Source organism: Mixophyes fleayi, chromosome 11 (assembly GCF_038048845.1).
Source record: "Mixophyes fleayi isolate aMixFle1 chromosome 11, aMixFle1.hap1, whole genome shotgun sequence".
In the NCBI taxonomy this organism is placed as follows: domain Eukaryota; kingdom Metazoa; phylum Chordata; class Amphibia; order Anura; family Limnodynastidae; genus Mixophyes; species Mixophyes fleayi.
Window position 1 is genome coordinate 13,416,451 of NC_134412.1, and position 72,089 is coordinate 13,488,539.

Below are 72,089 nucleotides of genomic sequence, written 5' to 3' on the forward strand. Positions count from 1 at the left end.
GTGCTCTTAGGCAAAATTGTGAGTGAGCCAACTCCCTTGGCTGAGAAGCATCTCCACACATGAATGGTCTCAGGATGCTTTACTGTTGGCATGACACAGTACTGATGGTAGCACTCACCTTTCCTTCTTTGGACAAGCGTTTTTCCAGATGCCCCAAACAATCTGAAAGGAGATTCATCAGAGAAAATGACTTTACCTCAGTCTTTAGCTGTCTAATCCCTGTACCTTTTGCAGAATATCAGTCTGTCCCTAGTGTGTTTCCTGGAGAAAAGTGGCTTCTTTGCTGGCCTTTTTGACACCAGGATATCCTCCAAAAGTCTTCGCCTCACTGTGCGTGCAGATGCACTCACACCTGCCGGCTGCCATTCCTGAGCAAGCTCTGCACTGGTGGTGCCCTGATCCCGCAGCTGAATCAATTTTAGCAGACATTCTTCACAGCTATTGAACCTCTCTCCTTGAAGTTATTGATGATCCGGTAAATGGTTGATTTAGGTGCTTACTAGCAACAATATCCTTGCCTGTGAAGCCCTTTTTGTGCAAAGCAGTGATGACTGTACTAGTTTTCTTGCAGGTAACCATGGAAGAACAATGATTTCAAGCACCACCCTCCTAAAAAGCTTCCAGTCTCAATCAGCATGACAGAGTGATCTCCAGCCTTGTCCTCGTCAACACTCTCACCTGTGTTAACAAGAGAATCACTGACCTGATGTCAGCTGGTCCTTTTGTGGCAGGGCTGAAATGCAGTGGAAATGTTTTTGGGATAAAGTTCATTATCATGGCAAAGAGGGACTTAGAAATTAATTGCGATTCATCTGATCTCTCTTCATGACATTCTGGAGTATATGTAAATTGCCATCATAAAAACTGAGGCAGCAGACTTTGTGAAAAATAATATGTGTGTCATTCTCAAAACGTTGGGCCATGACTGTATACAATTCATATATATGGTTGAATATATTAAGGCAATTGTGGTGGAAATAGTGTGACATATCTCTGTGCCTCCCTTATTTCTTCTATACTTACCTGCTGAGAGCAGCACCAGTCTCTATATAATTTATATTTTCAAACAATTTGCTGTCATGGTGTTTTAATTGGAAGCTGTTGGACTTATTGTGTGCATTTCTGGGAACGGGTTCGGTATGTTTGTAAGTAATGCCCTGTTTTATACACAAACACACACACACTCTCTGGTAGAATCAATGTATTTTTTCTAACATGTGTATTTTGTGTACAAGTGATATACACTTTTAAAATGATTATTTAACTTTTTTTTATTTCTAAGTTTCAAATCTGACAATGCTTTTTTTTAATACAGACCATCTTCACAGTATCCATACTGGGTGACATCTCAGTATCTGTTACAGATGAGTGGTTTGGATTACTTGGAATCCGACAAAATCCGACGTTTGGGATCCGAGTGAAAGCAAGTCGTGACTCGAATGTCAAAACGAGGTGAAACATCATTTACGTGATTTTTTTGTGTGCAAAATTCTTGTGAGTTTTGGATCATCATCATTTATTTATATAGCACCACTAATTCAGCAGCGCTGTACAGAGAACGCACTCATATCAGTCCCTGCCCCAATAGAGCTTACAGTCTAAAGTTCCTAACACACACACACACAGACAGAGTAGGGTCAATCTGATAGCAGCTAATTAACTTACTAGTATGTTTTTGGAATGTGGGAAGAAACCGGAGTGCCTGGAGGAAACCCACGCAAACATAGGGAAAACATACAAACTCCACACAGATAAGACCATGTTTGGCAAATCGAACCCATAACCCCAGTGCTGTGAGGCAGAAGTGCTAACCACTAAGCCACACCTTTGTATATATAGTCTGCCCTCGTTCTCTCAAGTGCCATTTTAGAAAAGACAGCATCTAGGGAGGAGGTTAGCTGCGGTGCTCTGCTCATAAAATAGCGTTCAGGGTGAACATAGGAAAGCAATAGAATCCTGTCATTATTGTAAGGTAGTTCTGTAGAGAATAGTCAGCTACAATAGTTTACTGATCAACTGCTTTTAATTTCAATCTAAATACACTTTACGCAGACTAGTGGCTTCTGGTTGTTGTCAATGCAGTGCATTTATAAAATAGTGCTAGCCAGTATATACAGACTAAGTTAGATAGATATTATTCTGAACTTACTAATATATTCTTTGAGAAAAACAGTGCTTTTGCTGTCAGACTATTAGCAGCAGAATCCAAAAAGCAAACAGATTTCTTTCTTTACAAATTGAACGTTTTTCTAGTGAAAATAATCTTGTTTGGGGCGTGACAACTGAAATAATTTAGAAAAAAACTGTGTGTTTGCGTGTGAGAATCAGCAAGCAGCTGGACCCCCCCTAAAAAATGCTATATATTCAAATATTTTCTTTTTTCAATGCTTTTGGGAGGGTCATTCAGTGAAATCTATAGTTAAAGAAGGCTGTTTGTGAGGGTCAGCATGCAGTTGGACCCCCCAAAAAAACACTATATATTCTAATATCTTCTATTTTTCAATACCTGTCTATTTTGGAAGTGTCATTCAATGAAATCTATAGAAGGTTGTTTGTGTGTGAGGGTCAGCAGCAGATACACACCCCAAAAAAGTAAACATGGTGTTCTTGTCTTTGACTCAGAGCAGCACAACTTCCCCGATAAAATATAAAACATGTTTGCTAGAAGTATATTGTGGAGAAGTGTAATAAGAATTGAAAGATACCATTCCTTCCTTTCCCTATCTCATTAGGAGTTCCCCTGGTGTCGTGCCAGGCAAATACAAGTAGCTGCAATCTGCTCAAGTAGTATTATTCCTCTTGGCAACCATGGTTCACTGTACAGATCAGGATCAGCCCAGTAATAGTACTGGCAGTAGCACTACTGTTACAACCTCTACAAGTAAAAAAGGTAATGAGGGAAGAAAGTTGACGAAAGCGCCCTCAAAATCCAAAAACTATTTGTCAAATTCAATCTCAAAGAAAATATCAGTTCTTAAGAGGATTAAGAGGGAGTTTTCTGATGAATGTAGTGATTTGTCCACAAAAATTAAAATAGCTAACATTCCATACACCACCCGTAGTGGCAAGATAAGGCCCAGGCTATGTCCACTTTTTGCTAGTAGGGGTCCTGCTACTGCTGGCACTGGTATACGCACTGGAATGACCATTCCAAAATAAAGTACTCAACGTGGTCATGCATCTTCCTCAACTTCACATGTACCACCTTGTCGCTCAGAGTGTACATTTGTTACTGACACCTCCAAAACAGACAAATCAGTGCCTGAAGATAACACAGAGGTTGAAGAACAACTTGGACACTAAAAGAATCCTGAGGAGAGTATAAGGAGGGTATGTGTCACTCACCGGACCGTGAGTGCCTCTCCGCTGGTGCGTGGTTCTCTATCCTACCTGCCGGCACCTGTCCTGAGCCACGGCCGTCCGCCATCTTGATGGACTGCGCATGCGCAGCATCCATGAACTCTTATGACCTTGCTTTTAACCTAATTGGTGGATCAGTCACTTCTCCCTATTTAAGGCACCTGTGGCAATTGTATCGTTGCCTGATCTTGAGTCTCATTCCCTGTGAGTCTCTGAAGGTGTCTCCTGTGTCCTGCTCGTATCTTCAGTTTCCTGCTGGATTACCTGCTCTGCTCACCTGCGGTTCCCATACCCGCTACAGTCTCTCAGCTCTCCTGCTGTGCCTGCATATCCTCGTTGGACAAGCTTCTCTACTCAGCAGCGGTATGCATACTTGTTATTGACTATCAGCTGTTATCCTGCATATCCGCTTTGGACAAGCTTCTCTACTCAGCAGCGGTATCCATACCCGCTATAGACTATTAGCCGTTACGCTGCATATCTGTTTGAACAAGCTTCTCTACTCAGCAGCGATATCCATACTTGTTATTGACTATCAGTTGTTATCCTGCATATCCGCTTTGGGACTAGCTCCTCTGCTCTCCAATTGTATTTATACAGGTATAGACTCTTATCACTCCTCCACTTATCCGCACCTGGACAAGTCCTCACCTCATCACAGCAGTGGTACAACTTGCTATACGCAGACCACTGACTCTCCCGCTACCTACCTACACCTGGACAAGTCTTCCCTTCACAGCAGTGGTACAACTTGCTATACGCAGACCACTGACTCTCTTGCTACCTACCTGCACCTGGACAAGTCTTCCCTTCACAGCAGTGGTACAACTTGCTATACGCAGACCACTGACTCTCCCGCTACGTACCTGCACCTGGACAAGTCTTCTCATCACAGCAGTGGTACAACTTGCTATCCGCAGACCACTGACTCTCCCGTTACCTTCCTTCACCTGTTCACGTCCACTCTACTCTCCTACCAGTACAGCTGCAAGTCGCTGACTCTCCTACCAGTATAGCTGCAAGTCACTGACTCTCATCTATTCCATTGGCATTCTCTCTCCATCTGTTGTTATATACGTTCCTACTATTCACCCTACTGCCCAGAGGTCCGCTGTGTATTCCCCGCCCCTCTGGTAAGCATTGTCAACTGGTGAATCCTGGGCAGAACTCCTAGTGCCCGTGACAGTATGCTTCATGTGAGATTTTAGGTTTAGACACTGTAAAAATAAAGCAGCTTCCTTCAAAAAGTCTTCAACCATTTGGAAATGTGAGGATGAGTAGTAGTAATATTAGTGTTGATGACGATTTACCCATACAAATTGAGGAGGCTACTATGCAAGTTGAAAATGTGCAAGAGGATCTCTGTGGATCTGAAAATGCATATGTTGTACATGGACATGATAATGAGGAGGATGATGATTGTATTGAAGTAAGGCAGCCACCAGTGTTACCACCAGCAGATATCCTTTATAAGCGCATTATCATGCCAGGTCATAAGACAATAAAAAATTATATAAATAATGAGTTAATAATAAATAAATAATTTTATCCAAACCCAGACAACATTTGTCAAGGCATCTGAAGCTTTTGTCAGACCAAAATGAGTAGAGGTAGGGACGTTGAACATCTAGGCACCTCCTCCCTGTTTCATTATTTGCAACGAGTTCATTCAAGTCATGTTTCCAATCGTGGCAAATTGTGAATAATAGCAAGCAGCCCAGCATCATCTACCAGCTGAGTGGATAGACATTTGAAATCCTCACAGGTGTAAACACCTTCATCACTGTCCTCCTCATTATTAGTATGTGTTAGTCCATTATCCAGATAACTCCCATAATGCAATTCATGATTCCCAAGAAACATCCATGTACGCTACAGCTGCTGCTGCTGAGGGGGAGAAATCTATACAGAAGGGGAGCAAGACGATTAAGTATTTTACACAATTGTCTGTGAAGCAAGCATTTGCAAGAGAAAACAAATATGACAGTCAGCATCCTTTTGCACAGCCGATCACTAAAGCCATAATGGTTATGTTAGCTTTGGATGTGCGCCCAATTTCCACCATCAATGTAACAGGTTTTAGATGATTAGTTGAGGTCATATGTCCACGCTATAAAATTCCATCTCGATTCCATTTCTCCAGAATATCAATTCCTCAGCTGAACTGTGAGGTTAAGCCAAAAGTTATTCAGACCCCAGAAAATGCCATTGTACCTACAGTCCACTTAACTATGGATATGTGGACAAAACAAAGACTATGGGCTAGATTTACTAAGCTGCGGGTTTGCAAAAGTAGGGATGTTGCCTATAGCAACCAATCAGATTCTAGCTGTCATTTATTTAGTACCTTCTACAAAATGAAAGCTAGAATCTGATTGGTTGCTATAGGCAACATCCCCACTTTTTCAAACCCGCAGCTTAGTAAATCTAGCCCTATATGATTGTGACAGCCCACTGGGTAGGTGTATAGCCATCAGCAGCAGCAGCGCTGGTAGCTTCACCATCTTCCTCCTCATCCTTTTTGCATAGTAGACCTAGCACTCACTGCCAGATCATTCACAAGCAAACTACTCTGTGTATCGCTGGTTTCACAAAGAAACATACTGATGTCAAACTTTTGGAAAAACTCAGGAATGTGATAGCACATTAGCTCTCTCAGGATTCCTCATTGCCCATAACAAAGCCAACATTTTGTGTGCATTACAACTTGGTGAATTTCAACACATACCATGCTTTTCACCCACAATAAACTTGGTGGTGCAGAATTTCCTAAAACATGAAAGGTGGAATTCCACACTTTATATGCTTCAGGGACAAGAGGAGCCACCAAAATGTTTACTTTTGTGGGGGCCCAAACAAATCAAGCACTCCAGCCGCAAAAATGATAGCCCCTGTCGCGAAAGTGCTTGGTTTTCTTAAACTATGTACATTTTTTTTTTAACATATTTGGCCTTGGTCTATCAGCTTGTGTAACAATCGACAATTCAGGTGTTAGCAGTATTATTAGGTCACCAATTCACATGGTGGACAGTATGATTAGGTAGACAATTCAAATGTTGACAGATGTCATTATATTGTTGACTTTATAACCCTGTCTATTCTGCTACCCACAAATCATTTTTGTCAATCCTGTAGCTGTTGAACACATGTATGTATCACACCGGGGTGGGTGGCCCCAAGTACAATGCCACATTGCACTATTTAACATTGTGCCTCTTTTGTCTCATCATCTGTTAAATAATGTCTACTGATGTAGCCACTGTCCGTCTAATGAGCTCTGATACTGCACTGCTGTCCCCTCTCCAATGTATTTTCTGCTGACCCTTACCAATGTATTTGCTGCAGTCCTGACCCTCTCCAATGTATTTACTGCTGACCCTCTCCAATGTGATGCCTAATGGGTACCTACTTGGTGTATCTTCTATATTCAAAGAAAATTTAATTGACGTAGACATCTTCAATGAGAGTGAGGATTGGTCACTATTGAGGAAGATGACCACTGTTATCCGAATTAAAAGGATTCATTTGTTAACATCCCTATCTAATATCCAATTTAACAACCCACATGTTGTCTTTTGTGGAGGCCAAAAAATATTGACCTTGAAAGCCACAACAGGGACAGTGACTGTCGCTAGAGTGCTTGGTTTATTAGCCTTTGTCCTTTTCAACATATGGGTGTGTTGGTGGCCCCAAGGACAATGCCATCTTGCAAGATTTTTGGATCTTCTACATTTCCCCAAGAATCTTCTGACACCTTGGTTACATTCTTGCACCAAGATTCCCTTTTTTTTTGGGGGGGGGGGGGGGGGGGGGTTTGCAACTTATTGCTATGCCAACTGCCAACTGATTCCTGGTTGGGTGACCAATATGCAAAATTGTGTCTCTTAATTTCTCAGAATGTGGACTTTCAAATTTAGTTGCTTTGTCTTGTCAAGACAGATGTTTGGCACCCAAATCTGCATTAATGTGAGTTATACATACTTACTTGTGTGAGAAGGCCAACTATTAGCCTAACGGTTTCGTCCTTTTAAAGTTATATCTCAAAATATTTTTATATACATTCCATATTGATATATATGATTTATATCATACATGACATATTTATATACTTGCAAATATATATGAGTGGCAAGTCCCCTTGTTTAATCCACAAGGGCATCATTACTTATAACCATAAAAAGCACTTATAGTAAAACAAGGTGTTTGAAAGCTCAACTTTAAGCTCCCAGTGAATACTCAACGATAAGTGCATATAAAAGTCTTGGGAGGATTTTCATTTTGACAGCATTGATACGGACTATCCATGAGATATAGTGATATGACCACATAGTAAGGTCCAATGTAATTTTGGAGAGAATGCGGGGAAAGTTAGCTTGGAAGAGTTTTTCAACCAGACCTACCTTAATACCATAAAAAGCACTTTAATAAAAGTAGTAAAACAAGTTGTTTGAAAGCTCTATTTTTGGCTCCCAAAGTGTGCTCTAACCAACAATAAGTGGCTATATATATATATATATATATATATATATATATATATATATATATATATATACATATATATATAAGTCTCCCTCTCTCTCTGTATATATATATATATATATATATGTGTGTGTGTGTGTGTGTGTGTTACTATATGTATTTTAAATTGTAATATGTAGCTGGTCCAGTATATGTTTTTAATAAAGTATTTTTTGAATTTTAATATATTTATGGTGGTATTTTTGGGGCTTAAGTAATATCCTCCCTTTTATCTTGTTTTGTTTTGAAATTTCAGATGTTTGTGATGTAGCCTGAAATCAAGATAAATCATATCAGGCCTGTTTCCACCTTTAAAGTGACCTTACAACTGGCAATATTCAAGTGAAACACAAATAGACAATTTTTAGGACAAGGAAGTGAAAATGCATAAGTGTGCATACCCTTTCATAATGGGACTGTAGCTGTGTTTAAAATGAACCAATCACATGCAAAATTATGTTCAAAGGTAATTAGCATACACCTGCTACCAAAGGAAGTGATTGTGATTAACCCCAAATTAAGATCAGATGTCCCTGTAGGATTTCCTTGCAATTTTTTTTCCTGCTTAGATAGCCATCATCTGCAAGGAGTTTCTAAAAAATCTACAAGATCTCATAGTTGAAGGGACCAATCAGGATATGGGTATAAAAAAAATTCCAATGTACATTGGAACACTGTGAAAACTATCATCAATAAGTGAAGAAAATGTGGCACAACAGGACGCTACTAAGATCAGGACGTCCCTCCAAAGTTGATGACAAGGAGAAAACTCATCAGGGATCCTACCAAGAGGCCTACAGCAACATTAAAATAAATCCCGTCAGGAGCTGGTCACTCCCTGCAATTGACATCAGTCTCTGGTATTCTGCACTTGTTTAGGCTATCGGGTAGAGTGGAAAGATGGAAGCAATTTCTCACAATAAAAAACAAACAAACCCAGCTAAATTTTGTAAAAGAAAATACATTCAATCACCCCAACCTATGTGGGAAATGTCTTATTGTCTGATGACCAGACCAGAACTTTTGGCCGTAATTCTAAATGATATGATTGTTGCAAAAATAGGCTCGATGCCCAAAGAACACCATACATACTGTGAGGCATGGTGGTGGCAGCATCATGTTTTGAGGCTGCTTCTCTTCAGCTGGGACATGGGCTCTAGTCAGGACGGAGAACATAATGTATAGCTCCAAATATTAAGATATTTTGTCACACAACCTTCTGGCCTCTGTTAGAAAGCTGACGATAAAGAGGAATTCCATATTCCTACATGAGAACGATACAAAGCATGCATTCAAGTCAACCAAGTAATGGCTTCAGAAACAGAAGATCAAAGACATTGAATGGCCAAGTCAGAGGCTAGACCTCAATACCATTGAAAACCTGTGGAACAACCTAAAGAGGGGTGTGCACATGAGATCCCGTCACAATTTGGTGCTTCAACAAAGTATTAATTTAGGGATATATCTTTCATTTTCACTTCTTTTGCTAAAAATAGTCTGTTTGATTTGCACTTGAATTTTGCTGGTTGCAAGGTCACATGAAAGGTTAGACATGATTTATATTGACTTGAAATTTAGAATATGCTTCACCAAGACCTGCAATGTCAATATGGGAGAGTAGTTTTTTTCTATATGCTGTGAATATGATAAAAAACATTTACCATAACAATTGAGCTGATTAATAAGGTGAGAAATAAAATTGGATGCAGACAATTTAGAAAAAATATAAAAAGTATGTGTTGTATTAATGGTATGGCCAAGTGAGATTGTCGTACAAAATATAGATGAAATGTTTCACTTCTAAAGATTATCATATCTAAGTGGAATCCTCCATCGCTTTCTGAAGAACATTAGATGCATCTTCTAAAAAGTCTTTCAGAGATTCACAAAGCATTATATACGATCTAAAAAAAGTGGCACCTCCTGTTATTAAATTTCCAATGATTGGGATATAGCTAAGGAAATTTTCAACTGATATCTGACCTTTTGCAACATTTTTAGTAAGTTGTTTCTGGATAAGTTCTTGGTTTATTTCTGTGGAAGCAAATGGAGATTTAATGACAGATTTCAAATCATTAATATCTTTACCAAATGTGTTTGATAATTTGATGAGGGAACTAGTATCCAACCCAAAAATGTTTAAATGATCCTTAATGGCTTTTTGCAAGATTTCGTAACCCTTTGTGTGGGTGGCTGCTGATACACTGAACAAAAAGGCCCGCAACCAATTCAGTTTATTCAGTGCTTTTCTCTTCCTCTCTAGAACCTGTAAGGTAATATTAGGCAGAGATAGAAGTAACATATGTCTCTTGTGCCTTGGAAGTTCTTCTTCTAAGGTATTTTGCATTCTGTTGAAGTCATACTTGTGCAGATCCATGAGGGAGAGGACAAAAACATGTGGCTCTCCTACTTCTCCATCACAGAGACTTTTGGTGCACTTTTTTCGGATCTGTTGCAATATGTTCTCTTCATTGAATGACCTGTTTCTACGTTTTCTAGAAGATTGCAGGTCTACATCCACTTTTGAGCGTATAAAATAAAACTTCTTGTTCATGGAATGGATGGCTTGTGCCAGCTGGATGTGATTCTCTTTAAAACGCTCTGATGCAATTATAATAAAAAAGTCATATTGGCTAAACTTAACTTCTTCCAGATAATCAGCTGCTTTAAAATTGGGAGTTCCTATTCCAGGAAGGTCCCAAAACTTCACATTTTTGTATTGCAAGTGTGAAAAGGGTGTCGGCTCCATTGTGGTTTCCACCACTCCTGTTATTGCAGCATCTTCCTCTTCATCAGTAATTAGACCACGGATGACATTGATAAAAGTGGACTTTCCAGATCCAGATTCACCGGTAATGGCAACATTCAATGGAATATTTTTGATATCTGTAATAATTGTATTAACACTTTCAATTGCTTCTGCAAGATTCTTATTCTCTAAAACAGTTTTAATCTCTTGTATAACTTCTTCAGAAAGTATTTCTGACATTTGTTCATTATCCATATTTTGGTTGGTTTGTTGAAATTCACTAAACAAGATAAAAACAACATTTGAATTTTAATAATAACACAAATTAAATCTCTCTCTCTCTCTATCTCTCTAAAAATATATACGATTTCTAAGACACTGCATGGATGACGTGACAGCAACTCCTTGCACAATTTATATTTTCCTTGATTTTTTTCATGCAACTTTATTACATGAAATTAATTTGGACAAATAGTTGTTACATTTATTACATGTTTTGGGCACGTTAAGGAATACTTTTTGTTCATTAGTGAGAATAAATTTCAAATAAATCCGTCATGGTTCCATGTTGTTACATAGCAAAATGTGAACAAGTCCAACAGGGGTGAGTACCTTTTATAGCGTGGAAAAGCACAGTGCAAAATCCACTTTTTTTATATAATGGGCCTGATTCTCCTGGGGGTGTGATCATTAGGTCCCACCCCTCAGCCAAACATTACCATTTTCAGCCTATTACAGCAGGAAGCAGGGCATGATGACGCGACTTTGCTGTTGCTAAACCCTCCCTCCATCCACTTCACGAGAGTTCGCAACTATGCTGTAATTCCCATATTTTGTGTAAAATTGCTCTGCACATGCTCATAAATATTCATCTTCGAATACAAAGGACACTTTCGACTGCCTACGATTTGAAGGGCAGAACATGGGAGGGAGGGGGCATATGCATTTAGGCAATTTACAGTGCCCAAGTCGCGTGTGAACGCACATTCGTCTGAATCAAGCTCTGGGCATCTCTCAGGTACGTATTTTTTAGCTATACCGCTTGCACTAGCTTCAGGTCAGGAGTAAGTGCTGAGTGATAGTGATGACTGTGTCGTATACATGCCAGAATATGTGGTTACAATAAAAAGCAACTGTAAAAATGCCTATTATGTACAGTAGGCATTAATAACATCCTGATAAATGTTTTTCATATAAGGGAAAAAAAAATTCAATGTATTTTTGCTAATGATTATTTTATTGACAGGTGTTAATGTATGTAATTATTTTTTAAAAAAAATCTGTGCATTCTGTTAGGACTTTGTATTGCACATATGCATTGTGTGTATCCTGTAGTGTGTTGTGTCTGTTGCGTATGACAACAGGCCCAATGTGCCTAGATTTGCACAAATGCCTCCTGTTTTCCACCAAAGCAACAGACCAAGATGGCTGCATTTTTAGGACTGCAGGAGTATGGAGTAAGTACACTAGTGCACCTATTTTGTGGACCCATACAAAACAGAATTTCATTTTATAGATTGTGATCATTTAACTTAGAACAATTGGTGGAGAATGTGCATTTTATGTGCTTACTGCTTTCCAGAGTGGTTGCATAGCCATTACTTATAATGGGTTGCAATTTGCATCTTACATTTCCATTTCTGCGGAGAGGTACATTTTTAGGTGCACTCTGAGAAATATAATAAAAAGCTTCACATGCACCAAAGTGCCACATATAATAAAAGCAATGCTGATGACCCCTTATTCTGATTACTATAAAACATCAGTAAAGCTAAAGCCAGCAGACATTTAGGAGAAAAACAATGGGGTTAGCAGGAGAGAGGAGAGCAAGAGTGACTGCTCCGTCCAAGCAGCACAAACCCTGTCCTGACATAATGCACACATGAGCTCATTCTCCTACATAACAATTAGTTTTCGGTACAATATATATTTATCAAGAGGCTATTTTAGTGTTGCTAAATCCACCTATACTTCATTATTATAAACAATAAATCTGAAATAATAAAAATAAATAATGCAACAAAAAACAAACTTCACTTAATATTGCATTTTATTTTATATGTTCCTTCTCCCTATAGCACTTTTTTTCTGTACATACCTGTCTGATTATAATGGGATTTATCAAAATGCAAAAAGCCTGTTTGCTTTAAAAATCTGATGTTTTTACTAGCAAAGGGATTGTTTTTGCTGGTAAATTGTACGCAACCATGTGTATGAACAAACTCATTGCTAAATAATGGAATTGAACTTATCTGTCCGAACAATGTCTTTTAAATGGTGAATATTGTCACTGCCCAATGCCCACACTGCTAAACAAATACCTTTTCCCTGTATTTTAATAATAAATTGAGAAGTAAAAATGTTTACATATATCTATGTATTGTTTGGTCTAAAATGTTAACATATATTTAAATGCTAAGTACATTTACAGCATGTTCAATAAAAATCAAACAAAAAAAAATAATATGTTCAGAAAATGTGATAAAGAAATGTCGCCAGGTCATATTTTCTTATTTTCTAATTAGTTATTATGAGAATCTGATTTTAAAAAAAATCCTAAACCACCCTCATACCTTGTGTACTTCATTTACCTCTGGCATTGTATTACTGTTCTGTGTTTCGCTGAATCTATAATCCAGAATAAGGCTGGATTGATGATGGTCAATGTATTTTGTTGTGTGGTTCGGCTACCACTGGGAACACTAAAGGCCAAATTTTGCTGGCGAAATGTCCAAAAATTTGAGTTGAAAAACAGTTTTAAATATTTTGCTGATCTCTGATAGATACATATTACATAGCTGAAAAAAAGTCTCAAGTTTTTCAAATCCAATCTATTCTTACTGTATGTGGGCTAGTTCTGTTGATCCAGAAGAAGGCACTACATATCCGCAGCTAGGCAGCTGCCAATATCTCCTCACAGTGGAGTGAAAAATTCCTTTGTGACCCCATAAATGGCAATCAGATCAATTTCCTGGATTAGCCACCCCAATAATGCAATCTAATAATTATAGCTGTAGATATAATTTATTGCAAAAAGGTATTACATCTACATTTAAATCCTTGTAATGAATTAACCATCAACATTTTCCTTGATAGAGAGTTCCAAATCTTGATTTCCCGGAAGTTTATTTTTTTTACCTTATTAACTGATAATTGTATATAATCGAAATACATCCTATACAGCATAGACTAACTGTGAACCCACATGTTTAATTTCCCTGACAATGAATGTTACATCTTTCTTTTTACACTCTCCTATTTTGGAATAAAAGTATACTTTTAAATAAAAAAAACGTGTTTTTAAAATTATATCTGTTGAACACATTTAATAATTTACCAAACACATAGCCATAGATTAAACCAGTGATGGAAAGTAGCAGAATACTTAGGCATATAAGCATGTATATATATTGTGGTCCTAACAATTACTCTCTCTGCATTCTGGAGCTGTTGCCGTCACTACTGGAAGGATGTCATACAAACATTGATTGATCTGTATTATTTAGATGTAACGCCCAATCAGCAGCGAGTGGGTTATGTAGGTGAGAATGACAGGTTCCAGGGTTGGTGTTTAACAGGTATTAATAAAATTATGAAAACAATTGTGTGTACATGAGATATCAAATAATATATATATTAATATTACTTGTCACAGTTTCTATAGTTTTCTATAAAGAACAACTGATTTTCAACATTATTTTTACATTTGAATTTATATGTTGCATAATTGGCACAGATATTAGACCTGGTTCATTAAGGAAAGTAAAGCCAAGCAATGAGTAAATTTGCACCCTGGCAAAACCTTGCTGCATTAGAGGGGGAGATACATTTAAAATGTGGGGACAGATTTATAGTTGGGGTAGGGCATGTCCTAGATCAGCTTTCAATTTCAGTGTAAAGAATAAAGCTATCAAGTATTTATGCGCTACATGAAAAAGCTGCCAGTATTTTCCTTATGTGCAAAATAAACTAATTTGCACCCCTTGCATTGCAAATGTACTTCTTTTATTTGCTTTGTGTGTCTTAATGAAGCAGTCACATTTGTGTGATTTTATTGTTTATGTTTTATATTGGGATATATTAATATTCAACATTTATTATTTTATTTATCTATTTTATTTTAAGTTATTGGTATGCCACATACATAACATTTCTGTCATTAACTTAGTAATACCTATTAACCACCAAACTACAATTCCCACCTCATGCTCCTTAAATTCTTACTATTAGTAATGTATTCTTGTGGTCTATAACTTTCATGACTAAGGTGACATGCAGACTAAGCTATATGTTGAATTCCACACATAACAGCACACTCAGAACAAAAAACAAACCTGTTTATATGCTGCTAAATAAATATTCAGATTAAATAATATACATGCTGCAGTTTGTCTAGTCTCTCTTTTGAACAGTATCGCTATAACAGATGCATATCAGGCAAATAAGAAAATTTAAAATGTAAATAAATAAGTATAATACCCAGGAACAAATATATTCACCTTTCCGTAATGATTTGTTGTACTTCTGATGTTTTCGTTATGCACCGAGCTAAGTTTTGTTTCAGATGAAAGGAAATGGGGAGTGAATTTTCAAATTGCAAACAAGGAAATTCCGCACTGTGAACACTCTACAGAAAACTAACCCCTTCAGCATCTGCTGCCTGATTACATTCTGCAGTCTATGAATTGTGTGAACATTTATTTTCAAGATCGAAAAATTTAATTATACTGTATCTTGCAATAATTATTATTTTCTATTCTTTCTTGAAAAAAGCATCAGTTTATTTGTACAACATGCTCCATTGTGTGATTTCTGATATTTGCTAACCATATCTCCCAACTATCTCGATTAAGGAATGACAGTGTCAGGTCATGTTAGTAATCCTCAACCTCTGTCAGCTGGTTGAATAACAATACCTGTGCTTTTTTTAATACTTTACTTGCTTTGGTTAAATTCCGATGCGGGGTTGGATAGTTTTTTAATCATCTGTTCTAGTTCTGTGCCTGGGGATACCATTTTAATTTTGAAAGTATGTTCATTTCTAAGTAGGCTTAATTTGTGTGTGTTGAGTGTTCTGCTACTAAGGTTAAAGATACCCAATTTATTTTTGCTATGTCTAATTTCTTCTCGAGTTTTTTCTTTTTGCCTGCCTTTGTTACCCATCGGCATCCTGATGTTCTTTTTTATTATTACTGCTAGAATGTGGTGTTCTAATCCTATTCTATCTGCCGGTAATATGTCCAGATCTAACAAAATTAATTTATGATCAGTTGTCTGTGGATGGTGGTTTTGCTTGGAACTGTATTATGTGTGCATGCTATAGTGGTGTCAATGGGATGTTGGCTTTTATGGATGGTCTCTTTGTGTTGATTGCCTTTTTGTTGTGGTTTTGGGGATTGTTGTTTGTGGGTAGATCGTGGTGGACTTGCTGTCTTGGTGATGTGTTTATGTGCAATGATGCCCGAGCTCAGGTAGATATTGTTGTTAGAAGTGAATGTTTCGTTTCACTGAAACTGAGGTTTGACTGTATGATGATGAAATATTGACACAGAAAAGGAATAATAACAGACTTAGAGGTATAATGATTAAAGAGCTAAATTGTTTACTTGGAGTCAATTGCAGGTTTTCAAACAGGAACAATCATCAAGATTCAGTGCAGGAATTCCAAACAGATAACCTTAAAAAGTTCCAAGACCTTTAGAGGAAGAGTATCTAGGGCTTTTAATCTAGACCATTGGAAAGATTTCAAACTACTCCTGTATAGTCCGGCTTTTATTCTTATAATCAGAGGCCATAAGCAAAGATATTCAGTGAGAATATTATTCTATCCAAACATACAATATGTGATCACTATATATGACAGTAGATGACAGCAGTATTACACCTTGGTACATAGTAAACGTAATAAGCAAGATTCTCAAATCCCAAACTCTCAAATTTTATCCCCCAAATAAGACAATACATTATCACATGTGATTCCCCCAATCAGATATTAGGTCTTACCACATTCATCCTTCAATGTAAGGTTTTATTATATTTGATTCTTATAGCACTAACCTCATTATGCAGCGCTGTACAAAGCATTCGGTATGTAATAATTTACCATAAAACATGTAGCAAAGCATGATCCATGGACTAAATCTGAAATGTTTTCAATTATGTCTGATTTCCCTGATCCTAGAAAAGATTTGGCCAAATGTCAGAAGTTTATTAGATATTTTGGTAATGTGTATGAGCCAACTAATAACGATTGGCGAGTGGTGTTGAAGGACTGTCTTCCCCTAAATACTGATATACAAACGTTTATTAAGGATTGTTTGTTGGAGGAGGATAGATCCTCAACAGAGGAGGATAACCATGAAAATATTAAATGCATAATCTCTCAGATGGCCTTATACTTTGCTGTGGTAGTGGACTGGAGTAAAATTTTTACTATCAAACAAAAGGATAGTGAAAATGCAGCAGACTATTTTTCCAGAGCTTTGATAGTGATGGCCAAATAGACTGGGGTATTAGACATAAAGGATAATGTACACTACAGGGAGGTTGCTGTTGTAGTACTAATGGATGGTCTCAGGGAGGATCTAAAGACCAGGGTACAAACCTCTTTTCCTAATTGGAGAGGTCTCACGGTAAATGAAATCTCAGAGTCTGATGTGGAACATGATAAAAACATATGTAAAAGGGAAAAGGCGCAGAGTGATAGGATAATGATGGTGAGTTTGAACTGGCCTATGACCTGCATTACACTGGAACCTCCTGAAGCCTGGACCCATAGAAGCAAGCCATATCATCTGTATTGTTTTCTCTGTAACACTGAGTGTATATAATACAGCTTTGCTGGGACCAGCTGCAGTCATCTCTGACCACAGTCTTATGGACTGAAGTACTGTAGTTGGTACCAGCGGAACGGAGCGGGCACGGTGGTATGTATGTATCTTTGGCATCGGCTGTACTGTATTATAATTATTTACTGAACTGCTAAAACTTTTGCTTCTGTTAAATAAATTGTTTGTGCTTTGGAAACACAAGAAATCACTTAGACAATGCTTATTGGAAAACGATAAAATTACTTTAATAACATTTTTTGCCAATGGAGAGGCAGAGAAGAAGCAATATCTGTGGACTGGTCAACAGCTATTTGTTTTGTAACAAAAGCAAAAATGTTAAAATCTGGGTATTCTAGTGCCACACCTGTTGATTAATTTAGCTGTGAATTGGGTGTGGTCCAAAAAATGTTGCTATTTGCCTGTGTAGGATTCTAATGCACATGCTTGTTTTGCAAAGAAAGCAAACTGCTGTTTGTTATAGTGTCACAGCTAATGATTCCCTAAATTGTAAGTTGGGTGTAGTCCAAAAATAAAACCCTGTGCAAGAAAAGTTTTGATTGTCTGCCTGTACAAAATGCTGGATGTATGTAAAGATCACCCTTGTTGGTTTAAAGGCTTCAACAAAACAAAGAGTAACTGTTGCCAATTCAAATTGTCTTTACTACAGCTAAAAATGGGCAGGAAACAGTATAAAGGGTGGCAAAAAGAAAGTTTGCAAACAGATATGTCTGAAGTTCAGTCCCAGCAGGAAGATTTGGAAACCATGCACTGGAGTTTGCAAGTGGGAGATAAAATTGAAAAACCTCTTGCAATCTCTGAAAACCTGTTATTACATGGAGCAGATTATGTGGCCAGGGAAGAGTTTGATTGCATTGAGAAAACTTTTAGAGAAGAAAACTCCTGGCCTGGAAAAGAGGTGTGGAATTTAAAGCAACAGTTTTATGAATTGCAAAACTTGTATGAGGAAAGAGGAAAAGAAGTGGAAGCTCTTAAAGAAACTACTAAAGAGATTGCAGCAGAGAAAGTCCAAGAAATTGCTGTTTTGAGACCGAAACTTGTGTTGGTTCAGCCAGAGATTGCAGCAGAGAAAGACAAAAAAATTGCTGTGTTGAAACAAAAACTTGCCACTGTTCAGCAAGAAATGCACACCTTAAAAGAGTTGGTAAAGGAACTTCTAGAGTTAGAGAGTCTTATTCTGGCTGAAAAGCATGAAAATCCTGAATATTTGCTCCATGAAGAAAAGACTCTTTCTAATAAGTATGCCGCCTATCCTGATGAAGCTATGGCCTTGCCAGCCTCTCTCAGGGACTTAGTAAACACTAATATAAATACAAATGGTTAAACCCCCTCAGCGCTTCACTTAATATGCTGCCTAGTAGGTCTCAAGTAAACATATACCAGTCTACCAATAAACATAAAATACATAGAAAAAGATGGAAACCTCTATAAGCGCAATTATATCTCCTAAATATGGTATGCGTATATTTTAGCGTGATGGTCTCCTAAACATCTGAAGTGAATACGTCTGCCATGGGGAAGTTTTTCCATTAATTCATTAAAGGGAAATGAAAATGTACAATAGTGTGATATTGTAAAAATCAAATTAAATACAGTCTATAAACAAAATCAAGAAAAATTCACATAAGGTGCAATACGTGATAGTCCCATATTAATTGGCCCCCAAAATGAAGCTACTCACAAGACTGTAATAAAATGTAGGTCTTGAAAATCTTTCTTTCAGGGTTTCTTCTATGTACACCATGTTGTTATATCATCAAATGGAATCGCCAAAGGACATGATACATATTAAAAAAACAAAAACAGGAAGGATCTAGTGTGATACCATTTAATAAATCAGAACATTTAAACTGCATAAAATGCACTCACATGATAATAATTAAAAGAGGCATATAATCTTATGCTGAGAATAAACACTCCTACCAGAGATGTTAATGATGCACAGCAGTGTATAAGGACGTATTCGCAAGGGCCCTGAGATAAGTCCAAATCACTTGAACCTCCTGACTTCAAAAGATGGTGTAAAGGCAGGGTGTCTCTCGCAAAAAGAAATGAGTCAAATGGTGTTCTCCTGCTACAACATGAGTCTCCTGCTACAACATGTTTCGATTCATCTGAGTCTCATCAAGAAGAGGAGGAGGAGAAGAGGCGGATCTCAAAGAATTTTGTACTTTAACATTAACTTTACCTTTAACGTCAATAAAGTCACTGTGAACTTCTTAGATTTGGAAATTTACACACACACAATTAGACAGTGCTGCATGTCTAAATGGCCGTTTGCTGTATCTGTAAAGCAGCAGACAGTGTGCGGTGCAGCCTACCAAGATGTGGCCCAAATGATTACCTTTGGGACTGGACCAGCACGGCCTGCCTTCCACATTCATGCCCTTCCTTTCTCCTTTTCTGCTGGAGTCTGGCAGGCTGAACCAGTGCTGGTGACGGCCAATGGAGGAATAGAACCACAACCATGTCCAACGCCACAAAGTTCAACCTAAGGGTTGCAGGTAAGAATAATTTTTTGATTTTAAACATTTTTGCTTAGTGCCTCAATAATAAACTTTTTTGTTAAGTTATAGGTCTTATTCATCACACGCTAATGGGATTTTGAGACACTGTTGGCCAGGGATTCTTTATTGCAGATTTTGTATGCACAAGGGACTCCTTTATTAAAGGGTGAAAAACCCTTTAATAAATCAATACAGGTTTCTTGTTTCAAAGGGTTACTGCAGGCAATAATGCTACTATTTCCCGCGGTAAGCCCTGCTGGTGGAAAGAGAACCTTTACAAAGAGAAGAATGAATATACACCTGTCACTATCAGTTTGGTGTAAAAGATTTTGTCATGTGATGTTAAAAGGAACAGAAAAAGGTTTAATCTGATCACTCCCAGATGGTAAATAAAAAAATAAAGCCACAAATAATATTTAACTTTTATTTTTCATAAATAAAACCAAGGACTTAAAAGTGAAATATAAAATATGTGAGAATAGTAGGGAAAGCAGAGTAGGTGATCTCTAATATTAATATATTATTGTAAAACATAGATCTAATGACCATTTATGAACCAATTTAGGCGGGTAGCCCTGTAAAGAAAATTATTTGTTATTAGTTTAGCCTGTTTCAAAAATGTATCCTCACTTGAACAGTTCTTAAATAAACGAAGAAACTGCCCCTTTGGGACAAACAATTTTCTTGACAGGGGTTACCCGTCTAAATTGGTTCATTAATCTCTTAGAGAGGTTACTATGATGGATAGAAACACTTTATTGATACCAAAGAATGAGAAGGTGAAGTGTGGGAAAATGGCAAGATCTATTGGTGAACCTATGATTAGAAGTGGCATTGCTGCTATGAATTCAGAATGGGCATTTATTTCTAAGTATAACACAGTTTCAGCTAGTATCAAGAAAATTATATTTTCCAAATATCCAATATTAAAACAAGATCAATCATTATAAACACTTTTACCAGATAAGCCGGTGGTCGTATTTAAAAGAGCGAATAACTTACAAAATTTATTGGCTCCTAGTTTTTTAAAACCTAAAAGAGATCACCTGAAACTCTAAGTTATGAAGAATGATTTGCAAAGTGATGATGTCAGTCCGTTGTGGCTTTTCTCGACCCAAGATGGTTGTTTTAATTGCAGCAAACAGCGCTGTATTACATGTAAACATATAACCAATGAGACCTATTTAGTTTGGTCTATGTTTGATGAAAGAGAGTACAAGATCAAAGGTTTCATTAATTGTTATTCCACCTTTGTAATCTATTTGTTGAAGTGTAGCTGTAATCTGTTATACGTAGGGAGAACTACTAGAACTTTGAAAACAAGGTTTAACGAACACAGGGAAAATATTTTGATTGGATTGAAATCACATAGGGGTAAATGTATCATAGTGCGGGTTTTACAAGTCGCTGGAAATCGGCGAGATGACAGCTTAAATTTAAAGCGGCGCTGCCTTGTAAAGGGAAGTTTCCCTGGGTGTATTAACTCATCTAGGTCCTATATAGAGAGAAGTCTTCCTTATTTTTTGCTTTTTAAGTATCTCTTAGGTGCATTCATTTCATCTATATGCCCACATGTAATGCTAAAGAAAGTGCAATTAATTAGTCTTTATGGCATTATAATTTATGGATACTATATATTTATAATGTCTCTTATACGTATAGTACTATTAATAAGCTAGTTATATTTTTTATTTTTAATATAGGCCCTATGGGCTAATGAATTAATACATGAGTTAGGGGTTCTTTATAAGAAAGGTTTATGATTCCTTTATGGGAGGCCCAAATAAATATTCTCATGTTATTAATCCTCTTGATATAAGAATAAAGATCTACAGAAATAGCTGGTCCTATAAATATGTGGATTGGTTCGGTGTTCTGCGGATTATAAAAGGTTAATCGATTCAGGTGTAATTGTAATCAATTATGTGTTGAGTATATAGGGGCCTATTTATTAATCTTTTTTGCTCTGTAAATTCCCTAAAAACATCAGTTTTTGGGGAGTAACCACAAATCTAAGTACCCTGCAAATTTCTTATTGGTGCATCACAGCAGATATCATACATATCTGCTGCTTTGCCTTTTTTTTCGAAATACATGCAGTCTGCATATATGTCTATGGGGACTGCTATGTACTGCAATTCAACAACTTTAAAAAATATATTTACACATACGGTAATGTGAGCCAGCTCAGGCTGACGTATATTACCGTTATTGATAGTTTTCCGCACTGTTTTTCTCTGCTCCGAGGAGAAGAGCTTTACAGTGCATGTCCTGTTCTGTCTCATGAACCAGGTCCTTCTGTCAGTGCAGTTTGGATGCCCGTGAGCATGCCCGAGCTTGTATATGTATATATACGTCTGTTCTTATATTACCTACTTTATTTATTGTACTAAATAAATGTGAGTTATTTTAAATATCTAATGCAGGCACACACTACCTCTTATTTAAATCTAAGTCATTTCACATGAGTTTATTCTCACACGAGATCTGACAGTTTAGTAAGTGTATACTTTAGTTGTCAGTGAAATATATCCACAAGTTTGCAGCGTGTCAGATCAATAAGAAGGGACTCGGCTGTTTAAATATAAATCATTAGGGATGTGCACCGGCCACTTTTCTCGTTTTGGATTTTGGGTTCTGATTACCTTCAGCTTTTGGGTTCTAATGGGTTTTGCCAAAACACCCCCCTCAAGGTTTTGGATTTTGGGTTCTGATTTTCTTTTAAAAAAAGCATAAAAACTGCTAAAATCCAGATTTTTGTTTTTTTTCACTCTTACGCTATTATTAACCTCAATAACATTCATTTCCACTCATTTCCAGTCTATTCTGAACACCTGACACCTCACAATATTGTTTGGCGTAAATGGCATATTGGCAAGTTTACGTTTCTCCTCAGATGATTTTAATTTCTTTTTTTTGATCATTTTAGTGAACTTTGGCTTTTTGGATTTTACATGCCCTTTACTATGACATTGGGCATCGGCCTTGGCAGACGACGTTGATGGCATTTCATTATCTATGTCATGACTAGTGGCAGCAGCTTCAGCATTAGGAGGAAGTGGTTCTTGATCTTTCCCTACTTTATCCTCCAAATTTTTGTTCTCCATTATATGCAGCACAAGAGAGCGTACCCCTAAACCACACACACTCGGCAAAGCCTTTATAAATTATATGCGGCACAGGAGAGTACCACTGGACTGGAGTTATACAGCAGTACCACTGGACTTATACGGCAGGATCAGTGGACTTAACGGCAGTACCACTGGACTTATACGGCAGTACCACTGGACTGGACTTAAGCAGCACAGGACAGAACCACTGGACTGATGCAGTACAGGACACCACCACTGGACTTTTGCAGCACAGGACAGCACCATTGGATTTATATGGCTGTACCACTGGACTGGACTTATATGGCAGTACCACTGGACTGGACTTAAGCAGCACAGGACAGCACCACTGGATTTAAATGGCTGTACCACTGGACTGGACACAGGACAGCACCACTGGACTAAACTTATATGGCAGTGCCACTGGACTGGACTTAAGCCGCACAGGACAACACAGGACAGCACCACTGGAATTATGGCAGCACCACCACTGGACTGAGCAGAACAGAACACAGGACAGCACCACTGGACTGAGCAGGACAGAGCACCAGACAGCACCACTGGACTAAGCAGGACAGAGGACACCACCACACATCCTCCCTCTTCCCTCTCCAATGCCTGAGTGAAGATGGCGGCGGGAAGCGGGGAATAATATGAATCCGGATCTCGCGAGATCCGACGGCGGGATGATGACGTTTTGCCTCGTTCTGAGTTTTGCATCGGGCGGGAATCCCCGAACAGTGCTCGGATCCTGACTCGGATCGGCACTGTTCGGGGGTGTTCAGATTTCAGAAATCCGAACCCGCTCACCCCTATAAATCATATCATATTAGTTTATTCTCCCAGGAGATCTGACAGTTTAGTTTGTGTGTATCGTAACTGTCAGTGAAATATATCCACAAGTTTGCAGCGTGTCAGATCTAATAAGAGCACAAAAGTTTGCAGAACTATATGGTAGCAGACGGAAAGGAGTAGAAGGCTACACTGGTCTATAGAAGGTGTTGTTGCTATTTTTGTTCAAAAAAATTATTTCATTTTGTAGTATGAATGTTTTTAAATTGTATAAAAAATGGTGAGGGTGCACTATTATGGGTGTTCCATGCTTTGTTGGTAGAAATAACTTCCTAAAATTATAATTTGATGAATTTTGTACCTTCCAATTCCACTACACCAGAAAAGAGCATTTCTAGGTCCAGAGTATCTTAATTTTATCAAGTGCCACTGAATTGGTGTTTCTCTGAAAATTCAATAAAAGTTTATATTTGTGAAATATTAATCTGAACTTCCTGTAACTCTTCCTCACTTACTGCACAAGGGTTTTCCACTTACAAAGGACTTTACTTTATGGCTGTATTCATCTGTCTGGGTCTTTTTGGAGCTTTCTGAGTTAATATACCCTGAAATAAGTTTTGTTTTCACATAAAGAGAGAGGGAAGCGTTTTTGTTACTGATAACATCATTGCTTGCTGAGTGTAGCATTGGATTAGTTCCAGCTATTTTCCCTGGAAAACAAAATTACAATAGGTAAGAATTTTACTGAAAAAACGTTACTTATCTAGGTTTAGATGTCACATAATGATTTGTTCATTAAAAACATGACTGCAATGATAGCATACGTTGTATCCTGGCAGGATAAGCTTAGTGACCACCTTTCCTGACATCTGTTTGTGTAACACTGTTGTCGTTATTCACTGAGAAGCAGTTTGTAGGAGCTATAGAAGAGCCTATAAGCTGGGATCTCAGGTGGTGACACCAAGCAGTTCGAGCAGTCATATAGAAAAATCTTTCGAAGTAACAACAACTTGTTGCCAGCTGGAGTGTGCAGGAGTAAGAGGTAGAGCAGGAGGCAGAGTCACTGATGCAAAAGACATCTGAAAACCTGCCGAATATTTGGAATGTAGGATCTGAAGTGAATAACCATTTAGACCAGAGTGGAACTTTCGGGTTTTGGTAGAGTTATCCCTTAATTTATTTTAACTTGGGAACATTACAAATATGCACAATGTCCATTCATTGCAGTTTATATCACGCAAAATAAAAATACGTTTTTCGCTTTGTGGCATTAGTGCATTAATGTGGATATCCTGCATTCTAAATGGAATACCAAGATTCAACCATTTCTAGAAAGCGGAACATCACAGAGTAATGATGTCAAACATATCTATAGTTCACATGATCTTACCTTCTCCAGCATCCTCTTAGTGGTGCTCATGGTTGAGTCCATTCTTCTTGTAAGTCAAGCCAAGTCTTGCGCATACACAGCCATGAGCATCTTTAAACGCTCGTCTTGAAGTCACAGACAGCTAAATAAGTCCAAGCCTGACTTTACATATATGCCCTTGTCAATGCTTGTTTTGACCTTGATATTTGTTGACTTTGTACAACTTTATCCATTATGTCTGACCTGGCCTACCTGACCTCTGTCTCCCTTTGTGGATCACTAGTGAGCTATTTGTTAACTACCATAGCTACATGAACAGTACTGGGGGAACTGAGTATGAGTGAACACATTAAATTCTATGGGAAAGGGGACTGCTGAGGATGAATATGATGATTGACTTGGCTATAGTGGCTGACCTACTGATGTCACTGGTGCCAATTGCACATGACTCCAACTTGTTTTGTTTAAATATCTATTTTGTTTCTATTTTCTAGAGAAGAGAATCTGCCAGTCTGGGATTTTGGGACAGATTACTACATAGTGGATGGACCTGCACTTGGCTGGGTTGCAGTTACCACTGTGACCCGTATAATGTCTTGCTGAAATAAATTTGATAGGTAGACATGAATCACACAAAGAAAAAGTTGTTATTCTATAAACACAGTGTGCTCAAAGGTGCCTCCTTCTCCAAAGAAGCCCTTGAGGCACATATTATTGTCATCCTGAAGGAGGGCAAAGACAAATCAGACTGTGTCAATTATCGGCTCAACTCACTCTTGAACTCAGACATCAAGATATATGCGAAAGCTCTTGCTAAGCTCATTAATGCTGCACTGCCCCACCTGATCCATAATGACTAGGTAGGTTTCATACTAGGCCATCAGGTCCGTAATAATACCACAATTAGTCTCATTTATTACATCAATTCCAATAAAATTCTGCCCATAATGCTTTCTCTGGATGCAGAGAAGGCTTTTGACCAAACTAACTGACCCTTTATGATAGAAACTCTCAGGAAATTTGGTTTTGATGACACTTTTTGTCAGACGCTGTCCGCGCAATGTCCATACGTGCCAGGGACGGACGCCTATCTCCCCGGCCGTCCCGCTAAGCAATGGGACGGACTTCTGGGTTTTCGCTGTGCGCACAAGCGCAGTGAACCCACGATCCGTTGCTAGGCAAGGGGACATTTATTTACTCTGTTTATCGGTGGTCAGGTGCACATGACCGACGAAATCTACTGCTACCAATCAAGGCCCATCATTAGGTATTTCTGCCACCTCCCTCCATAAGTCTGGTGCCTGAGTATTGGTTTCACCAGCTCCAGCGTTCTGTTCGCTGGTTCCTCCTGTAAATTGTTATTCGGTTCCTGACTCCTTGGCAATTTGGCTCTGTTGTTACCTGGAATTTGACCCTCAGCTTGCCACTGAATTCTCTTTTTGGATCACCCTTTTGTACTGCTCCAATGTTTGGCTTTTTGACCCGGAACGCAAAACCATTCCTGTCTCTCCCGCTGCCCTAATTACTAACTGAGAGAACCGTGACCTGCGCACCTCATGCAGCCAAGCCCATACCTCCTTGTGGTGGTCCCTGGTGAATACCGGGGGTGCGTTAGACTCCGCGCCTCCCAGATTAGTTGCATCAATATCAGGCAGCGGCATCTTCTAAAGGTCTTTATTGTGACACTTTTATTCAAGGAATCGAAGCTTTATACTCTAACCCCTCTGCAATCTCGATCCCTAATAGCACTCGTCAAGGATGTACTCTTTCCCCTCTGATTTTTTTCCCTTGTGATTGAGCACTTAGTGGCTAAAATTCGATCTTCCCTGAATATTACAGGTGTCTCAATTAGCTCTGAAGACTATAAACTTAGCTAATTTGCAGATGACATCCTCCTCACATTAACTTCTCTCCACACCTCCCTCCCAAATCTGTTTACCATCCTTACAGCTTACAGACCCATTTCACGTTATAAAATAAACCTCTCCAAAACTGAATCCCTTGCTCTCAATGTGCCACCTGCAACCCCGAGTCTCTTTAACAGTAATTTTCACTTCTCCTGGTGACAGTCTATTTAAAATATATGGGAATCTTTATTATCTCTCATTATGACTCTCTATATATGGAAAATTTCCCTCTCATAATAAAAAAAAATTAAGTTACATCTGCTTCGATGCCAAAAAGTAATCATCCCCAAGCTTGGTAGGATAGTTGCCCTCAAGATGATTATCCTGCCCTGCCTGCTTTATCTCTTTTAGACTCTCTCGATGCAGGTACCCAGACCCACGCTAATCCAACTTCACACCTGGTTTTCTCAATTTGTATGGCAACATAAACTCCAACGCACTCATTTTTCCAATCTGCACAAAACAATGGTTAATGGTGGTAGGGGCTTTCCGGTCATCAGCTTATATTACATTGTTACTCACCTAAGTCAAGCCATGATATGGTTTGCAAAAAAGTCAGGGCCCTCGGTGGATTGACGTGTTGCCACACACCGTCCTTAGCTTCAGCATTAGGGCTTTCAATGGGCAATAGACCTCTCTCACTGAAATCACACCCAATAGCCTTCTTCACCTTTCAGAAATGGGACTACTGCAAGTTGATTTTGGAGACCACCTCAACCCATTCCCCTATAACACCTCTCTGGGACAATCCCGCCTTTAGCCCGGGGCAATGTCTTTCTTGGTTCAAGGTCTGGAAGGAGAAGGGTATCAGGATGGTGAAGGACATCTTGAACGTGGACCATTGTATTTCACTACCGCTGCTGTGGGACAAATTTGACTTCCTTACTGTTAGTCTGTTTGCTTATCTTCAAGTAAGACACTATGTCAATTCCTTTCCTAAATCGAATATAACAAGATCTCTAACTCCCCTAGAGTCTTTATGTGTGCATTCACCCCAACAAAGAAGAATCATCTCCACTTTATATAATTTTCTCATTTCCTCCAAACAACCTACCACCACTATCCATGAACTCAAGAGGAAGGCTGACTAGGGCAGAAGACCAGAAATACATGGGCAACAATATGTTAAAGCATCTCTAAGAGTTCTATATAATCCCTGATCAAAGAAAACTCCTACAAAATATACTACAGATGGTATTTGGTTCCTACCTGGCTGAAAAAAATCTTGGGCAGCACAGTGGCTAAGTGGTTAGCACTGAGGTCATGAGTTCAATTCCCGACCATGGCCTTATCTGTGTGGAGTTTGTATGTTCTCCCTGTCTTTGCGTGGGTTTCCTCCGGGTGCTCTGGTTTCCTCCCACACTCCAAAAACATACTAGTAGGTTAATTGGCTACTATCAAAAATTGACCCTAATCTCTCTCTCTCTCTCTGTCTGTTTGTATGTTAGGGAATCTAGACTGTAAGCTCCAATGGGGCAGGGACTGATGTGAATGATTTCTCTGTATAGCACTGCAGAATCAGTGGCGCTATATAAATAAATGGTGATGATGCTGATGATATGGATCTACTTGCGACTTGTGCTGAAGGGGCTGTGGAGAACAGGGGTCCTTCCTCCACATCTGGTGGTCTTGCTCGTGGAAAGCTTCTTTCTGGGATGATATTGACACCTTGATCAGTGACATTACTATGTCCATATCTCTAAATGTCCATGGTCCTTTCCCCTTGGCTCCCCTATCGATATCCTAGACAAGTACTCTGAGAAATTATCTGTTTAGATCCTCAATGCAGCCAGATGTCTGTTTTCAAAACACTGGAAAAAACCAGACCCCCCTTTTAGACAGCAACTTCTGAATAAAATGTGATATTTGGCATCTATGGAAAAAACTTTCAGCGCATTTAAATAAGAAAACTCATAAATGCTCCCAAATTTGGTGTGATTGGTTCATTTACACTGGCCCCTCTCGTCCCAATCCATCGCCTGACCAAATTTAAAATATTTCATCCCTTTTCCTATATATAATATCGAATATGGCTGAACACACAATCATACTCCAAGATATATGCCCACTGGGAGTCTCAGATTAGGTCTCAATCCCCCCCCTCCTTCTTCCTGCTTACCTCCGCTTTAAATACCTTATTTACAGTCACACTCGCCTTACATCACTTTTCGATTTCTCGCTAGATTCCAGTTATTGTATTTTATATATCTATTTGTATTATGTTAACACCCCATTTGGGATTGTTTTTTTATTTCTCTTTACATTACAAGATGTTATATGTTTAAGTCCTCTTTTGACCATATGAGATTTCTATAACATGTGCGATAAAATTTTTTTTGCAAATAAAGTGATACAAAACATAAAAAAATAAAAATAAGCACAGTGTATGAACATACATAAAGTATTTTATCTTTGACACTCCCTGGCATGGATGAAGTGTGTGCTTACATGGACAGATATTAATATATTGTCTAACGAGCTTATACACACCAGTCATTAATAAAATGGTAAAGAATAGGTTGAAAAGGTTTTAAGATTATTTTTTTTAACTAAGAAGGGATGTTGTTGCTTCTACATCTCCCTTCCTTTCAGTACAGTTAGTACTTAACATTTACATAGCTGCATTGTCTCTTCCTTTTTATCAGATAACTGCGCACTTCCTAACATAGTTGCCAATTCCACTTATAAAATGGGAAAACGAGCTTTGAATTGGAAACTTTTTTTTTGCACTACTGCTATCAAACAACAAGTAAAATAGAGATGGTTTGTTTTTCCTGCACAAATATACAGTCATAGCCAAAAGTTTTGGGAATGACACAAATATTGGTTTTCACAAAGTCTGCTGCTTCAAAGTTTTAGACCTTTTTTGTCAGATGTTGCTATGGTATACTTAAGTAAAATTACAAGCTTTTCATAAGTGTCAAAGGCTTTTATTGACAATTACATTAAGTTTATGCAAAGAGTCAATATTTGCAGTGTTGACCCTTCTTTTTGAAGACCTCTGCAATTCACCCTGGCATGCTGTCAATCAACTTCTGGGTCACATACTGACTGATGGCCGCCCATTCTTACCTAATCAATGCTTGGAGTTTGTCAGAATTTGTGGGCTTTTGTTTGTCCACCCGTCTCTTGAGGATTGACCGCAAGTTCTCAATGGGTTTACTTTCTGAGGAGTTTCCTGGCCATGGACCCAAATTTCGACATTTTGATCCCCGAGCCACTTAGTTATCACTTTTGCCTTATGGCAAGGTGCTTCATCTGGAAAAGGCATTGTTCATCACCAAACTGTTCTTGGATGGTTGGGACAAGTTGCTCTTTGAGGATGTTTTGGTACCATTCTTTATTCATAGCTGTGCTCTTAGGCAAAATTGTGAGTAAGCCAACTCCCTTGGCTGAGAAGCAACTCCACACATGAATGGTCTCAGGATGCTTTACTGTTGGCATGACACAGTACTGATGGTAGCACTCACCTTTCCTTCTTCGGACAATCGTTTTTCCAGATGCCCCAAACAATCTGAAAGGAGATTCATCAGAGAAAATGACTTTACCCCAGTCCTCAGCAGTCTAATCCCTGTACCTTTTGCAGAATATCAGTCTGTCCCTAATGTTTTTCCTGGAGAAAAGTGGCTTCTTTGCTGGCCTTTTTGACACCAGGATATCCTCCAAAAGTCTTCGCCTCACTGTGCGTGCAGATGCACTCACACCTGCCGGCTGCCATTCCTGAGCAAGCTCTGCACTGGTGGTGCCCTGATCCCGCAGCTGAATCAATTTTAGGAGACATTCTTCACAGCTATTGAACCTCTCTCCTTGAAGTTATTGATGATCCGGTAAATGGTTGATTTAGGTGCTTACTAGCAACAATATCCTTGCCTGTGAAGCCCTTTTTGTGCAAAGCAGTCATGACTGTACTAGTTTTCTTGCAGGTAACCATGGAAGAACAATGATTTCAAGCAGCACCCTCCTAAAAAGCTTCCAGTCTCAATCAGCATGACAGAGTGATCTCCAGCCTTGTCCTCGTCAACACTCTCACCTGTGTTAACAAGAGAATCACTGATCTGATGTCAGCTGGTCCTTTTGTGTCAGGGCTGAAATGCAGTGGAAATGTTTTTGGGATAAAGTTCATTATCATGGCAAAGAAGTATAAATTAGAAATTAATTGCGATTCATCTGATCTCTCTTCATGACATTCTGGAGTATATGTAAATTGCCATCATAAAAACTGAGGCAGCAGACTTTGTGAAAAATAATATGTGTGTCATTCTCAAAACGTTTGGCCATGACTGTATACAATTCATATATATGGTTGAATATATTAAGGCAATTGTGGTGGAAATAGTGTGACATATCTCTGTGCCTCCCTTATTTCTTCTATACTTACCTGCTGAGAGCAGCACCAGTCTCTATATAATTTATATTTTCAAACAATTTGCTGTCATGGTGTTTCAATTGGAAGCTGTTGGACTTATTGTGTGCATTTCTGGGAACGGGTTGGGTATGTTTGTAAGTAATGCCCTGTTTTATACACAAACACACACACACTCTCTGGTAGAATCAATGTATTTTTTCTAACATGTGTATTTTGTGTACACGTGATATACACTTTTAAAATGATTATTTAACTTTTTTTTATTTCTAAGTTTCAAATCTGACAATGCTTTTTTTTAATACAGACCATCTTCACAGTATCCATACTGGGTGACATCTCAGTATCTGTTACAGATGAGTGGTTTGGATTACTTGAAATCCGACAAAATCCGATGTTTGGGATCCGAGTGAAAGCAAGTCGTGACTCGATGTCAAAACGAGGTGAAACATCATTTACGTGATTTTTTTGTGTGCAAAATTCTTGTGAGTTTTGGATCATCATCATTTATTTATATAGCACCACTAATTCAGCAGCGCTGTACAGAGAACGCACTCATATCAGTCCCTGCCCCAATAGAGCTTACAGTCTAAAGTTCCTAACACACACACACACACACAGACAGAGTAGGGTCAATCTGATAGCAGCTAATTAACTTACTAGTATGTTTTTGGAATGTGGGAAGAAACCGGAGTGCCTGGAGGAAACCCACGCAAACATAGGGAAAACATACAAACTCCACACAGATAAGACCATGTTTGGGAATCGAACCCATAACCCCAGTGCTATGAGGCAGAAGTGCTAACCACTAAGCCACACTTTTGTATATATAGTCTGCCCTCGTTCTCTCAAGTGCCATTTTAGAAAAGACAGCATCTAGGGAGGAGGTTAGCTGCGGTGCTCTGCTCATAAAATAGCGTTCAGGATGAACATAGGAAAGCAATAGAATCCTGTCATTATTGTAAGGTTGTTCTGTAGAGAATAGTCACCTACAATAGTTTACTGATCAACTGCTTTTAATTTCAATCTAAATACACTTTACGCAGACTAGTGGCTTCTGGTTGTTGTCAATACAGTGCATTTATAAAATAGTGCTAGCCAGTATATACAGATTAAGTTAGATAGATATTATTCTGAACTTACTAATATATTCTTTGAGAAAAACAGTGCTTTTGTTGTCAGTCTATTAGCAGCAGAATGCAAAAAGCAAACAGATTTCTTTCTTTACAAATTGAATTTTTTTTTAGTGAAAATAATCTTGTTTGGGGCGTGACAACTGAAATAATTTTGAAAACAACTGTGTGTTTGCGTGTGAGAATCAGCACGCAGCTGGACCCCCCCTGAAAAATGTATTGAAATATTTTCTTTTTTTCAATGCTTTTGGGAGGGTCATTCAGTGAAATCTATAGTTAAAGAAGGCTGTTTGTGAGGGTCAGCGTGCAGTTGGACCCCCCAAAAAACACTATATATTCTAATATCTTCTATTTTTCAATACCTGTCTATTTTGGAAGTGTCATTCAATGAAATCTATAGAAGGTTGTCTGTGTGTGAGGGTCAGCAGCAGATACACACCCCAAAAAAGTAAACAGGGTGTTCTTGTCTTTGACTCAGAGCAGCACAACTTCCCCGATAAAATATAAAACATGTTTGCTAGAAGTATATTGTGGAGAAGTGTAATAAGAATTGAAAGATAACATTCATTCCTTTCCCTATCTCATTAGGAGTTCCGCTGGTGTCGTGCCAGGCAAATACAAGTAGCTGCAATCTGCTCAAGTAGTATTATTCCTCTTGGCAACCATGGATCACTGTACAGGTCAGGATCAGCCCAGTACTAGTAATGGCAGTAGCACTACTGTTACAACCTCTACAAGTAAAAAAGGTAATGAGGGAAGAAAGTTGACGAAAGCGCCCTCAAAATCCAAAAACTATTTGTCAAATTCAATCTCAAAGAAAATATCAGTTCTTAAGAGGATTAAGAGGGAGTTTTCTGATGAATGTAGTGATTTGTCCACAAAAATTAAAATAGCTAACATTCCATACACCACCCGTAGTGGCAAGATAAGGCCCAGGCTATGTCCACTTTTTGCTAGTAGGGGTCCTGCTACTGCTGACACTGGTATACACACTGGAATGACCATTCCAAAATAAAGTACTCAACGTGGTCATGCATCTTCCTCAACTTCACATGTACCACCTTGTCGCTCAGAGTGTACATTTGTTACTGACACCTCCAAAACAGACAAATCAGTGCCTGAAGATAACACAGAGGTTGAAGAACAACTTGGACACTAAAAGAATCCTGAGGAGAGTATAAGGAGGGTATGTGTCACTCACCGGACCGTGAGTGCCTCTCCGCTGGTGCGTGGTTCTCTATCCTACCTGCCGGCACCTGTCCTGAGCCGTGGCCGTCCGCCATCTTGATGGACTGCGCATGCGCAGCATCCATGAACTCTTATGACCTTGCTTTTAACCTAATTGGTGGATCAGTCACCTCTCCCTATTTAAGGCACCTGTGGCAATTGTATCGTTGCCTGATCTTGAGTCTCATTCCCTGTGAGTCTCTCAAGGTGTCTCCTGTGTCCTGCTCGTATCTTCAGTTTCCTGCTGGATTACCTGCTCTGCTCACGTGCAGTTCCCATACCTGCTACAGTCTCTCAGCTCTCCTGCTGTGCCTGCATATCCTCGTTGGACAAGCTTCTCTACTCAGCAGCGGTATGCATACTTGTTATTGACTATCAGCTGTTATCCTGCATATCCGCTTTGGACAAGCTTCTCTACTCAGCAGCGGTATCCATGCCCGCTATAGACTATTAGCCGTTACGCTGCATATCTGTTTGAACAAGCTTCTCTACTCAGCAGCGGTATGCATACTTGTTATTGACTATCAGCTGTTATCCTGCATATCCGCTTTGGACAAGCTTCTCTACTCAGCAGCGGTATCCATACCCGCTATAGACTATTAGCCATTACGCTGCATATCTGTTTGAACAAGCTTCTCTACTCAGCAGCGATATGCATACTTGTTATTGACTATCAGTTGTTATCCTGCATATCCACTTTGGGACTAGCTCCTCTGCTCTCCAATTGTATTTATACAGGTATAGACTCTTATCACTCCTCCACTTATCCGCACCTGGACAAGTCCTCACCTCATCACAGCAGTGGTACAACTTGCTATACGCAGACCACTGACTCTCCCGCTACCTACCTACACCTGGACAAGTCTTCCCTTCACAGCAGTGGTACAACTTGCTATACGCAGACCACTGACTCTCCCGCTACCTACCTACACCTGGACAAGTCTTTCCTTCACAGCAGTGGTACAACTTGCTATACGCAGACCACTGACTCTCCCGCTACGTACCTGCACCTGGACAAGTCTTCTCATCACAGCAGTGGTACAATTTGCTATCCGCAGACCACTGACTCTCCCGTTACCTTCCTTCACCTGTTCACATCCACTCTACTCTCCTACCAGTACAGCTGCAAGTCGCTGACTCTCCTACCAGTATAGCTGCAAGTCACTGACTCTCATCTATTCCATTGGCATTCTCTCTCCATCTGCTGTTATATACGTTCCTACTATTCACCCTACTGCCCAGAGGTCCGCTGTGTATTCCCCGCCCCTCTGGTAAGCATTGTCAACTGGTGAATCCTGGGCAGAACTCCTAGTGCCCGTGACAGTATGCTTCATGTGAGATTTTAGGTTTAGACACTGTAAAAATAAAGCAGCTTCCTTCGAAAAGTCTTCAACCATTTGGAAATGTGAGGATGAGTAGTAGTAATATTAGTGTTGATGACGATTTACCCATACAAATTAAGGAGGCTACTATGGAAGTTGAAAATGTGCAAGAGGATCTCTGTGGATCTGAAAATGCATATGTTGTACATGGACATGATAATGAGGAGGATGATGATTGTGTTGAAGTAAGGCAGCCACCAGTGTTACCACCAGCAGATATCCTTTATAAGCGCATTATCATGCCAGGGCATAAGACAATAAAAAATTATATAAATAATGAGTTACTAATAAATAAATAATTTTATCCAAACCCAGACAACAAGGCATCTGAAGCTTTTGTCAGACCAAAATGAGTAGAGGTAGGGACGTTGAACATCTAGGCACCTCCTCCCTGTTTCATTATTTGCAACGAGTTCATTCAAGTCGTGTTTCCAATCGTGGCAAATTGTGAATAGTAGCAAGCAGCCCAGCATCATCTACCAGCTGAGTGGATAGACATTTGAAATCCCCACAGGTGTAAACACCTTCATCACTGTCCTCCTCATTATTAGTATGTGCTAGTCCATTATCCAGATAACTCCCATAATGCAATTCATGATTCCCAAGAAACATCCATGTACGCTACAGCTGCTGCTGCTGAGGGGGAGAAATCTATACAGAAGGGGAGCAAGACGATTAAGTATTTTACACAATTGTCTGTGAAGCAAGCATTTGCAAGAGAAAACAAATATGACAGTCAGCATCCTTTTGCACAGCCGATCACTAAAGCCATAACGGTTATGTTAGCTTTGGATGTGCGCCCAATTTCCACCATCAATGTAACAGGTTTTAGATGATTAGTTGAGGTCATATGTCCACGCTATAAAATTCCATCTCGATTCCATTTCTCCAGAATATCAATTCCTCAGCTGAACTGTGAGGTTAAGCCAAAAGTTATTCAGACCCCAGAAAATGCCATTGTACCTACAGTCCACTTAACTATGGATATGTGGACAAAACAAAGACTATGGGCTAGATTTACTAAGCTGCGGGTTTGCAAAAGTAGGGATGTTGCCTATAGCAACCAATCAGATTCTAGCTGTCATTTATTTAGTACCTTCTACAAAATGAAAGCTAGAATCTGATTGGTTGCTATAGGCAACATCCCCACTTTTTCAAACCCGCAGCTTAGTAAATCTAGCCCTATATGATTGTGACAGCCCACTGGGTAGGTGTATAGCCATCAGCAGCAGCAGCAGCAGCGCTGGTAGCTTCACCATCTTCCTCCTCATCCTTTTTGCATAGTAGACCTAGCACTCACTGCCAGATCATTCACAAGCAAACTACTCTGTGTATCGCTGGTTTCACAAAGAAACATACTGATGTCAAACTTTTGGAAAAACTCAGGAATGTGATAGCACATTAGCTCTCTCAGGATTCCTCATTGCCGATAACAAAGCCAACATTTTGTGTGCATTACAACTTGGTGAATTTCAACACATACCATGCCTTGCACACACAATAAACTTGGTGGTGCAGAATTTCCTAAAACATGAAAGGTGGAATTCCACACTTTATATGCTTCAGGAACAAGAGGAGCCACCAAAATGTTTACTTTTGTGGGGGCCCAAACAAATCAAGCACTCCAGCCGCAAAAATGATAGCCCCTGTCGCGAAAGTGCTTGGTTTTCTTAAACTATGTACATTTTCTTTTTAACATATTTGGCCTTGGTCTATCAGCTTGTGTAACAATCGACAATTCAGGAGTTAGCAGTATTATTAGGTCACCAATTCACATGGTGGACAGTATGACAGTATGATTAGGTAGACAATTCAAATGTTGACAGATGTCATTATATTGTTGACTTTATAACCCTGTCTATTCTGCTACCCACAAATCATTTTTGTCAATCCTGTAGCTGTTGAACACATGTATGTATCAGACCGGGGTGGGTGGCCCCAAGTACAATGCCACATTGCACTATTTAACATTGTGCCTCTTTTGTCTCATCATCTGTTAAATAATGTCTACTGATGTAGCCACTGTCCGTCTAATGAGCTCTGATACTGCACTGCTGTCCCCTCTCCAATGTATTTTCTGCTGACCCTTACCAATGTATTTGCTGCAGTCCTGACCCTCTCCAATGTATTCGCTGCTGACCCTCTCCAATGTGATGCCTAATGGGTACCTACTTGGTGTATCTTCTATATTCAAAGAAAATTTAATTGACTTAGACATCTTCAATGAGAGTGAGGATTGGTCACCATTGAGGAAGATGACCACTGTTATCCGAATTAAAAGGATTCATTTGTTAACATCCCTATCTAATATCCAATTTAACAACCCACATGCTGTCTTTTGTGGAGGCCAAAAAATATTGACCTTGAAAGCCACAACAGGGACAGTGACTGTCGCTAGAGTGCTTGGTTTATTAGCCTTTGTCCTTTTCAACATATGGGTGTGTTGGTGGCCCCAAGGACAATGCCATCTTGCAAGATTTTTGGATCTTCTACATTTCCCCAAGAATCTTCTGACACCTTGGTTACATTCTTGCCCCAAGATTCCCTTTTTTTTTGGGGGGGGGGGGTTTGCAACTTATTGCTATGCCAACTGCCAACTGATTCCTGGTTGGGTGACCAATATGCAAAATTGTGTCTCTTAATTTCTCAGAATGTGGACTTTCAAATTTAGTTGCTTTGTCTTGTCAAGACAGATGTTTGGCACCCAAATCTGCATTAATGTGAGTTATACATACTTACTTGTGTGAGAAGGCCAACTATTAGCCTAACGGTTTCGTCCTTTTAAAGTTATATCTCAAAATATTTTTATATACATTCCATATTGGTATATATGATTTATATTATACATGACATATTTATATACTTGCAAATATATATGAGTGGCAAGTTCCCTTGTTTAATCCACAAGGGCAGCATTACTTATAACCATAAAAAGCACTTATAGTAAAACAAGGTGTTTGAAAGCTCAACTTTAAGCTCCCAGTGAATACTCAACGATAAGTGCATATAAAAGTCTTGGGAGGATTTTCATTTTGACAGCATTGATACGGACTATCCATGAGATATAGTGATATGACCACATAGTAAGGTCCAATGTAATTTTGGAGAGAATGCGGGGAAAGTTAGCTTGGAAGAGTTTTTCAACCAGACCTACCTTAATACCATAAAAAGCACTTTAATAAAAGTAGTAAAACAAGTTGTTTGAAAGCTCTATTTTTGGCTCCCAAAGTGTGCTCTAACCAACAATAAGTGGCTATATATATATATATATATATATATATATATATATATACATATACATATATATATATAAGTCTCCCTCTCTCTCTGTGTATATATATATATATATATATATATATATATATATATATATATATATATATATATGTGTGTGTGTGTGTGTTACTATATGTATTTTAAATTGTAATATGTAGCCGGTCCAGTATATGTTTTTAATAAAGTATTTTTTGAATTTTAATATATTTATGGTGGTATTTTTGGGGCTTAAGTAATATCCTCTCTTTTATCTTGTTTTGTTTTGAAATTTCAGATGTTTGTGATGTAGCCTGAAATCAAGATAAATCATATCAGGCCTGTTTCCACCTTTAAAGTGACCTTACAACTGGCAATATTCAAGTGAAACACAAATAGACAATTTTTAGGACAAGGAAGTGAAAATGCATAAGTGTGCATACCCTTTCATAATGGGACTGTAGCTGTGTTTAAAATGAACCAATCACATGCAAAATTATGTTCAAAGGTAATTAGCATACACCTGCTACCAAAGGAAGTGATTGTGATTAACCCCAAATTAAGATCAGATGTCCCTGTAGGATTTCCTTGCAATTTTTTTTCCTGCTCAGATAGTCATCATCTGCAAGGAGTTTCTAAAAAATCTACAAGATCTCATAGTTGAAGGGACCAATCAGGATATGGGTATAAAAAAAAATCCAATGTACATTGGAACACTGTGAAAACTATCATCAATAAGTGAAGAAAATGTGGCACAACAGGACGCTACTAAGATCAGGACGTCCCTCCAAAGTTGATGACAAGGAGAAAACTCATCAGGGATCCTACCAAGAGGCCTACAGCAACATTAAAAGAAATCCCGTCAGGAGCTGGTCACTCCCTGCAAGTGACATCAGTCTCTGGTATTCTGCACTTGTTTAGGCTATCGGGTAGAGTGGAAAGATGGAAGCAATTTCTCACAATAAAAAACAAACAAACCCAGCTAAATTTTGTAAAAGAAAATACATTCAATCACCCCAACCTATGTGGGAAATGTCTTATTGTCTGATGACCAGACCAGAACTTTTGGCCGTAATTCTAAATGATATGATTGTTGCAAAAATAAGCTGCCCAAAGAACACCATAGATACTGTGAAGCATGGTGGTGGCAGCATCATGTTTTGAGGCTGCTTCTCTTCAGCTGGGACATGGGCTCTAGTCAGGACGGAGAACATAATGTATAGCTCCAAATATCAAGATATTTTGTCACACAACCTTCTGGCCTCTGTTAGAAAGCTGACGATAAAGAGGAATTCCATATTCCTACATGATAACAATACAAAGCACGCATTCAAGTCAACCAAGTAATGGCTTCAGAAACAGAAGATCAAAGACATTGAATGGCCAAGTCAGAGGCTAGACCTCAATACCATTGAAAACCTGTGGAACAACCTAAAGAGGGGTGTGCACATGAGATCCCCTCACAATTTGGTGCTTAAAAAAGTATTAGTTTAGGGATATATTTTTCATTTTCACTTCTTTTGCTAAAAATAGTCTGTTTGATTTGCACTTGAATTTTGCTGGTTGCAAGGTCACATGAAAGGTCTGACATGATTTATATTGACTTGAATTTTAGGATATGCTTCACCAAGACCTGCAATTTCAATATGGGAGAGTAGTTTTTTTCTATATGCTGTGAATATGATAAAAACCATTTACTAGAACAATTGAGCTGATTAAAAAGGTGAGAAATAAAATTGGATGCAGACAATTTAGAAAAAATATAAAAAGTATGTGTTGTATTAATGGTATGGCCAAGTGAGATTGTCGTACAATATATAGATGAAATGTTTCACTTCTCAAGATTATCATATTTAAGTGGAATCCTCCATCGCTTTCTGAAGAACATTAGATGCATCTTCTAAAAAGTCTTTCAGAGATTCACAAAGCATTATATAGGATCTAAAAAAAGTGGCACTTTCTGTGATGAAATCTCCAATGATTGGGATATAGCTAAGGAAATTTTCAAATGATATGCGATATTTTGCAACATTTTTAGTAAGTTGTCTCTGGATAAGTTCTTGGTTTATTTCTGTGGAAGCAAATGGAGATTTAATGACAGATTTCAAATCATTAATATCTTTACCAAATGTGTTTGATAATCTGATGAGGGAATTATTATCCAAACCAAAAATGTTTAAATGATTCTTAAGGACATCTTGCAATATTTCGTAAGCCTTTGTGTGGTTGGCTGTTGAATATGCACTGAACAAAAAGGCCCACTTCCAGTTCAGTTTATTCAGTATTTTTCTCTTCCTCTCTAGAACCTGTAAGGTAATATTAGGCAGAGAGAGAAGAAACATATGTCTCTTGTGCCTTGGAAGTTCTTCTTCTAAGGTATTTTGCATTCTGTTGAAGTCATACTTCTGCAGATCCATGAGGGAGAGGACAAAAACATGTGGCTCTCCTACTCCTCCATCACGGAGACTTATGATGCAATTTACCCGGATCTGTTGCAACATTTCCTCTTCATTGAATGACTTGTTTCTACGTTTTCTAGAAGATTCCAGGTCTACATCCACTTTTGAGCGTATAAAATAAAACTTCTTGTTCATGGAATGGATGGCTTGTGCCAGGTGGATGTGATTCTCCTTAAAACGCTCTGATGCAATTATAATAAAAAAGTCATATTGACTAAAATGAACTTTTTCCAGATAATCAGCTGCTTTAAAATTGGCAGTTCCTATTCCAGGAAGGTCCCAAAACTTCACATTTTTGTACTTCAAGTGTGAAAAGGGTGTCGGCTCCATTGTGGTTTCCACCACTCCTGTTATTGCAGCACCTTCCTCTTCGTCAGTATTTAGACTACGGATGACATTGATAAAAGTGGACTTTCCAGATCCAGATTCACCGGTAATGGCAACATTCAATGGAACATTTTCGATATTTGTAATAATTGTCTTAACACTTTCAATTGCTTCTGCAAGATTCTTATTCTCTAAAACAGTTTTAATCTCTTGTATATCTTCTTCAGAAAGTATTCCTGACATTTGTTCATTATCCATATTTTGGTTGGTTTGTTGAAATGCACTAAACAAGATAAAAACAACATTTGAATTTTATTAACTTAAATTTTATTTATTTGTTAACCCAGACATTGTGAGAGTTATTACATGAATAAAAATAATAGTAACAAAAATAATAATAATAACAACAACAACAATAATAATAATAATAATACAAATTAAAGCTCTCTCTCTAAATATATTTATACGATATCTAAGACACTGAATGGATGACTTTACAGCAATTCCTTGCATAATTTATATTTTCCTTGATTTATTTCTTTATTGCATGAAATTCATTTGTACAAATGGTTGTTACATTTCTTAAATTTTTTGGGCACGTTTCTGTTGATTAGTGGGAATAAATTTCAAATAAATCTATCATGGTTCCATATTGTAACACAGCAAAATGTGAAAAGTCCAAGAGGATGAGTTTTATAGTGTGGAAAAGCACAGTGTAAAATCCATTTTTTTGATATATTGGGTCTGATTCTCCAGGAGGAGAGATCTCACGTGTAAGTCTTGAGGGTGTGTTCACATGAATCGCGTCATTAGGCCCCACCCCATAGCTGAATATCACCATTTTCAGCCTATTACAGCAGGGGGCAGGGCACAATGACGCAATTTGCTGCTAAGCCCCACCCCATCCACCTCACTAAGTATGCGGAAGTCTCCCAGACATTCCTGGAGAGTTCGCATTTTATGTACAGTAGGCACTGATAACATCCTGATAAATGTATTTCATGTAGAGAGAAATGAAAAAAAAAATCAATGTATTTTTTTATGATTATTTTTTTAACAGGTGTTAACAGTCTGAGCCTATTTGTATCCTATCTTCTATCTATTGATTTTTTTAATTATTTTTTTTAATGGTATTTTTTATAGTATTATATTCTGCGCCTGAATGTTACTTCATTTTTTGTAGTGTTTTCTAGGTACACTAGATGTGCCTACTTTATGGACCCATACAAAACAGAATTTTGTTTTCTAGATTGTGATTATTTAAATTAGATCAATGGGTGGAAAATGTGCACTTTATTGCTGCTTACTGGTTTGCAGAATGGGTGCAGAGCCATGTTTACTGGCAAGAAGCATTATATTATCTGCCAGCTCTGATGTGGAGGAAATCGGGTCTCATTCATATACTTATAATGGGTTGCACTTTCCATCTTACATTTCCGCTTCTGCGGAGGGGTACATTTTTAGGTGCACTCTGAGAAATATAGTAAAAAGCTTCACATGCACAAAAGTAGCACATATAATAAAGAAAATGCTGATGACCCCTTTTTCTTTTTTAATATAAGGCATTAGGGAAGTTAAACCAAGCAGTATTTTAGGAGAAAAACAATGGGGTTAGCAGGTGCGAGGAGAGCAAGAGTAACTGCTCCATCCATGTGGCACAACCCCTGTACTGACATAATGCACACATGAGCTCATTCTCATACATAACAATTAGTTACTGACATGTGCTCTTCAGTCTGTCCTCCCTGCCCTCCAGGATCCACGTATGCTTTATACCCCCTACACTGGATCAAACTGCTTCCCACTGTAATCCCCCAAAGAACTCACAGATTAAGCCCTATCCTCTGCTAGGTGCTATGCCAGCCTGTGCTACAGTACAGCAGATTACACCACTGCCTGTACTGTCTCTACTATTACTACACAGAAATACCCTGCACACTGGCAACAGTGCTCTCAGGGCTGCAGCATTGATTTACACCCTCACACCACCTCATCCACCTTCCAGTCTAATCACTATAACTCTCCTACTCCTAGCTGCAAGCTTGTCTGCACCAACATTAGTTCTCCAATCAATAGCCATTGCTATGTCCAATCAGTAATAATAATAATAATAATAATAATAATAATCAGTAGCATGCAGCTTCACAAAGCCATAGCGGCTGTGTAGGTTCCACTGATTGCACAATGCTGGAGGAGCAGAGATATGGGGAAAATACCAGTCCCAGCTTCCATACTAATATTGTCTGTCATGTCCCACTCCTCATACTTCTAGTGGTGACTTTATGGAATAACACCTCTGACAGCATAATTTACATGTATTTAAATGTTATGTACATTTACAGCATATTCAATAACAATAAACAAGTGAAAGAATATATTTAGAAAATGAGATAAATAAATATAACCAGGGTTATATTTTCTTACTTTCTAATTAGTTATTATGAGAATCTGTTCTGGAAAAGTAATCCTAAACCACCCGCATACCTTGTGTGCTTCCTTTACTTCTGGTGCTGTATTACTGTTCTGTACTAATAAAGTTACTGGAGAACTTTTTGAGCAAATCAAATTCCAGCAGAAGATCCAGTGATATAAATTTTGAGTCCCGCTGTTGCTTTGCCCATACCTTGGAATGTAATTTTGGACCGAATTTGTAAATTGGCATTTCGCTGAATCTATAATACAGAATAGAGCTGGATTGATGATGGCCAATGCATTTTGCTGTGTGGTTGGACTATCATTGGAAACACTAAAGGCCAAATTTTAATGGCGAAATGTCCAACAACTTGAGGTGTTAACTTTGCAGAAGAGTTTTAAATGTTTTGCTGATCTCTCATAGTTACATATTACATAGTTAGTTGAAAAAAAAATCTCAATTTCTTCAAATTCAATCTATTCTTACAGTAGGAGGACTATCTGTGTTGATCCAGAAGAAGGCACTACACATTCCCAGCGAGGCAGCTGACAATTTAGCCTCGCAGTGGAAAGAAAAATGGTCCTAACAATTACTCTCAACTAGTATTCTGGAACCATGATGTCATACAAACATTGATTGATCTGTGTTATTTGGATTTAACGATCATTCAGGAGCGAGTGGGTGGAGATACGCCCTGTATGTTCTGTAGGTGAGAATGACAGAACTGAGGGCTGGTGTTTAATAAGTATTAATAAAATTATGAAAACAATTGTGTGCACGTGACATACCAAATCAAATTAAAATGGCATTTTTTTAAAACTGATATTAATATTCCTTGTCAGACGCTGCAATTCTCTGCCTCTATAAAGGACAATGATTTTTAACATTATTTTTACATTTGAATTTATATGTTGCATATTAGGCACACATTTTAGACCTAAAATATTAAGGAGAACAAAGCATAAAAATTAATACATTTGCACCTTGGCAAAATCAAGTTGCATTGGAGGGGAAGGTACATTTAAAATGTGGAGACATATTTATATTTGGGGTAGGGCATGTCCTAGATCATCTTTACATTTGAGTGTAAATATAATAATATTTGTGCGCTACATGAAAAAGCAGACAGTGTTTTCCTTACGTGCAAAATAATAAACTAATTTGCACCCCTTGCATTGTAACATGGTTTGTCCAGGAGCAAATGTACTCCTTTTATTGGCTTTGTGTGTCTTAATAAATCAGGCACATTGTGTGATTTTACTGCTTATGTTTTAGATTGGGATATATTGATATTCAACATGTATTATTTAATTTATCTATTTTATATTTTAAGGTATTGGTATGCCACATACATACAATTTATGTCATCAGCTTAGAAATACCTGTTAACCAGCAAAACTACCATTCTGCTCCCACCTCCTGCTACATCAATTCTTACTATTAATGTTGAATTGTTGTGATTTAAAACCTTCATGACTAAGGTAACATGCAGACTAAGTTATATGTTGAATTACACACCTAACAGCACACTCAGAACAAAACACAAACCTGTTTATATTTTGCTAAATAAATAGTCAATTAAAATAAGATACATGCTGCAGACTGTCTAGTCTCTCTTTTGAACAGTATCGCTATAACAGATACATATCAGGCATATAAGAAAATTGAAAAGTAAATAAATAAGTATAATAGTCAGGAACAAATATATTCACCTTTTCGTAGTGATCTCTTACACTTCTGATGTTTTCGTATGCACTGAGCTAAGTTTTGTTTCGGATGAAAGGAAATGGGGAGTGAAGTTGCAAACAGCAAACCAGGAAATTCCGCACCGTGAACACTCTGCAGAAAACTAACCCCATTCAGCATCTACTGTATGATTACATTCTGCAGTCTATGTATTGTATGAACATTTATCTTCAAGCTCTAAAAATGTAATTATGCTTTATCTTGCAATAATTATTATTATTTATTCTTTCTTCATAAAAACATTGATTTATTTGTAAAACATGCTCCATTATGTGATTTCTGATATTTGCTAACCATATCTCCCAACTATGTCGATTTAGGCATGACAGTGTCAGTTCATGTTAGTATTCCTCATCCTCGGTCAGCTGGTTTAATATCTCTATCTGTGCTCTTTTCAATAGTTTAGTTGCTTTAGCTAAGTCTAATGTGGGGTTAGATAGTTTTTTTAATCATCTGTTCTAGGTCTGTGTCTAGGGTTAAAATTTTAATTTAGAAAGTATGTTCCTTTGTAAGTAGGCTTAGTTTGTGTGTGTTTAGTGTTCTGCTACTAAGGTTAAAAATATCCAATTTATTTTTGCTATATCTAATTTCTACATGAGTCGTTTCCTTTGTTTCCCCCTCGGCATCCTGATGTTTGTTTTTTTACAGACTGTAAGCTCCAATGCGGCAGGGACTGATATGAGTTCTCTGTACAGTGCATCAACACCGAATCAACGGTACAGCACGGTGGCTTAGTGGTTAGCACTTCTGCCTCACAGCATAGGGATCATGAGTTTGATTCCCGACCATTGCCTTCTCTGTGTGGAGTATGTATGTTCTCCCCGTGTTTGCGTGGGTTTCCTCTGGGTACTCCGGTTTCCTCCCACACTCCAAAAACATACTGGTAGATTCATTGGCTACTATCAAATTGACCCTAGTCTGTGTGTGTGTTAGGGAATTTAGACTGTAAGCTCCAATGGGGCAGGGACTGATGTGAATGAGTTCTCTGTACAGCGCTGCGGAATTAGTGATGCTATATAAATAAATGATGTTGATGATTGAATACAGTTTTTGCATGTCAGTAGCAAAACCTTTTGCACATAAAACAGGGAGCTGAAACGGTAAACAATGACTGTCCATTATCACATTATTGATTTAAAAACAGTTATAATCGCAATTGGTGTGTTATTAGCCTCATTACTAGACAGTGGGACACAAAAAAAATTATCTATAGCGGTAATATTCATTGTGGCATACACTTCAATTTAAAATAAATTGTATGAGTTTCAGCTGCTAAACAACTGGGCTGTGGCTCTCTGCTGCCCTCAACTGGCAGAGTACTAAATTACATTAATCTGTGCATGTGGCACTGCACATACAGTCTGCAGTAGAAAGAGGCAGCGATTAATTTTGCACCGGACCACCAGTCATTGGCCAAAAAAATAAAATAACCAGTACTAGTTGTATTATTAATTTGGGTGCAGATAAAACAAATCAGCATCAATTTAGTGGTATGAAGTACAGCTGTTGAATCTATATAATACAATCTAATACTGAATAGCCAACACTAAATCTGGTGTCAGAGTGACCACACCCCTTCTAGATTCACAATATTGTGCCCACACAAAGCATGTCAAGGTGTGCTCCACACAAAAGGACCAAGAGCCACCTATACTTCAAATTGGGCCACCACCTACGACCTATCAGCGATAGCACCGTATGTATCAGTCGCTGATAGAAGTGCTTTCCTACCAATGCTGTGGTCTTTTAACGGACAAACAGCCAGCCACCAAACGACCTAACACAAACCCCATACCCCACAAGGAATCTGTTCTAGCAACAGTCACAAACTATCCTAGTGAGGTGACCACCATTCTTTTTATCCCAGTCTACCGTACTTATGGGATGTTAAGTTACCAACGCCCTCACAATTCCTAATGACCTTGTCATCAGTCTCAATTAGCTCTTCTTATGGAGACTCCTCATAAAAGGGCACAAATGCTTGTCTTCCAACATGAAAGGTGAAATTCATCATGTCTGGGAATATATATGTTTACTGAATCGAGGGCATTCGAAGGTCACTCCCCCGGGGCTACTTAACAAAGGCCAGTGAACCCATTCAGTTTGCAGTAATCGCCTCATGTTGGAAGCACTACCGATTCCCTTACAGCAGATCCTACGGAGGTATCTGGCCAGCACAAATTACTGCTGGCAATTTAAGTTTCACCTCTCTGAAATCGAGCCTGATTTTAATTAGCAACTCGATGGATCCTCTGTACTCAAATCCTCACTTCCTAGAAGTTCGACAAGCATGTCGGGAAGGCCTTGAGTCAGAACCGTTTAGACTACCATGGCCATTGATCGCACAGTGCACCCATTTTATCCAGCGAAAAAATTTAACGGGGTGGGGCAAGGATGACTGCATATGGGACATATTGTGCCTAGATGTCCAGGACTGACCATTCATCCTTATCTGTGTTGGCCATGAGCACACCTGCAAATCAAATGCCATCATGACAAATTTCATCCGGATGAACAAATAAACAACATACACCAGCAAATAGTTGCTGGGAAAGGAGGGGATAGGGATGGAGAGGAGGGGGAGCGGTCACACATATAATGGTAAAAAAACTATAAATCCTCAGAGGCATATAGCTAATCAGGCCTTTGTCCAAGGAAAAAATAAGAGATAATCCCTTCATGCCCTCACTAGAAGTGACAAGCAGCAAACCTTGGGTTACCGAGGGTAGGAGTCGATATCCACTTTAAAGCATGCCTGATATATGTACAGGAGGGAATTGGGCTACTATCCCCTACATGCTTGAACACTGCAACGGGAGACCTGTCGAAAGCCGCAGCTGTGCCACAGTGGTTTGGGTCACAGCCACTAATGACGATGAACCGTGTAAATTATGCCAAATCGAAATTTAGGCAATGTGCTACTTTTCCATGGAATAAACCTGTGCCTGCCCCCTGCAGACCGCTAGCTACCCACTTTAAAGAAGGCTGCCTGACCTATGGTTGGAGCAGCCGGAGAAGGGATGTAATCACAACATGCCTACAAACCTGGTGTGTCAGGAACCCCCAAGTATTACCTACACTATGTGTGTGCTTCTGATTAACATGTGCCTATTGAGCAACCTGCGCTAATCAATGTGTATCTACTGTGGGGCCTTGAAGCTATCAGACTTACGCCCCTTCTAACTATATTATAGCCACAATTCCAAGCACCAAAGCCGCAACGGTAGCTGCCCAAATCCTATTTGAATGGCTGCTGAGTTTCTTCAATTTAAGTCGATACAATTCCTGGATGTGCAACCTTGCAGTTTACTCAAGGAATAAATTCTAATGTCTCCATACTATCCAAAGGCTATTTAAGGAGGCAATTGCTGTAGCTGATCCACAGATTGTAACATTGCAAAGTTATAATCACATTTCAAAGTGTGACAGACCTATCAACATGGCCACTGAGCTCCATTTTTTTGTATTCATATTTTTCTGTGTGTATTGTAAAATGGTTACCTGATCAAAGGCTGGGCCGAGATATCTCCACATATTATGGCAGGATGGTGTCTCAGATGTTTTCTGCATATGTGCAAAGAATGTATCTTATCAGTAGTGTACCAATAGAGAGTCTGTACATCATGTTCATACTCTTAAGTAAGTTGATGTTAAGACCCTTTGTTCTTTGAGTATAAAAGCTGCTGTATAGTACAGTGCTGTCTAAATAGACCTGCTGCGGCAGCTCTCTCACTTTTTTTTTCCGGTGGAGGGGAAACCCCCCCCCCCATAAAAATTCTCCGTGCGCCCCTGCACAACCCCCACCCACCACCATTTACAGGTGGTGAAGAAAATGTATTTGCCAGTACTGTATTACAGAAATTGCAGAGCCACAGGGAAAGGGGCTTCATGTAGAAGCCGATTCTGAATGGCAAAATAGCCTAAACAGCATGTTTGAGCATTCTAGCCAATCAGAGGCAGGTTGTAAATGTAGAGGTTTTTAAACCACCGGCGATGTGAGACCTAGCAGTTATGTGTCCTATTACTAGACAACACATAAATAGGAATCTTCTATTCTCTTTCAGTTCATTCTAGGAAATGTCATGCAGATGTCACTTGTGGCATTCTTTGGCTCCCTCACTTCTTATCTTCTGACATCCCTACCATCATCATGGTTGATATCAACATCCCTATTGCTAATCCACTTTTCAATGCTGCTTCAAAACTGCTCTCTCTAACCTTCCCACTTGACCTCTCCCAGTGGATTGAATCCGCTACTCATCAGGATGGCCACTGTCTTGATCTTGTTTTCTCTAGACTATGCTCAGTTTCTAATATCCTTAACACTCCTTTTCCCCTCTCGGATCATCACCTTATTAGTTACTCACTCACTCACTCCAAGTTCTTCAAACTCCCTGCTGTCAAACTCTTCCAAGCCTCCTCATACCCACAGGGATATTAACTCTATTGATTTTAAACAGTTTTCCACCTCTCTCCAACACCTTCTCTCCCCAGTTCCTCATTTTCCCCATACCCTAGAAACTGCCCTTGATGAAGTCGCTCCAGAGACTCTTCACACTCTGCGTTGACTTCTTTGTCAACCGTGGCACACTAAAGTAACGCAAAATCTATAAAATTTTTCTCGTAAAGCAGAACTTCACTGGTGCAAATTTCAGTGCATATAGTGCTATCTACCACTCCTATTGAAATGCTCTGGACATTGTTAAACAAGCATAATTCCAATCTCTCATCTATGCTCAGGCTTCTAACCCCTTTTATTAAAAAAAAATATTTAATACTGTACCTGAAGTTTTTTAAAAATCAGATACTTAAAAAGAATCAGTTACATTTCTGTTTATTCGGTTTATTAATTGCATGCAAAGTGCGTAGTATACAAACTACATCATTATGCCAACAATCTGTGCTCAGATGCATCTAGCTGAATATTCCAGTGCAAAATGTGACTTTTTTGGAATGCAATTTCAGTCTGCGTAAAAGATGGAAATTGTATCCAATGCTACACGAAGTCCTGTATTTAAAAATGGAGACTCCAGCATTATCCTTATACCCAGGTTGATGTCTACTTATATCACAGTAAATTTGTTGACAGTAATAATGTGGTGACATTTTCATATGTCAGAGAGAAAAAACTAGAGATCAGTATAAATCTGACATCTTCCTAGCATACAATACCACTATATTACACAATGAAACCTCAAACTTATGCTAGGTACACACTACAGGTCTTTCACCACAATAAAAATGAAAGATATTAGTGTATTAGCGCTGACAACCAGGAGCTGCCCTCTGTTTTCTGGCTTCTGAATCGTAAAGCCGGAAATTAAACAATGTTCATAAAATTTGAAAACAGACATGGCGCTGCCGATCAGCAATCTTATATTCAAACAGAATATACACTAAAAAAAAGTGTAATAAATGTGAACTTTCATCAAACTCTCGGTAAAAAGCATTGAAACTACAAAATCAGCAAAACATCAAATCTACAATATATAAAATGTACAACCGTCCCAAAGTTTGTGTAGTCTGATTTCTAATTGATCAAAAAGTCCAACAAAATGTCTGTGACATCAATTTTTCTTAAATCCTACTCCCACGTGATATAGATTAAAAAATAAACCGAAAAAACACACAACATAGTGTAATTATTAGTTTTAAGTTATAATACACTGTGTGACACTTCTGTTTTTTGTTTTGAAAAAAACATTTGTATTTACATTTGTAATTAGTGTCTGAATAAATTATACTTTTAAATTAGGTAAATATATAAAAAATGATCATCTTATAAGCAAACCCAGTTAAACATAGTGCATTTAATGATTTTTAAGTAGCAATGGGAATATAGAATGAGAATTTAGATCTTTTAAGGGTGGCAAGAAAAAAAAAGTATTTTGAATATATTTAAAGATTGAATTTAAATTTTTCCCAACATTTCCATTATTTCTAAAAACAGGAAGAAACTATTATTTATGGCTTAAAAATGCCCAGAGAATTTACACCTATAAACAAGATGAATTATACTATTGTCATTTCTTGTAGCTCAATAGTTACAATTTTTTTCAGTGAAACCAATAATCCCTTTAATTTGCACCATCTTTCTTGTATGGGTTGGGTTATAATGAGGGTATTTATGCAATATCCTGTACATAGACAAAACTAGAGAGCACAAGGAAGTGTAAGTACAGATCCTCCATCCTCATTTACAGTGCCAGACAATTAGTTTTGACTCTGCACAGAGACACAGCGAATGGGATCGAAAGGCACAGGATCTGTGCCCACCTTACTAAGCTTTCTACACTTGTCCCTGACAACCATTAACAGCATTCAAAGAGCAGTCAGGTTTTAGGTGAAGTAACTTCTGCTGAAAGTATAGAAAATTAACAAATAGGTCAGTAAATTAGTGTACGATTTTACTTTTAGTAGTGATTAACCTTATTTTTTTTTTTGTATTTGGACATATCCTTTATACCAGCCTAAGCAATTCTAAACAGAGTCCTCTGAAGCCTTTAGGAGAACTCTTTGGGCATCTTGGCTAGATTCAGTCAAAAACCCTTCTAACATCTTATAAGTGGTAACAAATGAGAGCCCTCCTGCAGTCAAAGAGCCAAACAATGGTACCTGGCTTAAAAAATGTTCAGCCAACATTACTGCTCCCATTGTACCTTTAGTTAGCATTTTAATAACAATCTCACTGTTTATTTCACTTATCACTTGTGGGGATTTAATCACAGATTTCAAATCGGTAATACTTCTACCAGTTGAATTGGATAATCTGCAGAGAGAACTTTCATCCAGACCAAATGTTTTCTGGTATTCTCTCATAGTTTTGACTAAGATGGCGACATCACAAGCAATGCCCAGGCCTGGAATAGGGAGCGCAGCGACGGCGCAGGAGACGGTGGCTTTTTTCCATATCTGTTGCTTTAGGGTTTTTCTTTTCTTTTCTAATACAGACAGAGAAATATTTGGCAGAGAGAGCAAGAAAGTTTGCCTCTTGTGACTCGGTAGTTCCATCTCTAGAGTCTCTTGCAAGAGTTGAAAGTCATACTTATATTCCAAGCAATCGAGAAGAAACACCCTTGGTTTTTCAATATTTTCTTTAATAAAACCCTTAATGCAATCTTCCCGGATCTCTTGCAGGATCTTCTCTTCATTGTATGTTTTGGGTCTTTTTTTTTTTAGCAGTCATCATGTCTACATCAATTTTCGATCGCACAAAGTAGAAATTCTTTTGCATGGCCTGGATGGTCAGTGCCAGATCAATGTTGCAAGACCTGAATCGTTCAGATGCAATGATAATAAAAAAGTCATATTTGGCAAAATCGACTTTTTCTAAAAAATCTTCTGCCTTAACATTGGGTGTTCCTATCCCGGGAAGGTCCCAGTACTTCACATTTTCATAATGCGGATGGGAGTAAGCAGTTGGCTCCATTGTGGTCTCTACCACCCCTGTTTTTGCAGCACCTTCATCTTCATCACTCAGACCACGGAGAACATTGACTAAAGTGGACTTTCCAGTTCCTGATTCCCCTGTTACCGCAATGTTTAGTGGGATATTTTGTAAATATTCTAATGTCTTATTTATGAATTCCACTGCACTGCTTAGGTCACCTCCTTCTATGGCCGACCTGATCTCCTGCACATCCTCTTCATAAATTAGTTCCCATATATTATCAGGATCCTCCTTGGTTGTGTCCATTTTCTCCTGTAAAAGTACTGTACTGATAAAAACAAAAGACAGCAAACATTTTCCATGAATTCCATATTAATCAGTATTCAGTGTATTTGAATACCTTAAACACTATATAAAGCAACACTAATTTATACATTAAATATAAAATGATTCCCTTTGCCATGATTTTGGAATATATATTTATAGTTATAATGTTACATGGGCTTCTGGGAACAATTATTATTTTTGTGAAATGTGGGTCTTTAATTAGAAGGATAACGGATGCATTTTTAACCTATGATTAAAAGAATAAAGAAGTATAGCTTTGGTCATTTCCACCTATATTTGACACAATTTTGACAGTGATCACAAATTATAATAAATAAATAAATTTATTAATAAAAATAATAATAATACCTTATATCAGAAAGCAAATATTTCTTAGATCAAATAATTCTTAAAAACATGCATAGAACAATTCTTGCTATAATCATGCTTAGGAAGTAGGTAACAATAACGTAATGCCGTCATGCTACGAGTGCTGCATGATGAGATACTACTGACCATTGAGGATGGAGTCTACTAAAGAAAACTGCATTACATGATAACTGCAATAAAAGGAAAAGCTCTAGTAAGTGTTCTGACACTAGGGGGCAGCACGTGTGGAAAGTGGTTCTATAAACATTAATGAAGAAATCACTATTGTAAAGGCAAAAGTTAAAGGACACTTCTTGTAAGTTTTCCAACAGTAGGGGGACTATAACATTTGGAAAAGTCTGGTTTTTACTGAGTACTGAGTCTGACGCTATTTTATAGATAAAGTTACCTGAACAAGGACTTTTGTACATTATTTGTTAAAAATATTGTTGTACTATTATCGTGTTTTGTTTTTTATATATCACAATTGAGAAATAGAAGATCTTCAACAACACTTTAAGTACAATTTTAGATTTTTTTTATTTTAGGTGTTATATGGGTCTTATAAGATATATATACAGCACTTAAAATCTTTGCTGTCATTGTTCATGTGTGTTAGCCTTGTACGTGGTTAAGTTTATATTGATTTGGGCTGCAGTTGATAGTGGAGCGCTGTAAGAATTTTATCACTCTTTTAATTTGTCTGTAAAACATGCAGCCTGTCAGTAAATATAAGGTTGTCAGTAAGAATATTTAGTTGGTAAACTTAATCCTAACTACAAATCACAGCATAGCCTGCCAGTCTCTGGCACACTGCAATAATGACTTTTGTCCACAACAAATACATTTCTCTGAGACTGAGAAATGAAACTGAAAACAGCCAGCTGCCTTATTCCAGATAATCTCTGCAGTTGTCTCACGTCCTCTCCTTTAACTATTCTAATTTAGATTCTGTTTTTGAGTCCTTCTCTCCCAACATTCATACATCAGTCTCATCTCCAGCTTACCCACATTGTTCCTGCTGCCCGCTATCCTTCCTAACACTCAAGCAGTGGATGTGATCACTGAGGGAGGTGCTTCACAACATTTGTGACAGGGGAGGGGGGTGGATACTGAACACAGTGTGTCAGGTGAGGTTCATGGTTCCGGCATTATAATTGTACAGTTCTGCTTTCCATTCACCATTCTGCAGCATTCCGTTCAGCAGTATATTTGAAATCTTGCACTTTCCTTAGTTAATAGTTTATAAGATCTGGGAGAACTTGGAGCAGGGATATGAGTTTGATTGTACAACAAAGCATTAGCATTGCAGGAATAATAAATAAAGCCGCTGTAATTTACAAGATTGAATTGATGCAGATATATTTTTAATACCATGGGGTTAATGTATCAAGCTGAGAGTTTTGAAAAACCAATCAGATTCTAGCTATCCTTTATTTAGTGCATTCTGCAAAATTATAGCTAGAATCTGATTGGTTGCTGTAGGCAACATCTCCACTTTATAAACCTGCCGGAAAACTCTCAGCTTAATACATTTACCCCCATATCGTCCTTGACCTCAAAAGTGGTGGGTTCTACATGATCGAGTGTGAAGCTTCCCAGCAAAGTGGGAATTTTTGAGCAAGGTTGGTTGGGACGGGGAAAGTGAGAGACCACTCCTGATTGGCTGCCCATCTATTAAGTAGGCAGGCTTACAAGACATTAACTTCATCTTCTGTGGGTGGAAGGGGTACCTTGCGGATTATGTCAGATCAGGAAAACAAGAAGATTATAGATAAGTATGTTTTTAGGAGACTGCACTACAGAAAATATCAAAATAATTTTGGGGACACATTAATAATTAAACTAAGGAGGCATGTTTATGGTATATTTAATATTAGGGGGAACAGTTATGATATATTTCACATTACTGGGCACTATAAGTGCAAGTATGCACTGGTGCATGCTGTGCATCCCGGCCACAAGTACGTTCACTATATTTAAATATTTTTATCCTGGTGTCCCACTAGCCAGGGATACCAGGAGGAGTCCAGTGCTAATTAGTATCTTTAAGTGTGGTTACCTGGATGTATAGTGCCCTCCTCCCCAGATGACTGGGCCCGATGCTGTATAGTACGGGCTGTTAAAGAATGGGTGGAAGTCTTTTTTGTAACATTTAATTATTATTTTTTTTAATGTAATTACAGGCAAGATAGCTCAAAATGTTCTATGACAAAACCAGAGAAAATATAAGTCTGTGCTCGGTATATCACATATTGTATATCCATCTCCCAGTTCCCATGCCCCTCCAAGCTTCTCGAGAGAATTGCCTACACACGCCTCACACACTTTCTTACAGCAAACAACCTATTGGATCCTCTTCAGTCTGGCTTTCGCTCTCAACACTCCACAGAGACTGCGCTGACCAAAGTTGTCAATGATTTGATCACAGCAAAAAATAATAACCAATACTCTCTTCTAATTCTCTCTGCTGCATTTGACACTGTTGACCACTCTCTCCTCATACAAATGCTACAATCCCTAGGTCTTGAAGGCACTGTCCTATCCTGGTTCTTATCCTACCTATCTAATCACTCTTTCAGTGTTAATTTCTCTGGATCCACCTCTGCTCCGCTTCCTTTATCAGTTGGAGTTCCACAAGGCTCAGTTCTAGGTCCTCTGCTATTCTCTATTTACACCACTTCTCTTGGAAAACTAATAGGCTCCTTTGGATTTCAGTATCATCTCTATGCGGATGATACACAAATTTATCTATCCTCTCCTGATCTTTCACCATCTGTGTTGTCTCGCGTTACTGACTGTCTTTCTGCCATTTCATCTTGGATGTCTTCTCGCCAACTCAAACTCAATCTTTCAAAAACTGAATTAATAATATTCCCACCCAAAAACAGAAGCTTTCTGCCTGACATTTCTATTTCTGTCAATAACATGACCATAAATCCCACCCCGCAAGCTCATTGCCTAGGTGTAATCCTTGATTCACAACTGTCGTTTATTCTCCACATCAACTCTATATCTAAATTATGTTACATACACCTAAAGAACATTTCCAGAATACGCACATACCTGACACAAGACACCGCAAAAACATTAATTCATGCATTCATCATCTCCCGCATCGACTATTGCAATTCCCTTCTTACTGGTCTTCCCAAAGTCAGACTTGAACCCCTACAATCTATTTTGCACGCAGCGGCTAGACTGATTTTCCTTAAAAACCGTTATTCCTCTGCTGAGCCACTCTGTCAGTCTCTACATTGGCTGCCTGTATTTCAACGAATCCAATATAAAATTCTTCTACTAACATACAAGGCCATCAACAAATTTGCACCGACATACATTTCCTCACTTGTCTCGAAATATTTCCCTACACGACACCTCCGTTCTGCACAAGATCTACGTCTCTACTCCACTCTCATCACATCCTCCCATTCTCGGTTACAGGATTTTTTCCGGGCTGCACCTACTTTGTGGAATTCCCTCCCACGCACAGTAAGACTTTCCTCTAGTCCTCAAACCTTCAAGCATTCACTGAAAACCCACCTCTTCAGACAAGGTTATGATATTCCTCAACCATCATCTTAATTCCCTAGACTACCCTATTACCATCCTCTACACTGCTAACGCAAGACAACAACCTTCTGACCAACATTGCAACACTCATAGCCCACTCAGTACTTTTACCTTTGCAGTCTGGCTGGTCCATTGTGCAATATGATGTAGCACATGCCCTTGTGTTTCTAACTCCCATTGTCCTATAGATTGTAAGCTTGCGAGCAGGGTTCTCTTACCTCTCTGTCTGTATGTATTACCCAGTGTTATCTTATTAATGTTTGTTCCCAATTGTAAAGCGCTACGGAATTTGCTGGCGCTATATAAATAAATGTTGTTGATAATGATGATGATGATGATGGTACCAACTGTGTGGCAATATAAATGCCCATTTGTGTATACAAAACAAAAAGACAGTTGTTGTCAGCGCTTATCTTTAAAACTGCATATCTGGGTGTATCTTACAAAATGAAAGCTTGAGGTAATAGTTCATGTTTTTATCAACACATTTAAGCCTGCATCCCAGTGTCAAGGGCACCTCATTATATGCAGGTCCTACACTGACGTATATGCTTCAAACATCAGTAAAATGCAGTTATACTTAGATGCACTCACATCCCAGATATAGGAGCTTACATCTAGTAAGGGCTACCTTGTGAGCCACACTCAAATGTGCCTTAAATAGACTTGATGGACAGATGCTAAGACAACATAAGGCAATATTTTGAGAAATAAAACAGAAAAATATGCCCGTGCTCAGTATATCCCATATTATATATGGTACCAGCTGCATGTTTTTTCCAGGGGCTTGTCAAACCACAAATTCATTGATCTTATGTTTTTTTCTCAACATGTAAATATATTGGATGGTGCTTTGTTAAACTGATTTTACGATGGTTTTGTTTTTAATAACTCTTATGGTTTAAAAACGCCTCTCAAAAATTGCTGAAAAATCTGCAGTTTCATTGAACCTCACTTTAATAAATGTCCCATTTGGTGTCTGTCACACGCCAGCCCAAGTATCCATTTTTTATTTATTGGTCTCAGTGCTGGGTGTTTCCATTCAGGCCTGCATCCTCTGCTTCTAGCACTTGCAGTCATGTGATCTCTGGCTTCAATTCCTAGTTCATTTAAACTATGTATGTATGTATGTGATCCCTCATAAAACTTCTTATTTTTAGACATGTTATTCCTAACCTATGACAAACCCTCTCAGGTATTTAAAACCTACTCTGTGCAGTAATCACTACCAGAATGTCACCAGAATGTCAGGTCTTACCTGTTTAGCCTGCTGTTTGCTGCAGTTTAATGATTACTGAGTATTGACTTTGTTTGAAGCTGTGTTTATGACCCTGATTCCGGCTTGTCTCTCGTTTGGATCCTGTGCTTGTGACCTTGACCTTTGGCTTGTTACTGACTCTGCTTTTGCTTACTGATTTAGTGCCTTCCTCCTGACATCTATATCCAGCTAGTCATGTTATATTTTGATATTATTATTTATTTTATTTCATTTTATTTTTTAATGCATTTTATTAAATCTTGGTTATTAATTGCAGAGTGTATTTAATATCTATGGTTGCATTCTGAAATAGCTTCCTTTCTCTTAAATGGTTTTGGAGGAACCAGGTTATGATTGGTTGTGGAACGATTAGCTATTCAGATAACATATTGTAGATATGGGATAATTTGTATAAGGGATAATGGAACTTTTTGCGGTCGTGTAATCTAAGCCGACAGATACGATCAGCTGATCTTGAAAACATGAAACCGACTCAAACGGTGCCGTGGCTGGCCTACTATATCACGTTTTTTGTTTACATAGAAGATGGAACGTTGTATTTTAAGTTTCATGATGTTTGAACCCCATAAGAAAAAGTAGGCTGCTTTATATTACAAAATGCTTTCCGAGAATGTACTATGAAGAATCTTTGAATGAAATGTAATGTTGTTTATTAAGATTAATCAATAAGGGGAGATCGTGGTTGATTGGTCTCCTCAATGTATCTAATGGTATTTAAAGGCGCCTATAAGCTGTAATAAATCTTCTGTTGAAACCGCCCCCAAGAGGTGGAGAAACGCGTAAGGTGTTTGCTAGTTGCAAGAAAAGTAAACCTCTCCAGTCTTTTAAGTCTCAATCTCTACTGTGGACTTTGTTATATGGATCCTCTTCAATTTCTTAGAAGTCGGATGCTCTTTGAAAAGTAAGGTGCAATACTGAATACAATTGTGAACAGTACAAGAGAATTTTTTTGGCTTCTAATTGTTGCCTAAATGGACGGACTCTATTGTGTTTTTAAAATGGTGCTGGGATGTGTTCTCTAACAGTGATGTATCGAATTTGAATTAATATATTCTTGAATAGAGGCTGCCTCTTAAAGAGCACAATTTTGTATTGGATCCAGCAATTAATTGCGGCTAAAGGGTTGACCACATTGGAACTATGAATCCTATCCACAACTGGATAAACCTTTATGTGGATCTACACAGAGATGATGAAATATAATTATATAACATAATCTGGCTTTGGACATACAGGAGGAACTGCCATATGAGTATTTGAAATACAAATTCCATCTGCTTTCACATGGTAGATGAACTTATATGAGCCGGCTCAATATTAATAATTGGGAGGTTTCTGGTTTATTTTTTGTATTTTTCTTTATCTGCTAATACTAGCGTGTTTAATACATGTGTCACTATATGTGATTGTTTACTTGTTTTATTATAAATAAATTTAAGATATATTTATTAATTTACTCCAACCAGCGCTCATCAGTAATTTGTTCTTGTAATCATGTTAGATGGCAGTATTAAAGCAATAATTTAATGTTCATACCAACAGAACCAAGAACATTAAAAATATATGAAGAGTTTTATTTACAAAGTTAAAAGCATCCACATAACATATGTCATCTTGCTTCAATTCTGAATGCAATCTAAAAAAATTTCCTATGAACAGATAGTTTGATCAGAGTACAGAGAAGGGAGTGGTTTAAAATAATGTAAGTCAATCATTAATAAATCTGTATTTCTTATCGCCAAGGGTCTCATATTGGGTGGTCCTTTGGTAATGGCTTAATGCTCAGCATTCTGTGAGTTTTTTCGGGAGTTGGAATTCTTTTGTCTCCTACTTAGCGAACTAGATAAAACCAGTTATCCTTATAGCACATGGAACTTTACTTATCAAGTCATTATATACATGTGTGTGGACATCTAGGGGTAAATGTATCAAGCTGATTTTCAGCGGATTTGAAAAGTGAAGACTATATCACATAATCATGTGGGTTTTTTCAATTTGATTATATACCCCAAAATTATCACATGTGACCAAACTAAAACTATACTAAACTGCCATTAAATAATGTAAATATCTCATTGGGTCTATATATTACATGAGATTATACAGAGCAGTTCAAATATAACTACTTACAGCAGATAATTTTTAAAGGTCTTTCTTACTAAACAAGTATTTATGAATGACGGGTAAATGCTGAGTAACTGAACCAAAACCATTTTGATAAGTTATAGGTGATAGTAAACTGTACTATTTGCTTGGATGTCAGTTTGTTTAGTTAAAGAAAAAAAAAACATTCTTACAATGAATTCTGACTTATTTCCCTGGAAGTCCTTCCCACATTAGTAGTCAATGACTTAATTCAATAAATATATAAGCATTGTCCTACATACCCATATATAGTCATGATATGATCATTTACTAACTAAATTATTTAGGTAATCATATTCATTATTAAAGCAGCTTTTTCTTTTTTTTACTATGTGTGCTATTTGTACATAATAGAAAATAAAACATATTTACAGTGATTACACAAAATCTACACACCCACAATGAAATTGCAGGTGTTTGTGATATAAAACCTGAAATCAAGATAAATCATGTCAGACCTGTTTCCACCTTTGATGTGAACTTGAAACTTCCACAATACAAGTGAAACAGAAATAGACAATTTTTAGGATAAGGAAGTGAAATGCATAAGTGTGCATACCCTTTCCTAATGGGACTGTACCTGTGTTTAAAATGAACCAATCACATGCAAAATTATGTTCAAAGGTAATTAGCATACACCGGACAACAATGGAAGTAATTGTGATTAAGCCCAAATAAATAAAGATCAGATGTCCATGTAGGATTTCCTTGCAATTATTTTTCCTATTGAGATTTTCCGTAAGGAGCTTTGAAAAAATCTACAGGATCTCATTGTTGAACGTACCAATCAGGATATGGATATAAACTAATTTCCAATGTACCATGAAACACTGTGAATATATCATCAATAAAGTGAAGAAGATGTGGTGCAACAGGGACAGTGCTAATATGAGGATGTCCTTTCAAAGTTGATGACAAGGAGAAAACTCATCAGGGATCCTACCAAGAGACCTACAGCAACATTAAAATAAATATCATTAGGAGCTGGTCACTCCCTGCAAGTGACATCAAACTCTGGTATTCTGCACTTGTCTGGGCTATGGGGTAGAGTGGAAAGACGGAAGCCATTTTTCACAATAAAAAACAACCAAATCCAACTAAATTTTTTATAAAAAAAATACATTCAATCATCCCAAACCATGTGGGAAAATGTCTTATGGTCTGGTGAGACCAAAGCTGAACTATTTGGCCTTAATTCTAAAAGATATGATTGTTGCAAAGACAAGCTAAATGCCCAATGAACACCATGCATATAGTGAAGCATGGTGGTGGCAACATCATTGTTTGGGGCTGATTCTCTTCAGCTGGTACATGGGCTCTAGTCATGATAGAGAACATAATGTATAGCTCCAAATATCAAGATATTTTGACACAAAACCTTCTGGCCTCTGTTATAAATCTGAAGATGTAGAGGAATTCCATATTCCTACATGATAACGATCCAAAGCAGACATCCAGGTCAACCAAGTAATGGCTTTAGAAAAGGAAGATCAATAACATTTAATGGCGCAGTCAGAAACCAGACCTCAATACAACTGACCTGTGTAGAGACCTAAAGAGGACTGTGCACATGAGATCCCCTCACAGTTTGGTGCTTTCGCAATGTATTAATTTAGGGATATGTTTTCAATTCTCACTTCTGTTTCCTAAAAATAGTCTGTTTGATTTTTACTTGAATTTTGCTTTTTGCAAGGTCACATGAAAGGTCGGACATAATTTACATTGATATATAAATGGTATGGCCAAGTGAGATTGTCATACAAGATGTAAATTAAATATTTCATTTCTCAAGATTATCATATCTAAGTGGAATCCTCCAGCACTTTCCGGAGAACATTAGTTGCATCTTCAGTAAACTCTTTCAGACAGTCACCAAGCATTAAATATGATCTAAAAAAAGAGACGCCTCTTGTTATCAAATTTCCAACGATTGGGATATAACTGAGGAAATTTTCAGCTAATATGCGACTTTTTGCAACACTTGTAGTAAGTTGTGTCTGGATAACCCCTTGGTTTATTTCTGTGGAAACAAATGGAGATTTAATAACAGATTTCAAGTCATTAACATCTTTACCAAATGCGCTTGCTATTCTGATGAGGGACCTATTATCCAAACCAAAAATGTTTAAATGCTTCTCAATGACTACTTGCAAGACTTTGCTACCCTTTGTGTGGTTGCCTGGGTTAGTGTCAGCTGAATATGCACTGAACAAAAAGGCCCACAACCAGTTCAGTTTACTCAGTGTTTCTCTCTTCTTCTCTAGAACCTGTAAGGTAATATTAGGCAGAGAGAGAAGTAAGATATGTCTCTTGTGACTTGCAAGTTCTTTTTCTAAGGTATTTTGCATATTGTTGAAGTCATACTTGTGCAGATCCAAAAGCGAGAGGACAAAAACATGTGGCTCTCCTACTCCTCCATCACGGAGACTTTCGGAGCAATTTTCCCGGATCTGTTGTAATGTGTTCTCTTCATCGAATGACTTGCTTCTACGTCTTCTAGAAGATTCCAGGTCTACATCCACTTTTGAGCGTATAAAGTAAAACTTCTTGTTCATGGAATGGATGGCTCGAGCTAGGTGGATGTGATTCTCCTTAAAACGCTCTGATGCAATTATAATAAAAAAGTCATATTGACTAAAATTAACTTTTTCCAGATAATCATCTGCTTTAAAATTGGGAGTTCCTATTCCAGGAAGGTCCCAAAACTTCACATTTTTGAACTGCAAGTGTGAAAAAGGTGTCGGCTCCATTGTGGTTTCCACCACTCCTGTTTCTGCAGCACCTTCCTCTTCGTCAGTATCCAGACCACGGATGACATTGATAAAAGTGGACTTTCCAGATCCAGATTCACCGGTAACGGCAATATTCAATGGAACATTTTCGATATCTGTAAGAATTCCATTAACTGTTTCAATTGCTTCTGTAAGAGTCTTATTTTCTAAAGCAGTTTTAATCTCTTGTATAACTTCTTCAGAAAGTATTTCTGGGATTTGTTCAGTATCCATCTTTTGGTTGGTTTTGTTGAAATGTACTAAACGAGATAAAAACAACATTTGATTTTTATTTTAGCCCAGACATTGTGAGAGTTATTACATAAAAAAAAAAATCATAGTAATAGTAACAATAGGAACATATAGTAGTAACAATAATAATAAGAACAACAATAATAATACAAATTAAACCTCTATCTCTCTCTGCATATATATATCTTTGCTCCTGATGAAGTCTTGGTTGTCTCAAGACGAAACGCGTTGAGCTGTATCACTGATTTCCAGCGTTACTTCTATTACCTCATGTGAGTGTTTTTATTACATTTTTAAATAAATTTTGGATACATACCAAATTGTCTTCTTTTCTCAATCTGACCCATTTCTGCCAATTGAGTGAGGTTGGGACTTTGAAGTTAATGGTGGTGCACATGTACAAAGCTACAATCAAGTCTCTAGGGATGTGAGATTTCCTATGTTATCTGGTACGCAGATTTATATTTTTTGCACTCATATGGGTGTCCTGTTATGTGAATCTGGGATTTAGGTCCTATACACTTTATAGTAACTCGGGGTGTATTGGTGAACCATCTCTATTGAATGCATTATCTACTACGGTGTTACACTATGTTTGTTCTTTTCGCATTGAATTGCTGATTGGTGGAGATTTGGAGGAATACGACCATAGCAGAGGCTACTCCATCTTCTCTTCGACACGCATTGCTGCTTGCCTCATGGTATGCTTGTTATTACTTATCCCACTTTGTTTATTTGATATCACACTATGAGGCGCCCGCCTGTTTTCTGTTGCAATATATATATATATATATATATATATATATACATATATTGTAACAAGGGGAGGCATTTAGCTGGCAATATGCAGAGAAAACATGCAAGCAGAGTAAAACATTTTTGCAGTAATGCACCTATATTGAAGATGAAGACCAGGTGAAGACTAATGTGTGACAAACTATAATTTAAAGTTTGGTTTAACTTACATAATTTGAAATGTCCTTCCCCTCAGCAAACAGTGTGTGTCTGTGTCAGGGCAAACACAACCACTGATAGGAGTTTCCTCTTAAAGGGAAGGTGGGTTAGTCACCTGCCCATTACACTATGGCTGTGGGAGGAGTGTCATGTATGAAATCTTGCTTGTTTCATTGTTCAGGGAGACCAGCGCTGGGAAGCTGGCTGGTCTTTAAAGAGCGTTTAGGGTCTGAAGAAACGGTGTGAAATATTTATGGTGTTAAATACATTTACCGAAGAAGTTGTTCACGTTTGTTTCAGGACTAGCGGGCTCGTGCCACAAGTGGTGTCAGAAGTGCGATGCTCAGGGAAGCAAGTTTCCAACCCACGCAGACATTAACATAGAGGAAGTTTTGAGAACCCTTGTGAATGTGCCCAATGCGCTGCAAGAGCAGCAAGCCTAGGTGCTACGAGTTGTAAGTGTAGGGTATAATCTAGACCGAAACAAAAAATCTGCTTTGGGCATTTCTATTTCTAAAACAGTCTTTGCAGGCTGCTTCTTTTTCTCTTTTAATTTTAATCTACGGGAATAATATACACACAAACAGAACATCTTCTTTGGGCATTTCTATTTTATTGTACAGTCTTTGCAGGCTGGTTCTTCTTCTATTTCAATTTTAATCTATGGGAATCATCTAGATCTAAACATAACATCTGCTTTGGGCATTTATATTTATAAAATAGTCTTTGCAGGCTGCTTCCTTTTCTATTTAACTATAAGTGTAGGGTGTAATATACACCCAAAGATGATGGCTCCATTGCCAATAGTCAAAGATGGAGAGGAAGACAAGCAGGCTTGTCTGTAGAAATTGCAGAAAAGTGTTACATTACATTGAATAAATAAGGCACATAGGGGGAGAAGGAGAAGAGGGAGACAGAAAATGAATCATCTTCCTCTTACTCAGGACAGTTAATGGTGTTATAGTCTCTTAGTAGGCTGTGGATCAGCCTGCGACAGTCCTGGGGGTAAATGTTTCAACATGCAGGTTCTTCAACACCTGCGTGGTTAGCCTCTTCGGCGATTAAATTTTAAGCGGCGCTGCATTGTAAAGGGAAGTTTCCCTTTACTTGGATGGTTATCTTCTCCCTTTTCAAGATGAGGCGATTCCTGGCAAGCCTCCTGAATTGCCCCAATAATGTGGGTCTCAGGAAATAATCCATAAAATACTGAATTGTATGAAAGGCAAGTTCTGGGCACACTGTCCTTATGTTCATGTTCCAAGGCATCCAACAGTGCCTGTGCAGTGGGGAAGTCCCCAAAAAAACGCTGTGCTGTTTCCCTTCTGGTGATGCAGAAGGGGCAGTTGATATATTGGCACCTGGGAGTGCATGAAGGTCCTGAGAGGCAGACATCCCTGGATAGCCATCCATGCAATGTCTTTGCGTGTAGTAGTCAGCCTCTTAGAGGCCACATTCTCCCACAAGTGTTTTGTTGTGTTTGTAATCAGCACTTTACATAATAGGTACCTAACTAGATTATAAGTTTGTGGGAATTGGGGCTGATTCGAAGCTTACTGATGAACTGGCTTTTTGCTCTGAATTTCATTGGCTCTCCTTAGTGCATTGTCTGGCACCCTGGATTGGTGTGTGTCTAATAAAAGCACACATCCTGGGGGGTCAACGCTTGTTGACATTTATTATCTGTAGAATTAACTCACTTATCCAAGAAACAGGTGGAGCACTAAATTATGCTATTTTAGCCCAAAATATTGAATTTTTTAACAAATTGCAAAACCAAACCAAACAAAACCAAAACCAAAACTTGAAGGTAATCCAGATCCAAAACCAAAACCAAAACCAAAACATGGGGGTCAGTGAGCATCTCTAACTGAGGCTGACACTATTTTATAGATAAAGTTACCTGAACAAGGAGTTTTGTACATTATGTGTTAGAAATAGTGTTGCACTATTATCGTAGTTTTTGTTTTTTTATATATGACAATTGAGAAATAGAAGATCTTCAACGACACTTACTTTAAGTACAATTTTAGATTTTTTTTATTTTAGGTGTTATGTGGGTCTTATAAGAGATATAGACAGTGCTTAAAATTTTTGCTTTCATTGTTCATGTGTATTAGACTGGTATGTGTATAGATTGATTTGGGCTGCAGTTGATTGCGCTGTAAGGGGGGTATTCAATTGTTTCTTTTAACGCGCTAAAACAAAAAAAAAGAGCGCTCTAAAAATATTACCGTTAATATGGTAATTACTCGCTAAATTTCATCTCGCAGCTCCCTGAGCAGCGAGATGAAATTCAGCCCGCTGGCAGCGAGTAAGTACCGTATTAACTGTTTACGCGCGCAAAATTACCGTATAATATGAAGTTTTTTTAGAGCGCTCGTTTTTTTTGGTTTTAGCGCGTTAAAAGAAACAATTGAATACCCCCCTAAGAATTGTATCACTCTTTTAATTTGTCTGTAAAACATGCAGCCTGTCAGTAAATATAAGGTTGTCAGTAAGAATATTTAGTTGGTAAACTCAATCCTAACTACAAATCACAGCATAGGCTGCCAGTCTCTGGCACACTGCAATAATGACTTCTGTCCACAACAAATACATTTCTCTGAGACTGAGAAACGAAACTGAAAGCAGCCAGCTGCCTTATTCCAGATAATCTCTGCAGTTGTCTCACGTCCTCTCCTTTAACTATTCTAATTTAGATTCTGTTTTTGAGTCCTCCTCTGGGAACATTCATACATCAGTCTCATCTCCAGCTTACCCACCTTGTTCCTGCTGCCCGCTATCCTTCCTCACACTCAAGCAGTGGATGTGATCACTTAGGGAGGTGCTTCACAACATCTGTGACTGAAATAAATTTGCAGGGGAGGGGGGTACTGAACACAGTGTGTTCATGATTCTGGCATTATAATTGTACAGTTCTGCTTTCCATTCACCATTCTGCAGCATTCCGTTCAGCAGTGTATATGAAATCTTGCAATCTTCTTAGTTAATATTTTATAAGATCTGGGAGAACTTTGAGCAGGGATGTAAGTTTGATAACACAACAAAGCATTAGCATTGCAGGAATAATAAATACAGCTGCTGTAATTCATACAATTTAATTGATGTAAAAAAAATTCTACCAGTACCTAAATTATTACTACTACTGGTTTTATATACCGTATTTGCTGGCGTATAAGACGACCCCCAACATTTCCACTCAAAATTATAGAGTTTGTTATATACTCGCCGTATAAGACTACCCCCTCTTCCGCACACCTTCCACACACACACTGTATTAAATCACTGGCCCCCACACACACTGTATTAAATCACTGGCCCCCACACACGCTGTATTAAATCACTGGCCCCCACACACACTATTAAATCACTGGCCCCCACACACACTGTATTAAATCACTGGCCCCCACACACACTATTAAATCACTGGCCCCCACACATACTGCATGAAGTCACTGGCCCCCACACACGCTGTATTAAATCACTGGCCCCCACACACACTGCATGAAGTCACTGGCCCCCACACACACACACACACTCATATATGCTGATCACACACTCTGCATTGACATGACATAACATAAAACAAACATAACATAACACATACTAATAACACTTACCTTCTTCTGCTGTCACTCTCCTCTGTCCCCCTCCTGTCACTCTCATCTGTCCCTCTCTCCCTCTCTCACTTTGCCCCCTCTGCCGCGCCCCAGCCATAAAAAAAAAACCAGAAACACTTACCAATCCGCACAGCGCCGGGACCCAGCATCCTCCTCTCTCACGCAGCAGCTGTCGCTGATATGACAGGCTGCGTGAGAGAGGAGGATGCTGGGTCCCGGCGCCGCGCGGATTGGTAAGTGTTTCTGGGGTTTTTTTTATGGCTGTCCCGCGGCACCCCTGAGACCCCTGAGTTTGGCACCCGGCGTATAAGACGACCCCCCCACTTGGAGGCATGTTTTTCAGGCCAAAAAAGTCGTCTTATACGCCGGCAAATACGGTATATATATATATATATATATATATATATATATATATATATATATATATATATCATACTTGCCAACTCTCCCGGAATGTCCGGGAGACTCCCGCATTTTGTGAGAGTCTCCCGGACTCCCGGGCGAGTGTGGCAATCTCCCGAATTCTGCCCACTTCACTAGGAAGTGCCCCACTTCCTAGTGAAGTGGGCAGAATTAGATCCCAAACGCCGCGATTCCCGGTGAATCGCGGCGTTTGGCCCCGCCCCCGCTGTCAAATGACGCAATTTGCGTCATGACGTCACAGGGGGCGGGGCCGAAATGACGCGATTTCGGCCACCCCGCCCCTTCACGCCCCCCTCCACTGGCTGGCTCCCGGAAGGGAGCTGAAGAAAGTAGGTAAGTATGATATATATATATATATATATACATACATACATGTATAAAACCATGAACCATGGGGTAAATGTATCAAGCTGAGAGTATTCCGGCGGGTTTGAAAGACCAATCAGATTCTAGCTATCATTTATTTAGTACATACTGCAAAATGATATCTGCTCCATCTCCACTTTTTAAACCTGCCGGAAAACTCTTGGCTTGATACATATCGTGTCATACATATCTTCCAACTGCCCTTGACCTCAAATGTGGTGGGTTCTACATGAACAGGTGTGAAGTTTCCCAGCAGAGTGGGAATTTTGGGATAAGGTTGGGAAAGTGAGAGACCACTCCTGATTGGCAGCCCATCTATTAAGTAGGCAGGCTTACAAGACATTAACTTCATTGTGTTTGTGTGTGTGTGTGTGTGTCTGTGTGGTGGGGCAGAGGGGGGGTGGGTTTCTTGTGGATTATGTCAGATCAGGAAAACAAGAAGATTATAGATAAGTATGTTTTTAGGAGACTGCACTACAGAAAATATTATGGGCCTTAAAATATCAAAATAATATTGGAGACACATTAATAACTAAATTAAGGAGGCATGCTTATGGTATATTTAGTATAAGGGGGAACGGTTATGATATATTTCAGTGGGCACCACTTGTAGTGGCTGCTCATGTGGAACTATAAGTGGAAGTATGCACTGGTGCATGCTGTGCATCCCGGTCACAAGTACATTAACTATATTTAAACATTTTTACCCTGGTGTCCCACTAACCAGGGATACCAGGAGGAGTCCAGTGCTAATTAGTATCTTTAAGTGTGGTTACCTAGATGTATGGTGCCCTCCTCCCGAGATGACTGGGCCCGATGCTGTATAGCACGGGCTGTTAAAGAAGGGGTGGGAGTCTTTTTTGAAACATTTAATATTTTTTTTAATGTAATGACAGGCAAGATAGCTCAAAATGTTGTATGACAAAACCAGAGAAAACATAAGCCTGCGCTCAATATATCCCATATTGTATATGGTACCAACTGCAAGGCAATATAAATGCCCATATTTGTATACAAAACAAAAAGACAGTTGTTGTCAGTGCTTATACTTAACACTGCATATCTGTGTGTATCTAGCAAAATGAAAGCTTGCGGTGTTAGTTCATATTTTGATCAACACATTTAAGCCTGCATCCTAGCATCAAGGGCACCTCATTGTATACAGGTCCTACACTGACCTATATGCTTCAAACACCAGTAAAATGCAGTTATAATCAGATGCACTCACCTCCGAGATATAGGGGCTTACATCTAGTAAGGGCTGGCTTGTGAACAGTAAAATATGCCTGCGCTCATTATATCCCATATTATATATGTTACCAGCTGCATGCTGGTACCAGCTTCTACACAGTAGAAGCTCCGATACGCAATGAGCTTAGCTTAGTTTAGTTTAGTTTAGTTAGCTTAGCTTAGTTTTGTTCACCCCAGACCCCCCTCCCTAGGAAATCCAGCCCAGTGCTTAACAGCCTGGGGTTGGTTGTCATTATGGCAGGAAGACCCATGCCGTGTGTCCCCATGCTATAGTGCCACCAACCCCGGCTGGTTTGCCTAGTGCTGCTTTGGTGAAAATTAGGGGGACCCCACGCAAATTTTTTCCTCGATTTTCACAGAACCAGCAGTAGTCAGGCAGCACTAGGGTTTATAGTGAACAGAGGGGGGGACCCCACGTTTTTTTTTTTTTTTTACTTTGATCTATTTTTAACAGTTTTTACAGCTGCCGGAGCTCCGGCTCTATTGCAGAACAGTGTAACAGTGATGTGTTTATACAACACGCTGATTCAACACAGGAGAGTTAACTAACACGGGAGTATTTTACATCGCAGCAAAGCACCAGAGATGACCAACGATTTTGAAGATCAGGGTAAAAATCGCAGCTTGATACATTTGAGAAATTTTGGGCTAAAATCGCGGGTTATCACCCACAATTTGCCGCGATTTTAATACGTTGAAAAATTGGATCTTGATACATTTACCCCGTGGAGTCTAATGAACCACCGGTTTCAAACCAGGGATCCTCTTTCCGAGGGAGCTTAGTGTTTTCGGTATCTAGCCCTGTTTCTGGTTTTTGTTTCTATCCTCGGAAAGAGGTTTGGGGTTTGCTGCAGGAAAGTTCGCAGGTCGCAGCCCTCTGCACTGCCTCCAGGTGAGAGAAGCTGCTATCAAGTGCAAAGAGAATGGTCAACATAGCAGGGACTGATACACAAATGGACCGCAGAATGCCAAATAAGGAAACCGAAGAAATATCAGAACAAGCCAGGTCAGCAACAATATGGAATAAACAGTACCAAACAGCAGGCACAAGAGAAGTCATTAACAGTCCAGGTCAGAATACACAGGAATCAGCATCAATATGCACAGGAACGCTAGAATAAAGGTTTTGAGCCTAATTCTCTGGCACAGGCCTGTGCACTGGGCCGGTTTAAATAGCTGAGCTGATGAACAGGGTGGGTCTCAGGACAGAGCACTGATCACAGGTTCAGAGCTCTTGAAGGGCCATGCACCTTCCGTTGTATAACATATTATTATTATGGCACAAGGTTGTGCACCTGGAGCAAAGTGATGAACAGAGGAAACGTGCTGGATGACGTGTTTGAAAAGTAGCTGCCGGACTTCGATGTGTGACGTAGGACTTACCATTGAGGAACGTTCTGCGAAATGTTCATGAAGAAGAATATTGAAGATAAATATTAACGGAAATTTCAAACCGCTTATAATAACTACTGGAGCAGTAATGTCTCTCTTTTCTTTCATCTCTCTTCTGGGTTAGATTATTTTTACTGTACCCCACCATTTTCAGACTCTTTAAACAGGATCAACAACTTTATTATGTATTGCTTGCTCTTGGGTCTCTGCCGGATTGGCTACCTTCATGCAGTGTAATGCATGGATCTAATTATCTCTTTCAGCAACTTTCAGTGCTGTGGTCTTTGTTAGCAATACTTGGTAAGGTCCATCCCATCCATCTGTCAACCAAACAGAACGTAAACATTTTCTGACCATAACATATTCTCATGGCTTTATCTCATGACAGCTCTCAGTTGGCATCTGTGGTGCAATTAATTACAATGTCTATTGTTGTTTCTGTAACTGTTTACTAACTTGTGTCAGGTTCTTCACTGTTATATCTTGTGTACATTTTAAAGTCTCCTGTAGACTCA

The 72,089-nt window shown here is 38.5% G+C and overlaps 3 protein-coding genes and 1 pseudogene across 4 annotated transcripts; all 4 read right to left on the bottom strand.

Annotated features, from left to right (window-relative positions):
• Positions 1-7,976: 7,976 nt before the first annotated feature.
• Positions 7,977-15,209, bottom strand: LOC142107639 (interferon-gamma-inducible GTPase 10-like). Its single transcript, XM_075191194.1, has 2 exons — positions 15,127-15,209; positions 7,977-10,907 (listed from the first exon to the last, which is right to left on the bottom strand). The coding sequence occupies exon 2, from the start codon at positions 10,880-10,882 to the stop codon at positions 9,695-9,697; it is 1,188 nt and encodes a 395-aa protein (XP_075047295.1). The 5' UTR covers positions 10,883-10,907; positions 15,127-15,209; the 3' UTR covers positions 7,977-9,694.
• A 25,064-nt stretch (positions 15,210-40,273) lies between these two features.
• On the bottom strand, positions 40,274-46,519 carry LOC142106703 (interferon-gamma-inducible GTPase 10-like). Its single transcript, XM_075189686.1, has 2 exons — positions 45,429-46,519; positions 40,274-41,586 (listed from the first exon to the last, which is right to left on the bottom strand). The coding sequence occupies exon 2, from the start codon at positions 41,559-41,561 to the stop codon at positions 40,371-40,373; it is 1,191 nt and encodes a 396-aa protein (XP_075045787.1). The 5' UTR covers positions 41,562-41,586; positions 45,429-46,519; the 3' UTR covers positions 40,274-40,370.
• Positions 46,520-51,301: 4,782 nt separating this feature from the next.
• On the bottom strand, positions 51,302-54,616 carry LOC142107999 (interferon-inducible GTPase 5-like; annotated as a pseudogene).
• Positions 54,617-59,953: 5,337 nt separating this feature from the next.
• LOC142107998 (interferon-inducible GTPase 5-like) lies at positions 59,954-67,360 on the bottom strand. Of its 2 annotated transcripts, none has more exons than XM_075191690.1 (2): positions 67,285-67,360; positions 59,954-63,576 (listed from the first exon to the last, which is right to left on the bottom strand). In XM_075191690.1, the coding sequence occupies exon 2, from the start codon at positions 63,548-63,550 to the stop codon at positions 62,348-62,350; it is 1,203 nt and encodes a 400-aa protein (XP_075047791.1). In that variant the 5' UTR covers positions 63,551-63,576; positions 67,285-67,360; the 3' UTR covers positions 59,954-62,347. The 2 variants fall into 2 exon arrangements, with proteins under 2 accessions (XP_075047791.1, XP_075047792.1); XM_075191691.1 differs by having other exon boundaries at positions 67,281-67,314.
• Positions 67,361-72,089: the final 4,729 nt, after the last annotated feature.

Bases quoted from the DNA above. Each gene is read 5' to 3' on its own strand.
- LOC142107998 (XM_075191690.1), bottom strand. From the start codon at position 63,550: ATGGATACTGAACAAATCCCAGAAATACTTTCTGAAGAAGTTATACAA.
- LOC142107639 (XM_075191194.1), bottom strand. From the start codon at position 10,882: ATGGATAATGAACAAATGTCAGAAATACTTTCTGAAGAAGTTATACAA.
- LOC142106703 (XM_075189686.1), bottom strand. From the start codon at position 41,561: ATGGATAATGAACAAATGTCAGGAATACTTTCTGAAGAAGATATACAA.